The following is a 72089-nucleotide window of genomic DNA, read 5'->3' on the forward strand; positions in this document are numbered from 1 at the left end:
ATACATATGTAATATGTGGCCACCCCATCCACTTAACCACCTACCTCATTTTATACATTGTTCTTTTTTCAAACAGAAAACAATTCTGACAAAAGACTCTGACTGACACGCAGGCAGGTTCACCTTCCTCTCTCCTAGAGCAGGGGCACTAAATTTAGATTCTCCCTGTGACTCACAAAGCCACTATAATCAGGTGGACACTGTGGGCCATTATTGCCCTGTGCATTGCTACAATTTTTTATTGGGACTGAGTGGTTAAAAATCACACTGATTTGAAGATTCATTCATTTCTGTTGTGAGATCTCATTAAAAAGAAAAAAAAATTAAGTCCTATACCATGACTGTTAGCCTACCTATTGCTATTTTAATACATTCTATGATTTCTTCTCCAAATCATTCCTACTTCTCTCCCTATTCTCTTGTTTTAGTTTTATAATATTTTACTATCTAGTGTTGTTTAATCTTAACTGTCATTATCAAGAGTCAGTTTTCTACCCCAAAACTTTAACACCACTGGACCCTTTATTTCAATTGCATAGTGTATTTGAAATGATGAAATGCTGGAATATGGATACATTAAAAAAATACCTTCTTTTTACCAAACCTTAATTTAATGCTTTGAAGAAAATAAACACTGTATATCTTTTTAAAAAGCTACTAAGGAGAGGTGGATGATGAAACGCGAGTGCTTTTGAGAATAGCATCATATAAGCCAGTGAATATTCTGTACTCAAAAAGGTTTTCAAATGTTTTAAACTCTTTGGGCCATTTTTTAAAACTTGCAGAGTTTTAAAACCTTTGACTAATTATAGTTTGTGATAGGAAAATGAAAATGAAAATACTGTACCACAGAAATGTGACCCATAAAACAAGTTTGGTAAATTAATAAAAATTATACTTGACAATAATGGAATATCATTTTCAACTGATTTCACTTTCTTATTTTAGAAAGAAGCATTTCATAACTTTACAATGTTTTTACTTCTAAGTACTACCTGTTCACACACACTGCCAGCATTTTAAAAATCTATGATCTAGGGGCGCCTGGGTGGCACAGCGGTTAGGCGTCTGCCTTCGGCTCAGGGCATGATCCCGGCGTTATGGGATCGAGCCCCACATCAGGCTCCTCTGCTATGAGCCTGCTTCTTCCTCTCCCACTCCCCCTGCTTGTGTTCCCTCTCTCGCTGGCTGTCTCTATCTCTGTCGAATAAATAAATAAAATCTTAAAAAAAAAAAAAATCTATGATCTAAATGATTAATATCCATAGTGAAGTCGTACTTAATATTTTCTCCTTTATAATCTACATAGTTAAATAACTTCTTTGTATTTAAGTTTAATTCATTTCTGGTACATCTGTATTTTTCTCTACTTTCATGTTAATGAAATAAAATGGCCTCTGATTTGGGCCATGCATAATAATGATGTATCAAAACAAATTTATAAAAATATACACTAGCATTTTTACATGGCAGGTTTGACATCTTTATGTTAAGATAGAGTATGTTATTTAATTCTAAGATGAGAGCAAGAAATTTACCTCCAAAAATATATATATATAAATTTACCTCTACTATTTCAAATAAATCTCCAAGCAGTTTAGCCATGTATTCAATAAACAGCTTTCCCAAATACTTGATGATTTACTTTCATCAGATACGGGTTTTGGTATACTGACCCCGTTCTGTGACATCAATCTGTATATTTCTTCAGCAGTGATGAGTTGTGTGTAATGCTCTTTTTATCAGGCCTAGCAAGTTCTCTTCATTGAACTTAAGTGTAAATACACAGATGATATAAAATGCATTATGTAATATGGAATATATGTAATATATAGTATATAATTAGGTATGTTTATATTTTTTGTTCTTTTTTTTCCAAGATTTTATTTATTTGACAGAGAAAGACACAGCAAGAGAGGGAACACAAGCAAGGGGAGTGGGAGAGGGAGAAGCGGGCTTCCCGCTGAGTGGGGAGCCCGATGCGGGGCTCGATCCCAGGACCCTGGGATCATGACCTGAGCCACAGGCAGACGCTTAAAGACTGAGCCACCCAGGTGCCCCTATATTTTTGTCTTTAGTAGTATGAGAAAAATTTAGGGGCACCTGGCTGGCTCAGTTGGTAGAACATGTGACTCTTGATCTCAGGGTGGTGAATTCAAATCCCACGTTAGGTGTGGAGCCTACTTAAAATAAAAATTCAAAAAAAAGAAAGAAAAAAAGAAAGGGTGTCTGAATAGCTCAGTCGGTTAAACGTCAGACTCTTGATTTTGGCTCAGGTCATGATCTCAGGGTAATGAGATTGAGCCCATGTTGGGCTCCAGGGTGGGCATGGAGCCTGCTTAATATTCTCTCTCTCTCTCTCTCTCTCTGCCCCTCCCCCATCCCTCTCTAAAACAAGAGAACAAAAAAGGAAAATATAAATTTTAACTGGAATTATATGAAAAAGATACTAATTGTGTTAACTAAATCATTTATGGCATTCGATTTTCTATTTTGGGATTAAGTCTGTCATGCTATTTTTTTAGTACTGATTTTAAGCTTTTACTAGGGCTTTAATTTTGCTTCAGCATTTCCCTACCATTATTTAGCTTAAATTATTTCATTTAGTAGAGAATATTTTAGTAGACTATTTGATATTTTGCAAAACTGTATTATCTTTAGTGAGATATCTTTCTCTATAATTGCAGAGACAATATTTCCTACATACAGAAAACTGGTTGATTTCTGATTATTTTCATAGCATATACATAAATGTTAAACTATGTTATTAATTCTAACATTTTATGTGGTCCTATAGTGCCTCTGAGATATGCAGGAATTTCAGCTCTCAATAATATATTTCTATTTAAAATAAATATAGCTCATAGCTATTTTCCCTGCCTTGTTGAAATGCCAGGAAATTGGTGAGTCAATAAGGGACCAGAATAGTCCTCTTATGTCTGATCAACTTGGGAATATTTCCATATTTCTCCATTTAGTACCAAACAGAATATTTCTTGAAGAAAACCCATTCTTAGGGAAGCCTCCCCTTAAAATTTTGTTGAATTTCATTTTATAGTAATATACTTTAGATCTTTGCTTCTTTTTCCATCACCGATAAGGTTTTTTATCTGAGTGAAATCACTGACTTGCCACAAAGGCTCATACAAAATAGACCTGGTTTGGATATCTGCCCCCAAAGAGCTTTCTTAATGTGATTATTCCTTTCTTTTAAATAGTATGGTAATTTATTTATTAAGCTAGATTCCTTATATTTAGAATTATGTGAAAATCTGATACATTTCATTAACTGATTAACACACAAGCACCTGTATATTAGGCAGGTTTTACCTTCTTTAGCTTCCAAACTGCTCATTTATCTGGTCTCTCTGGATATAGACATCATTTGATTTTTAGAGTCCTGTCTAAAGACAGAAAAACATTTAAATATAGTAAGAATAAAGTAATTTAACAACGAAATGCTAAGAATAAAAAGTATATTGTCTCAAGTTGAAAAATATTGCCTTAAAGACATAAAACTTAGAAAATATTAATAGAAGAAAATACTTTTGAAAACTGGCATAATGGAATATTACAAATATATGTGAAAGATAATAGCATAAGGCTCACAGACTTATTACACAGTCATTTCATTTCATTTACACTGCTACCCACATTATCCACACTGGATTATTTAACAAAAAAAATCATATATATCATTATATTCTTGAGTAAATAATCAAGAACATACTTCCACACAATGACATGGGATCTAAAGATGGTATTCATTCATAAGGAGGACCTGAGTACCTTTATAATACCTATAACAATAACAAAAACTCAATAATACCATTAAATAACAGTAAGAACTCATGTTTTCCTTATTTCCTCAAAAAAACACTAATAATCATTTGACTCAGGATGTAATCAATGTACCCCCATATAATTTGTGGGGGGTTTTATTTTTTTTTTTTATGTTTTATTTATTTGTCAGAGACAGAATGAGAGAGCACAAGCAGGGGGAGCTGCAGGCAGAACCAGCAGAGGGAGAAGCAGGCTCTCTGCTGAGCAAGGAGCATGAAGTGGGACTCCATCCCAGGATGCTGGGACCATGACCTGAGCTGAAGGCAGACACCTAACCAATTGAGCCACCCAGGCATCCCTAATTTGTGTTTTTCTATCAAGAATCTGGCAAATAGTAAGTCCTCCTTTTTTTTTCATTCTTATAAAAAATAAAATAAATGGATCATTTATCTAGAATAATTTAAGACATCCTATTAACTTACTCCATTCCACTGATGTTGTTTCACACACTGTCCCAGACAGCCACTAAATGCATAATTTTTGCTAATGGTTTACTCAAACTCTAGGTCAGTTTATTGTGAAGGATACTTCAGAGGTAGCACAGTTCCTTCACACTGCCTCCCACTAGAAGTTTTTCACAGCTTTCTTGCTTGATGGTTTAACAGGATGTTTCAAAGTCATTTTTCTCATGCTGGCTAGGAATTGTCAAATTTTTATTAAGATGTCTTACACTTTTTTAGTGAGAAATTGCATTTAGAGGTCACAGTCTGGAGAATGGAGGTGGTACTTGCTCAGAAGTTGGTCATAATATCTAGACCTGTTCATATTTCTCTATATATTTCAAGTCAAATATGGATTGGTTAATGTTGATATTTTTTTTCAAGGGAATGAAAAAATATGGCATCTTAAAACAGTTTCCTTTTCTATTTCTTTTATTTTTTCCTAAATGTCTGGGTTCTCAAGTATATTAATATTCTTATTCAGTCATTTTTTAAAAAAAAATTATGACTTTACTAAAAAAATATGATATTGGATACCAGTTCACAATTTCTTGGCTGGTTGTTTTATCTGAATATATCCCAATAAAAATAAACAGATAAAATTATTTTTTTAAGTTTCTCAAAAGTTATTATTTATATGGATTGGTCACAAACTTCACACATAATGAGGTTTGTATACATACACACAAATATATATCTTAAAATTCACTTTGACATTGAAAGTAATGGGTTATTCTATTATATGTTTACGTTATTTGATAAATATCCAAAGTATTTCCATTTTTACAATAGTCAAAATATAATACCAGGTCAGTTCACAGAAGTCTAGCATCCAACTTTCTCTGCCCCATGAGGCCATCGTTTTTATAAGTTTTTTGTTAATCCTTCCATTAGTCCTCTTCAAACACTGTACTTATTTTTTATTTATACTGGTATTCTTTGCATTCTTAGAAAAACAGACCCTAGTTCACATGCTCGTCTGCATCTCACTTTTTTTTTTCACATAAGAATATATCCTGGAGGTAACTCCATACCTGCAGTGAGGAATTCCTCCACATTCACAGCGTAGAGAACCAGGGCCCGTTGTCCTCAATGTTTGCATTATTTCCAGAGCAGAACATTAGTGAGTGACACTCACACAGATACTCTCAATGCTCATTTACAGAGAGAAAAGCCTGTGTTAGGCTTAATGCTGGAATTGCTGCGCAAGATAACAAATTTTTATTATTTCTAATTCTTCTGACTTCAATTAAGATCAAATTCCACTAGATATTGCTGTGATGAGTTTTGCCAACTTGGAAACGGGGATTTTCTTCCTCTGTCAGGGTTTGGCATCATGGGTAATTCTTCACTCCTTTGTCTTTATAATTTAATTCTGTTTACTGGATACAGGATGAGACCTAGAGGCCCGATTCTGAACCAACTATTATTAGCTAGATCCTTGCTTCTTTTCTCTATAGGGATTCTTCAGGCAGTGGCAGTTTTTGAAAGAATTTGTGTCCTGGATGATGCAGAATTTAAACATATCTTTTTTTTTTTTTAATATAGAATGGGCAGAGGGGTTTTCCTCAGCACCACCTCCCTCTTCAGTGGCTTTCAGGACAATGAGCTTTGCCCCCAATTTCTCTACATGGATTGAACTCAAAGGTAAATCCTCAAAGTGCATTGGCTTCTGATCAAACACACACACATAGACACATGCAAACGTGTACAGACAAGCACGTCAGTGCAAATACATACTCATACAGATACACACAGAGAGACATACCAACAAAGGATGCTATACTTCTTATTTAATTGCTTGCAAGGTGATATGTCAGCCAGGGCCAATTAGAAGAGAGAAACCACATCAGAATCTGTACAGTGAGAGTTTAATATAAAACACCAATAGGGCATTGCTGTAATGACAGATTGGTCCATAAAAATAAAGAGAGTCCTGAAACATATAGGAAGAGCAAATATTAGAAGCCACTATCCTTTGGGCTGAGATTGTGTAAGACATCCCCCAACCCCACCAAAGGACCTTTATAAGATCTTGTCCGAAAGGGCAGGTGGTGATTTATGGAATGACAGAGTTGCCTTGATGCCTCACCAGCAGTACTTCTGGGAACTGTCCTCTGGAAGTTGGGAGTGTTTGGGAAAGCTATTCTTGAGAGTCAGAGGTAGGCCACTTTAAAACTTCTCAGGAATGGTGGTGTTGGGAAAGCTGCTGGCTACCATGCACAGCAGGACCGGGGAGCTGGAGACCCGCACTGAGACTTCTCTGTCATTCAATGGTCCAGCTGTGTGCTTGCCCAAAAGGTACAGATTTCATTCTGGGATATGATCTCTGACTGCTCTGTCTCGGGCCTTGAGTTCCTTATATCCGATAATCCTATACTCCAGAGTTCTCGCTACTTTTTACCCTCCAATCCCTTGTTACTCCAGTCCTCTGTTTCTTTAAACTTTTCCTGTTCAAATTATGGCACAATAGTGACTCACTGACCTCTCCACTTTCTCTGTTCCCCCTAGTTTATATACAATACAGAGACCAGAGTGATCCTTCTAACATACAGGTTGGATCATGCCCCTCTCTATTCCAATACTATGTACACACTGGCTCACCATTTCACTTAGAGAAACTCCAAATTCTTTACAACGGTCTACAGTGCACGACATGACCTGGCTCCCTTAGCCCTTCAACCTCAAAGCTGTACACTTACTCCCTTCATAGCTGTGCTCTGTCCTCACATTTTCAGCAAAGATCCAGGCATGATCCTCTCCTTCACGTACTAGTCTGGTTATTTCATCTGTGTGGAACATCCTCCCATACATGCAAATCCCTCACCACTCAAAAATTTGCTCAAATGTCACGCCCCTGTGAGACCAACCCTGATGATCACATTTTACATTGCCATCCACTCTACTATACACGCGCATCTTTACCTGAATTTTCTACTGTCTGTATTTGGGTGACACAACTTTACAACTTACTATGAACCCCAATATTTCTTTTATTATTTGTTCTTTGTTTCCATCAATTAGAATGTGAGCAACACATTTTTGGTTATTTTCTGGTGTGAACACACATTTAGAATAGCGTCTGAAACAGATGAGGTGCTCAATAAATATTTATTCAGCAATCAAACAGCAGGTCACCACCCCTTTCCTTCTGTTTGTACACCTTGGTCAACTTTCTCTCACTTTACTTTTTCTTTTTTTTTTCTTTTTTTTTTTTTTAAAAGATTTTATTTATTTATTCGACAGAGAAAGAGACAGCCAGCGAGAGAGGGAACACAGCAGGGGGAGTGGGAGAGGAAGAAGCAGGCTCATAGCGGAGGAGCCTGATGTGGGGCTCGATCCCAGAACGCCAGGATCACGCCCTGAGCCGAAGGCAGACGCTTAACCGCTGTGCCACCCAGGCGCCCCTTCACTTTACTTTTTTCTTAACAGCCGAGTTTGTTTTTGTTCAGTGGTCTCAGAAATAAAAACATGCTTTGGAAAACAATTTTCATGGTAGCCCGGATGCAGCATAGCCATGGACTCAACTGAATTCTCTCACGTCTCAGAACCCAGGGACCTCTGCTTCCCACCGAGCCTTATCCAGTCACCAACTTCACCAACTTCTCTATTTCTATAGTCATTCTCTTTGTATACATTTGTTAATTAACATTAATAGCTTTATATAATTTGCTTACTTGACAAATGCTTTTCAGATATAATCTTAAGTCCCATACAGACCCTCTCCCACCAATTACAAGTGAAGAGATAATCACTTCCTAGCAAGAGGCGAAATCATGGAATCCCCACTCTTTATCTCAGGCGTTAGAATCCCCATCTCCACAGATGTACAGGTGTGCAGATCTCGCCACTGCAGCCACTGTCGTGGCAGCAAACACAATCTGGGTAGGTGGCTATTTTAAAAAACAAATATCAGAAACTCTGAAGAAATAGAATGTATTTCATAAAACCTAGTAAGAAACTCATATGAAAAAAACCCCCATTCTTCTTGCTTAGATTGAAACAAGTACTCTTATGATTAAAAGCGTCAGGGAGTTTTCTGAGGGATCCATACACTCTGTCACGCTCCTCTGCCTGCTTCAGGGCTCTCAAGCATATCTTCCTTCTTCCCTGATACCCTGACATCTTCTCCTCTTGCTTCTGAATAAACAGACATGCAGACACTCTCATGACTTTCAGGGCAAAGACTTAACTCTAAATGGAAGTGAAGAACAGTAAGATAATGATTTTTTTTTAAAGATTTTATTTATTTATTCGACAGAGAGACAGCCAGCGAGAGAGGGAACACAAGCAGGGGGAGTGGGAGAGGAAGAAGCAGGCTCATAGCGGAGGAACCTGATGTGGGGTTCGATCCCATAACGCCAGGATCACACCCTGAGCCGAAGGCAGACGCTTAACCGCTGTGCCACCCAGGCGCCCCCAAGATAATGATTTTTTGTTCTCATCTGCAAGTGGACACTTGGTTTCTGGGTGGCAATTGCAGCTATATGCAGTAGGGTTTTGTTTGTTTTTAATCACTGAGAGCCTGTGTGTTTAAAGGAGTCTGTAATTACATTTCTCTACAATACCTATGATTGGCGGAAGATTATAAATCTCCAACTCCTGTGTGGAGATATGACTCTTTTAAAAGTGACTAACGATTCCACATTTAAGAGAGCAGAGATCATCAGGGACTTCAATATCCTCAGATTCTTGATGTTACTCTGACCTAGAAGCAGATTTCAAAATTACTGTGAAATTATAATTATCCTATAAATATGTAACCCTTTCTACCCAACAATAACTTCACTGTCCCTTCTGATCAATATGAAATTCTAGTGTGTTCACCCCTCACACACCCGTAGCATTAACAGGATGGTTTTTCTGACATATAAAGTTCTACCCAAGTAGCATAATGATGGATATTTCAAAATTCTTTCTCAGCACAGTGCACATAATTTAGCCCCTAACCATGCCTCCATGGCCACCATTCCCTTTTTTAAAAAAATTATGTTAGTCACCATACAGTACATCCTTAGTTTTTGATGTACTGTTCCATGATTCATTGTTTGCATATAACACAGTCCTCCAGGCAATACGTGCCCTCCTTAATACCCATCACCGAGCTAACCCATCCCCCCACTCCCCTCCCCTGAAACCCTCAGTTTGTTTCCCAGAGTCCATAGTCTCTCATGGTTCGTCTACCCCTCTGATTTCCCCCCCTTCATTTTTCCCTTCCTTCTCCCAATGTCCTCCATGCTATTCCTTATGTTCCACATGTGAACCATATGATGTGAAACCATATAATTGTCTTTCTCTGCTTGACTTATTTCACACCATTCCCTTTTGATTAAGGGAATAAAATGAGTCTCTTATTTTTGCCCTTGAATGACTACACTTGAGCATAAGAGTGACCGGTGATCACAGCTATTAAGGAGTCAGAGACTCCTCAAAGTTGTCTCTGATTTATAGAAACTGTATAAACCCTCACTCCACATAAAACGACATTTTTGTTGGAGAATTAAATTCATTTTATGTTTTCTTTTCAAAATTATTTCCAGAACTTTCCCTTGGTTTAAAATTCTTCTTTGAAAAAGTTCATATGTATATTCTACTACTTTTTCTTAAAATTATCTCTCAATTTTTTTAAAAGATTTTATTTATTTATTCGACAGAGATAGAGACAGCCAGCGAGAGAGAGAACACAAGCAGGGGGAGTGGGAGAGGAAGAAGCAGGCTCATAGCAGAAGAGCCCAATGTGGGGCTCGATCCCAGATCGCCGGGACCACGCCCTGAGCCGAAGGCAGACGCCCAACCACTGTGCCACCCAGGTGCCCCAAAATTATCTCTCAATTTTAATTGCTGTTATAAAAATCACAATTGTATTTAAATATTTTGAACAAATCCACCTGCCTATAAAGTTAATGTGGAAGATTATGTCTAAATACCCCACAGCTCCCTCCTTCAATAACCCAAGGACTAACGGTTGCTGTCAATTAGTGCACATCCTTGGAGAAACATTTTTATTTATTTACAACTACTTAGTAAAATCTCTTTTAGATAGCCTCTCTCTGCCTTTTGTTTGCTTTTTTAAATTTTTTTCAGGGGCAGGGAGAGTGGGGGAGGGGCAGCGGGGAGGGGGAGAGAATCTTAAGCAAGCTTCATGAGGTGGGGCTTGATCTCACGACCCTGAGATCATGACCTCAGCCAAAATCAAGAGTCGGATGCTTAACCAACTGAGCCACCCAGGCACCGCCTTTTGTTTGCTTTTAAAGACATATTCTGAATGCGCTTTATGTGGGGGGGGGGGGGAATGTGGTTAATGAAAAGCCCCTCAGGAAACATGAAGATAGTAATACATATATTTTGAATTTCCTCCAGATCTTCAACTCCAATTAAGACCAATTTCCACTTCAAAAAAAAAAAGACCAATTTCCACTTGATATTGATGTGATGGGTTCTTTCAACTTAGAAATGGGGATTATCCTCCTCATTCAGACAGGGGTGAGGATCCTGGAAAATTCCTTCCTCTTTGGTCTTTATAAATTCACTTTGTTCACTGGACACAAGTTGAAATCCAAAGACCTGATTCTCAACCAACTGGTCTTAGCCAACTCCTTGGTGCTTTTCTCCAAAGGGAACCCACAGACCATGGCAACTTTGGGATGGAAATACTTCCTGATGATATTGGATATAAAGTTGTCTTTTATGCACACAGAGTGGGCAGAGGAGTTTCCCTCAGCATCACTGCCTGTTGAGTGGCTATCAGGCCTTTAAGATTCATTCTAATATCTCTAGGGTAATGGAGCTCAGAATATCTCCAAAGTGCATTGGCTTCTGCTATTTCCTCTGCTGATCTTACATCTCCTGTTAAATATCTACCTTCCAGTAAGAGTGACTGGGCCACTGAACAGCAAAAACCTTAGTTTGAAAAAAAACATCTGTCTACTGTTCTGGACTACCCCAAGATAAATTTATAGGCTCACTAAATTCTGTCGTGTATTCTTTCTTTGACTTTGTGTGTTTGAACCTCAGGATCTGGGCCAGTGGCTCCATGGTCCTTGTCTTGCTCAGGCACAAGCAGCAAGTCCAATATATCTGCAGCCATAGCCTTTGTCCCAGATCTTCCCACGAGGCCAGAGCCACACGCACCATCCTGATCCTGGTGAGATCCTTTGTCTGCTGTTACTCTCTCTCTTCCGTTTTGTTTCTTTGCATAGTACTTATTTTGAGTCCAAACCAGTGGCTACTAAACACTGCTGTGTTTGTAGCATCATGTTTTCCAACATTCAGCTCATTTGTGCTCATCAGCAGTGATATGTACGTCTCTCAGTTCTGCTTTGCCTGCTGGACAAGGAAAACAATTTTCCTTAATCTGGTAAAACAGTTGTATATCTTTTCATCTGTGCAGATAAATCTATTTTTCATTTCACCCTTTGTTACTATATAGGGGACTATTTGGTGCTAGTTACAATTCCAGGAATCTGTGATATCCAGTGATTAACACCCCGCTCTCATACAGCTATAGTGGAGCCAAAATAGATTTATACAACATGCAATGATTACTTAATATACACATGCTATATTCCTCAACTAAATTCAAGATCCTTTAGGAGGATATAATGTATGAAAACTACTAAGTTTGCCAAACATAAGTAAAACGTCCCCTATATCTAGCATAAAACAGGGTCTTTTAATAGTTTCATTTTACTTTTTAAAGATTTTATTTATTTATTTGACAGAGAGAGAGACAGCCAGCGAGAGAGGGAACACAAGCAGGGGGAGTGGGAGAGGAAGAAGCAGGCTTCCAGCGGAGAAGCCTGATGGGGGCTCAATCCCATAACGCCGGGATCACGCCCTGAGCCGAAGGCAGACACTTAACGACTGAGCCACCCAGGAGCCCCTAGTAGTTTTAATATATATATATTTTTTCCTAAACATAGATGGATGAGGCTGTATCTATCAGGGAAAATATCTGGAATGGCCCATGTGGGGAAAGCACATGCAACTTAATAAACAACAGAACTATAGTATTTGTGGCAGAATACCATAGATCAGACAAGAATTCTAAACTTTGTCCTAACAATGGCAACAATCAATGAAGGGACATCACCTTTGCTTTTTAGATGTCATTTAGTACATACGTAATTAAATGTGTTTTATTTTATTAAACTTCCTCTGATTCCTAATTTTGATTAAAATATTTTGATTTAATGGTTCTCAAACCTAGAGTTTCCAATCTTCAATCACTGGCTTTTATTTTTAACAAAAGGCAAACTTTCAAGAATGTAAGTAAGCATTTTCACTCTACTTCTCACCTTTATTATTAAATAGAAGAGATTTTTCCCCAGTGATCTCTTTTCCTCTATTTAATTCAGGCTGTTCATATTGTCTTTAAGGATTTTAATTTAATCTTTTAATTTTCCTGAAGACTCCAGGTAATTTTACAACTATTTTACAGTTAATTTTGATAAATCCTAGGACTGAATGCTATGTCTTTGAGAATGTATAACCTTTTATTATTTATTTACACACAGAAAATGATGACATTTATAGGCCTCCTTAAGTCCAATTAATTTTTTTTAAAGATTTTATTTATTTGACAGAGATAGAGACAGCCAGTGAGAGAGGGAGCACAAGCAGGGGGAGTGGGAGAGGAAAAAGCAGGCTCATAGCAGAGGAGCCCGATGTGGGGCTCGATCCCATAACACCGGGATCACGCCCTGAGCCAAAGGCAGACGCTTAACCGCTGTGCCACCCAGGCGCCCCCAATTAATTTTTATAAAAAATTCATGCACTGTCCAACTGTTTCTTGAGCTTAAGTTTACACAATAGTCTATGATGAGGACTTTTCCTTCCCATAACATCCACTCGCACAGGCTCCGCTCTCAGGTCAGGCTGTGTTTCTCTAAACCATCCTGATTTAAATGCTTTCTAATTACCTCCGGAGTCACCAACCAACTTCTGTCCTCTGTAGTCCTAAAGTAATTCCTAGACCAATTAATTCTTGAATAGTTGTTTAGAAAACACTATATATAAAACTGAACCTTAGCCCAATGACACCTAATTCATACAGTTAATCAATGAAGTCACAAAAGATACAGTAGTTTCCTTATCTATGACGACCGCACCTGTGACGCAGGCAGACACGCCCCACAGGGAGCTCTCCCAGGCCTGTTCCAACGCCTGCGGTCAGTTCTTTGCCGACCTGCACGCCTGTCCCCTGACCTTGTTGGTCTGTGGGTTCTACAGCAGATTTCGTATTTACTAAGAGTGGGTCTGAAATTATTTTATTTCTATGGTTTTACTAACAAGTTATTCGTGCAACTCAGCTATAAGCTAAGTATCCTCATGTCCATCTGGAGATGAGAAAACAGATTTACAACTTATAAACTCCAGCCATCATTCCAGGTACAACTTGACTCAGACTCGTTTGTCCAAGTTCTAGACCGTGTTCTTAATGGAAATACTTTGCATCCAAATAACTGTGATCATCCTGTTTTTGAAGCTGAGTGAATCATTTTGGGAAAGTTTTTTCTTTTGCATTTTATGGATTGATCTGTATTTCACCTGATTTTCAGCTAATCTCCCTCTGGGGTCTGTGAGGAATTCATACTGATACCGACTGATTTTGTGTTTGTTTCATGCCTTGCCTCTCATGAGAGACCTCATTAGAAAGAAACCTGCTAGTTAAACCTAATATTCAACCTTTTTTTTTCTTCATTTTCCATTTCCAATTTTTTTTAAAAAGATTTTATTTATTCATTCGACAGAGATAGAGACAGCCGGCGAGAGAGGGAACACAAGCAGGAGGAGTGGGAGAGGAAGAAGCAGGCTCATAGCAGAGGAGCCTGATGTGGGGCTCGATCCCACAACGCCGGGATCACGCCCTGAGCCGAAGGCAGACGCTTAACCGCTGTGCCACCCAGGCGCCCCTCCATTTCCAATTTTTATTTTCTCTTTTCTGCTCTCTGGGCAGGTTATGTGTAATTCATCTCCATTAAAGTCTTACATTTTATTGTTTTTGGTTCTATCACTTGAGGACCACACTTAACATTTATCCCATTTTTCTTTACATTCTTACTGTGAAAGACAACATTGGTACAGGGAATATATATTTAGAATTTAACAAGTGTTCCTAAAATGGATGCTTCTGGGGCGCCTGGGTAGCGCAGTCGTTAAAGCGTCTGCCTTCGGCTCAGGGCGTGATCCCGGCGTTCCGGGATCGAGTCCCACATCGGGCTCCTCCGCTGGGAGCCTGCTTCTTCCTCTCCCACTCCCCCTGCTGTGTTCCCTCTCTCGCTGGCTGTCTCTCTGTCGAATAAATAAATAAAATCTTTAAAAAAAAAAAATAAAAAAATAAAAAAATAAAATAAAATGGATGCTTCTGTATCTGCCACTGAGGGAAATAAAGAATGCTAGTAGTGCCCTGCCGTGTCAAGTGTTCCATCCCAGACATGGTCTACACCTCCTCCAAGAGTAACCCAACATCCAGAGTTTTAAAGTCAGCATCTTTTGGATTTTAATAGTTTTCCTTACTATGCATAAATCCTAAAACTATAGTTTGGCTCTGTATATCACTGACATTTATATGAATGGACTCATACACTATGTATTTGTTTGATCTTATTTCTTTTGTCCAATGAATGTCAGTACGATTCACCTATGCTGTTCAGTGTGTTTGTATCATTGATTTTCATTGCTGCTGAGGGCACCGTTTCATAATCTGTCTCTATTCTACACTGATGGACCTTTGTATTGCCTTCAAGTGTTGGTAATAACAACAATGCAGCTGTAAAAGCTTTTGTTCGTGTGTTTGGATACACATCAGAATGTATTTCTTTGGAGCAGCAGTTCCCTTCCACACCAGGTGTGGATATCCAAATGTATGTGGATCTCCTTCTAAGCTCTACATGGTCTCCTCTGATCTGTACGTGTAGCTCTGTGCAAATATCTAACATCAAACTATCATTTCTAGTTTTATAACAGGTCCTAACTTCTGAAAGAACAATCCACCTTATCTTTTTTCTCTTTCTCTTCTAAATGTGCTTTATTTTTCTGTGAATTCTGAGTTTTATTTTATTATTTTATTTTTTTAAAGATTTTATTTATTTATTTGACAGAGAGTGAGACAGCCAGCAAGAGAGGGGACACAAGCAGGGGGAGTGGGAAAGGAAGAAGCAGGCTCGCAGCAGAGCAGGGAGCCCGATGCGGGGCTCAATCCCAGGACCCTGGGATCACACCCTGAGCCGAAGACAGACGCTTAACGACTGAGCCACCCAGGCGCCCCTGAATTCTGAGTTTTAAAAACTTACTGTCAAGTTCAACAACAGTAACAAAAATCAGAAAAACAAAAACTTAAAAGCATTTCAGCACTCAGAAGACTTTTTCTCTTAAAACTACTAACTATACCAGAATTTACTTTGAAACTGTGCTATGTGTACAAAATAATTTTTTCTTTTAGATAATAAAAAAACATTATGAAGATATGGATTATCCTTCCATGCCAGCCCTATTTCACCACCCTGCTTGGTTTGTCTTCTCTGAATATTTGTTTTTAAGATAGTCATTGTGGTAGATTCCCAGTTTGGAAAAATAAATTCCAAAGTTTAATATGCCCACAAATATTTTTATTGCTTTTCTTTCAAATGGCATATTGGCTGAGGATATTTTTAAAAAATTTCTGCTTACTTACTACTTAGCCCAGTCTATCTTTCTTAAATTAAAAGTCTCAATTAATTTATTTTAATTCCAGTATAATTAAGGTACAGTATTATATTAAGTCTCAGGTGTACAATATAGTGAGTCAACAATTCTATACATTACTCAGTGCTCATCATAACTGTACTTTTAATCCCCATCACCTATTTCACCCATCCCTCACCCACCTCCCCTCTGGTAACCACCAGTTTGTTCTTTATACTTAAACATCTGTCTTTTTTGGTTTGTTTCTTAAATTCCATGAGTGAAATCATATGATTTTTGCCTTTCTCTGACTTATTTCACCTAGCATTATATCCTCTACATCCATCCATGCTGTTGCAAATGGCAAGAATTCATTCTTTTTAATGGCTGAGTAATATTCCAGTATGTGTGTACATTTTCATACACACACACACACACACACTCACACACACATCTTTATCCATTCATCTAGACACTTGGGTTGTTTCCATAACTTGGCTATTGTAAATAATGCTGCAATAAACATAAGGGTGCATGCAATCTTTTCAAATTACTGTTTTCGTGTTTTTTGGGTAAATAGTAGTGGAATTACTGGATCATATGGTAATTCTATTCTTAATTTTTTGAGGAATCTTCTGTTTTCCACAATGGCTGCACCAGTTTGCATTCTCACCAACAGTGCATGAGTTCCCTTTTCCTCCACACCCTTTCCAGTACTTGTGTTCTGTGTTTTTATTTTAGCTATTATGACAGGTGTGAGGTGATACTCATTGTGGTTTTGATTTACGTTTCTCTGATGATTACTGATGTTGGGCATCTTTTCATGTGTCTGTTGGCTGGCTGAGGATATTCTTGGTATATAATCTTTACTTCAATACTTTTAAAGTTTTTATTTCATGGTAACACTTGCACTCATTGTGAAAAGGAATGAGCTCAAGCTGATTTTAGTTTCTCTATTTCTCTCACTGTACATGTGTATAACTTTCTCCTGTCCTTGATTCTCATTACAATGGCTCTAGGCAGCATGTGTTTCCCTGTTCTAAACATTCCCCCTCTGTAATTTTCTCCTTCTTTGTGTTGTATTATCTAGATACATGTCTACTTCTTCTTTAATGTTTTAGATTTTTAGCTTTCCTTTAAAATTTTTATTGGCTTTACCCCTTTCTGACTGCTTTTGAGATTTTCCCCATCGGAGAAAAAAAAATTTTTTTTAAAGTAAGCTCTATACCCAAAGTGAGGCTTGAACTCATGACCTGGAGATCAAGAGCCGCATGCTCTACTGACTAAGTAAGCCAGGCGCCCCTGATATTTTTTATTTTAGTTATATAGACATTTATTTATCCTACGCATTGTGTACTTTGTGAAACCACTGTATTCAATGTCCAATATTTCCACATTATCACTTTTACATTGTACTATATTACTAATATCCTCCTCACTTTGAAAGTAACTATTACACTTTATTTAATAGATATATTAGTCTGTTACAAAAGATGTTTCTCCAGTGTTATACATAGCCCCTTTGACAATGGTTTTGCTTACAGGTAACTTTGAAAGAGAAAGCCAAAAGGTGACTTCTTTACTAGATAGGAAAAAACTAGAAAGTCATGGTAATGAAAAGGTGTGGTGTCAAGCAGTCATGCAATCTTTATGCAGCAGCAGCTGCTAGGTTTTGCTTGCCAATCTGCCATATATATGGCTGGAAACCACAAGGAAACCACAAGCCCAAATGGATTGAGAAAGATTATTCCTTAAACAGATAGCATAAGAAAGTCAGCAAACATTCGGTCACCTCCTGCTATATCTGTCACATAGGACACCACCAAACTAAAGGGACCAGATTACAGGCAACATGTGCGGTGGGACTCAGTTGCGGAGGAGCCTATTCAAGCCTGGCTGTGAATGGTTTAATATCCTTGCAGATGGACCCTATGGTGGAAGGGATTAAGTGGAAATTCCAATGACTCACAGGAACCAAGAAGGTAGTGAAACTCTCATATACCGTTGGTATGAAATATAAAAAAATAACCATTTTAGATCAGTTCGGCAATTTCTTAAAAAGTTAAATATTCACCTACACTATGATTCAGGCATTGCATTCAGAGGTATGAACACAAGAAAAATGAAACATGTATCCGTATAAAGATTTATATGTGTGAATCTTCATATAAGTTTTATTTGGAATAGCCAAAACCTGCAAACCCAGATGTCAAGGAACAGATATGTGGAACAACAAATGGCAGTACATCCATACGACAGAATACTCCTCAGCAACGAAAGGAATGAACTTTTTAAATCTCAAGGTAATTATGCAGTATACACGAAACCAGAAAAAAAGAATACTTTATGATTCCAATCATATAAAATTCTAGAAAATGTAGTCTACTATTAAGGCAAGTAAATGTAGTCTACCGTAAAGAGAACCAGAGAGGTTAGGGAGAGAGATTAATAAAAATTATGAGGTATACGTGTGGGACTTACATGTTCATTATCACAATTATGATGATTTTGTCAAATCTTATCAAACTATACACTTTAAATATGTGCAGTTTATATCATTATAACTTAAAGCTTTAAGCAATGGTTCAAAATAAAAGTAAGGATCTCTCCCACTCCATATTAAAAAAAAATCAGGTTTGGCAACATTCTATTATCTCTATCACCTCTCTCCTAATGCTTTGGGAGGGATGTCTTACTTAAGTGATAGCAAATATTGATGAAAAATGGAGGATGTTTCCACCTTAGTCACAAAGGCCATATCACTGGACTAAGAGATCTCCCTTCTCTCTATCCTTGTTTTCCTGCATGTGTAATAACAGTCTTAAGGTCAACAGCCCAGAAAGCTATAGAAATCCACAAAACCTTAATTTCTCTGCCAATGACCTCAGCTATTCAAGATACAGAGGCCGGGAGGTACACGCTCACCCAACATAGCCACAGTCACTGGAATAGCTGTGGGTGCACTTTTAGAAGAGGGATGTTCCATCTAGTTTACTGCAGGCTCCAGCACTTCCTATCAATTCAATGTTTTCTCATCAATTATGATTCCCCCTAAGCCCTTTAGTGTTAAAACCAGTGATACTACCCTACTAAATTCTGGGCATCAGGGCACGTGGCTCTTCTGAAGGAACTGGGGAAGGAAGAGATTCCCCCTAACCATGTGGTCATTACATGATATGCACTATAAATAAAGGAACCAATCCCAGAAACACTGGGGATTGTTACAAGTGCCTGCTCTTCAATGTAACCTCTGGGCTCACAAAAAAATCTTGGTTTCCAGGCTGCATATTAGTTGTACAAAGCCTGCAGTATTTCCTTGGAGGCCTTGGGCAACAATGTGAACTAGGCCAAAATTGAAGAGTTATTCTCTGCCATCACACTTTGTCTTCTGAGGCACACCGAAGTTGGGTACTCTCACACAAGCTATTTACCCCTTCATGATGTTTTCAAAGCAACATTTAGTGATTAAAGGTGGCTTAAACAATGAGGCCTTTATTATTGCACAAATAATAGCAAGGTGAGGCAGGCAGTTTATGGGTTGGTGACATGGAGACTGGAAAAATCCATCACAAGTGTCATATGAAAACAATGTCCCTGAAAACAAAGTGTCTCTGCAAGCCACCAGTAGAACCCAGACAAGGTCTTCTGGGAGAAAACTGGTCAGGTATACACATTAATTAGAGAGAAGGGCATGACATCACTCTAAAGGCTCAGGCTGCTCATTATTTTCTCCAGACAGAACATAGAGATCTACTTCCCTAAACATTAGGGTAACTGATGTATACCATGGGGGCCTTTCAGGCAGTAGAGCTGACTTATACCACAAAAACTGGCAGTCACCAAGGACCCCAAGCTGGTTAGGAAGCACAGTATGGTTCCTAGAAGCTTCCCACATACCTGGAACTTACATGGAATCTTCCCTGTGGTGTATATTCAGATGTATGAGTCCAACTTCAGGAAGATGTCTCCCTTCCAAAGGCTCTCTTCCAATGTCATTGTATCAAACACACTGAAAGTCTGCTCCTTGCATGGCTATGGCTTTGCTGTGTGAACTTTCTGGTGCCCAATGAGGTGCGACTTTCGACTGAAGGCTTTCCCACATTCACTGCACTCATGAGGTCTCTCTCCAGTGTGAACTTTTTCATGTCGGATGAGGTTACACCTTCGGCTAAAGGCTTTCCCACATTCACTGCACTCATAAAGCTGACCTGCATTGTGAACTTTCTGGTGCTGAGTTAGAGCAGACCACTGACTGAAGGCTTTCCCACACTTGCTGCACATATATGGCCTTTCCATGTGGTGGTGGACTTTCTGGTGTCTAATGAGGTTAGACCTACGGCTGAAAGATTTTGCACACTTGTTGCACTTGTGAGGCCTTTTTCTGATGTGAACTTTTTGGTGTTGAGCAAACTGGGTGTCACCGAAGAATTCCCCACATTCCCTGCACTCATGAGGCCTCTCTCCAGTGTGGACCCTTTTGTGTTGAATAAGGTCAGAGTTGCGGGTAAAGGATTTTCCACATATCCTACACTCATAAGGTCTTTCTCCAGTATGAACTCTCTGGTGCTGAATGAGGCCAGAACTTTGGCTAAAAAATTTCCCACATTCCCTGCACTCATAAGGTTTTTCTCCAGTGTGAACTCTACGGTGTTTAATGAGGCTGGAGGTGTCACCAAAACATTTTCCACATTCACTGCACTCATAAGGCCTCACTCCAGTGTGAACTCTCTGATGTTTAATGAGACTGGAGCTTTGACTAAAGGATTTCCCACATTCACTGCACTCATAAGGCTTTTCTCCAGTGTGAACTCTCTTGTGTACAATGAGGCTGGAGCTCTGGCCAAAGAATTTCCCACATCTGCTGCACTTATAAGGCTTTGCCCCAGTATGAATTCTCTGGTGTTGAATGAAACTGGAGATGTGGGTGAAGAATTTCCCACATTCAATGCATTTATAGGGCCTCTCTCCAGTGTGGACTTTCTGATGCTGAAAGAGGTTAAACCTTCGGGTGAAGGATTTCCCACAATCGCTGCACTCATAAGGCCTTTCAGCAGTGTGGACACTCAGGCGTTGAGCAAGAGTGTATTTGTGGCTGAGGGTTTTCTTGCATTCACACCAACTGTAACGGCTCTTCCCACTGTGAATAGCTTCCCCACACACGGTGCAACTGTGTGGTTTCTGCCCATTATGAGTGGCCTGGTGTTGGCGCTTGCCTGAACTGGAGAGGAAGTCCTCATCAACCTCCCCAAAGGTAAAGCACTTCCCTGACACATGGGACCTGCAGCTCTTCACAAATGAAGCCCATTTCAACAGTTTCTCTCCACTGTACTGCTTCCCATGCTGGTGAAGGTTTGCAGTGAAACTGACTTGTTTCCTACCTGTGTAAGATCTCAACTGGAGATGTGTTCCCTGATGCAGAGCCACACCCAAAATGTCTTTTAAGACCAGACAACATATCCCACAGGGGTGTGCCTTCTGGGGATATGGGCCTGCATGGTGAGTCCTGACCTGTGACACTCCTACAGAAGCAGCCTGCTTGGAAGGTGACTTCCCATCCTCTGCTCCATGCCAGTAACCTGAAAACAGAGAAATTCTAATGAAGTATACATAGGCAGTAGTGGGAAGAGGCAACACCATCATAAATGTGTGTCCAACACAGCAATGAATGTGCTGATGGCACGTTTCCAGATGAAGGAGCTGGGGTGAAGGTAAAGAAGCTGCTGCTGTGGGACACCTGGATGGTTCAGTTGGTTAAGTGTTTGCCTTAGGCTTATGTCATGACCCCAGGGTTCTTGGATCAAGCTCCACATCTGGCTTCCCACTCAATGGGGAGTGTGCTTCTCCTTCTGCCCCTCCCCCCAACTTGTGCACTTGCAAATAAATAAATAAATAAATAAATAAATAAATAAAATCTTAAAAAAAAAAAAAAAAAAAAAAACCAGCTGCTGCTGTGCAGTACTGGGCCTCTCCAGGTCAGACAGTGAGGGAGGCCTCTCCAGGTGAAGAACACAAGGATGGGATGTGGCACAGGCAGGAGGAGCAGGATCTATAGCTCATTCCTCTGCTAATGACTTTCAGTAAATCCTTGCTGACAACTGCACAGAAAAGTGTATCTAAGCTCAGGAAAATCCAAGTGTAAGAGAGCTGCTGTTTAAGAACTATGTGAGTAGGGGCACCTGGGTGGCTCAGCTGGTTAGGCATCTGCCTTCGGCTCAGGTCATTATCACAAGGTCCTGGGATCAAGCTCCGCACTGGGCACCCTGCTCAGCAGGGAGTCTGCTCCTCCTTCTCCCTCTCCCTCTGCCCCTCCTCTCACTTGTGCACTGTCTGATAAATAAATAAAATCTAAAAAAAAAAAAAAAAGACCTATGTGAGGATATGTGCAAACTTCATGATACAATATGTGTAGGCCGATGTGAGAAAGCACTATAGAGGAAGCAATAAGAGGAACTGGTGACAGGTGGGATTCCGGAGAGGTGGGAATTAACCAAATTTAGAGCAGAAATGACAAGTTAGCAAGTGTCAAGAATGGGGAAGGAAAAGTGGAGATGAGGTGACCAATGGCCACCAGTGGAAAAGGACAGGTTTCTGGTATGATCTGAACACAGTCCTGACAAGCTCTCTCCTACTTAACAGTTCTCAGGGCCAGGGCTCCTCTGAGACCACCTTGCTATGGCTGGAGTCATTTCATCCTGGGAAGCACCCAGGACTCTCCTCCATATCCCCTGGATCGGGAACTAAATGGGACCTGCATGATGCAAGTTCTAAGGGAAAAGTGGGACAAATGAATGGCCAGCACTGGCCCAGAGCAACTTAACACATAACAGACCATAGGAAAGAAAAGTAATATGACAAAAAAATCCTCAGAGGAGGATCCTGTAAGAACTGCCCATAGTCCACATAAGTACTGCCCATGTCAGTGACTACCATTCCTGGAGCAGGCAGGGACAGGAAATGTTATCGCCTATAGACAGGGGGCAAAACCTGAAGCAGAGAGGTGCTGTGGACTTGGACAGAGTCAGCCAGACAGTTGAAGGGTGAGCAAGGTGGAAACCATTAGCATAACTGCAAGACTACTGACCCTGAATCCTTCCCAGTGAGGCTCTGGGGCAGTGCACTCAGCCCAGCCCTAAGGACTGCAACTAACCAGGGAACTGGGGAGGGAGCAGTGCCCATGTTTGTAATGGGAGAGATATGGAGCCATCCCTGGGATAAAAGCAGAGAGGCTTAGCCCAGGTCCCTGAGGACGGAATGAGGGCCTTACCCAGGGCGGTTACAAGTGCAAAGTTCTCCAGCATCACATCATGGTATAGGTGTCTCTGAGCCTCATCAAGGAGACCCCATTCCTCCCAGGAGAAGTACACAGCCACATCTTCAAATGTCACACTGTCCTGTCAGGACAGAGACAGATGAAACCCTGAAGAGCCCCTCTCTCAAGGACCCACAATCCCTTTCCCCACAAAATCACCCCATTGGCACCACTGGTGGTCTCTCCTCATGGTTCCATTAATCACTGTGTTCAGACCTCAGCAACAACAGCAGGTCATCGGATAAACGGCATCTAAACTCTGGGCCTGGCACATAGGGCCCCAACCCTCCCGCTAAGCAATACCCCTGCAGTCCTCCAGACTAAGCGTCCCGGACTCAACCAAATTTGGGCTTTCCCTTCAACCTTAAGTCCCCAGTACCAGGACCCCAGGTCCATTAGTTCACACTCCCTGTCCACATGCACATCTCTGTACCTGTGATGCAGATCGTACCTTTTACGTCTCTGGAGCCCACAGATGCACTCTTTCCCCTACCACAACTACCCCCCTGCCCCACAGCACAGGCATCTCCCTAGATTCTCCCCATATCAGTTGGCACACGGCATCAAGACAGTGCTTGCTTGGCAAACTCAAATGGAATCCAAATTTATCCAGACCTCTGATGCCTTCCACTACCAACTACCAAGGGCAGTCCAGAATCCTGCTAGGAAAGCCTCCCCTTCATAGAAAGCTGGCTCTGTTCTTCGCTTCAATCTCACCAACCAGAACTACACGCACATCTCAGATATCTCTGGCCCTCTTCAACTTCTGTGCTGCCCTTCCTGTCCCCTCCAGTCACACCTAAACATCATTCAAAACCCAGCCCCACTGGTCCCCTACCCCAGGCCTAATAACCCACAGATGACCACAGTGGACTCTGAAATAACCTATCCTGACTGAAACATCTCATGCCCTACCCAAGGGTCACCACAAAATCCTGGGGAACATCACCCTGCCTCAATTACTCCTATGCCTCCACATTCCTCTCACGTTCACTTTTCCCTTAGAAACCTTGGTCACCTGCCAGATCATCCTACTGCCCACACCTCCCTCCCAGTCCACTTTTCTCCCTCATGTGTGTACCCAATAGTCTCCACCTTCAACCAGATGCCCAAGCCAGAGGCCCCGTTCTTGGCCCACACCATATTCTTCTTGGACTGCTAACAGTATTACCACCAGGACCTAAAGATTCCCCTTCCTCAGTGCAACCCACAGCTCCACCCTGGTTGACACTGCAGCAATCACCTTTGGGATGGCTCCATCCTGAGACCCCCTCCCTACCAAACCGTGTGTGCAACTGCCCACTTAATGCCTCCACTCAACAGTCTCTGAAATGACTCAGGTTTAACATGGCTGAAACAAACCTCCTAATATCCCTACTGAAAACTGTTCCCACTACTGACTACCTCATCTCAGTTGATGGAATTTCCATCCTTCCAGCTGTTAAGTCCAAAACCGATGGGGTCATCCCCAGCTCCTTCCTTTCTGTCCTTCACCTTCCACATCAAAAAGTCTGGTTGGCCCTACTTAAAAAAAAAATGAGTCCAGGATCCAACCACTTCTCCCACCTCGATGGCCACCATTTACGTACAACACCACTCACCTGGCCTATTACAGCAGGTTCCTTCCTGGTCATCCTTATCCCAGAGTCCATTCTCCACTGTGCAGCCACACAAGGCCGTGAAGACCTTGGTAAGATCACTTTACTCCTACTCAAATGTCCTATTACCTATAGAATTGACACCTGACCTCAAAGGCAACCATTCCAGCCCTGTTCCTGTCCCATTTCCATGAGGAAAAAAAAAGGAAACCTTCAGTTACCTTGACACTCCCAGCTAAATTACACCTCCAAATATTTGCACATATTGGTACTGTTCCTAGGATAACCTTCCACATCTCTTTCAATTAGTTGCCAGAAATAAGAGCCCTTCCATATAACGCTCAGCCTAGACTCAGGACTCTGTGCCTGGAGTGTCTCCAAGGTCTCCCAGACCCAAGGACTGGGAGAGTGGCAGGCAGAGTCCCAGGACACCTTAATCCCCAAGACCATTTGGGAGGGGTCAGGACCAGTAAGGAACTGAGACCCTCCGCTGACCCATGTTGGCCTCATGAGCATTTCTTCAGCCACAGAAATCTGTGAAAAGAGCCAGGCCCTAGAGGAAGATAACCATGGCCAGGCTCCATGGGCTCAGATCTCCCCATATGCCTGCCCAGCCCTGGAGCCAGGTGACCTCCGCTGACTGTCTAACCTTTGTGCCTCAATGAGGACTCTGACCAGGGGCGTCACCTCCTGGCACCTCACTGTCCTCATCAACGCCCTTCCAGTCTATTCTTTTTCCCAGCAACCTTCGGGAAACTTAAAACCCTCACAAAGATCGTGTCCCTCCTTTCGCCAAAGTCCCCCTTGGCGTCGTGTCCTCACAGGAAAGTACCTCACCTCGGCTAGCCAGTCCAGGCGTGACTCTGCCTCACGCTCTCTGTCACCTGAGGGCAGAATCCTACCGTCTCAGGCCCCCTCCAGCCTCTGCCCCAGCCGGCCCCTCAGCCCGGAGCCCGCTCCCGCAGCCAGCACGCCGGCGCTCACACACGGGGCCCCAGTCCACCGGCGCCTCCCTGTCCCGGACACAAGGGCCTGGGCTGCATGGACCCGAGTAGGCGGCCCCCACTCGGGCCTTTAGAGTTTAGGTCGGGGAAGGGCGGGGAGGGCCCGGGGGACGAGCGTTTACCTGAGCCGGGTGCCTGGGCACGACGGCCGCCATCCGACTCTGGCGAAGCGGACACCCGGGCCCGCGGTCCCGGTCCCGGCCCCGGCGCGGGGCAGCCCGGGCGGCGTCACCGAGCCGTAGACCCAAATCTGTGCGGTGGGCCAGTGCGCCTCCCCCCGCCCCTTCTCTGATCCCGTAACCTCACTCCCAAACCAGCGCCGCAGTATCTCTAAATCAATGCACGCCCTAGGAAGCCAAAATGACCGCCAAGAACAGGACGCCAGAAAGTCCCGCTCCAATATGACGTGTTGCACAGAAGTGCCCTCTCCTGAGCCTTCATTGGCTCAGCGCCCCTTGCCGCTCGTACAGAGCATTCTGGGTAATGTAGTTCCCACAGCTCTGCAGACTCAACCAATACTGTGTCCACAACTGCCTCCCGGGCAAGTCAGGCCGCACCGCGAGGATCGCTGGGAAATGGCCTCTCCAATGTGAGACTGGAGCTTGCCTCCTTAAGGAAGATGAGCACCCATACTCCTGGGTCAGTTATTGCAACTGATCGCCAGAGTGTTTAGAAACATGTTATTTCGGGGCGCCTCGGTGGCACAGCGGTTGAGCGTCTGCCTTCGGCTCAAGGCGTGATCCCAGCGTTGTAGGATCGAGTCCTACATCAGGCTCCTCCGCTAGGAGCCTGCTTCTTCCTCTCCCACTCCCCCTGCTTGTGTTCCCTCTCTCGCTGGCTGTCTCTCTGTTGAATAAATAAATAAAATCTTTAAAAAAAAAAAAAAAGAAAGAAACATGTTATTTCATCCTCCACGAAGCCGAGCTTGCTTAAGAAGCCAAACATATTATTTCAGATTCCCTCAAAAGGACACAGATCCAAATGGACATATCATTCATCCGTTAATCGGTACAAAACGTGTTTGCTCCGTAGCTGGAAGCTTATAAACATCATGCTATTGCTTTTCGAATGCACGTATCCCGAAACTTTGGAGTCAGTTTTGTTAGTTCCAGAATTTTATGTCAGGGGCAGGAGAGAAGACTCGGGATAGGGTCATAGCAATGAAAATAGAGGAGGAATGGATGTTGGCCACTCTAAAGCAGGTGGACAACGGTAAGCCAGGCTCTGGTCCCCTATCTTTCCTGCTTAAATTATCAGTGATTGTATCCAACCCAGTAAGCAGTACTGTTTTATCCATAGCATATTTCTTACTCCATATCCTGAAATATATTCAATTCTTTTTACGAAATGATAATGGCACAACTTATTACCACGGCCAATGACCTACTACCAACAAAATGTATGCTTCTTGTTCTCCTCTTGCTCTAGATGTATCGATAAAACTAATGAGGAAGAAGACAGGGAGGATTTGAGGAGAATAAAAATTAAATTGAGAAGTTGAGTAAATGTTTAAACTGAAAGGAGGGGAAAAGAGCTCCTTTCTGTATTCTGGGTGTGGGCACCCACTTTGTGCAGGTGATAACCGGAGTTGACACTGCGGGGACAAGTGAGGACCAGTCACTCATGCAGAGAGACAGGTTAAAACAATCCAACACAAAAGTAGAGAAAGTGCCAAAAAGAGGAGATGAGAAAAAGCTTGGTGAGGTGGAAGGAGATCAAGTAGTCAGAAAAGGGCAAGGAGGGCGGCGTAAGAGGAATACAAGGAGCAGAAGTGTGAACACAAATGACAGCGCCAAGTGAGGCTCAGGTCTCTGATCTCACTTTTCTATGTACACTCACTACAGGGGGGAACCTCAACCAGACTCAGGTCTGATGAATTTTCTCTGTACTTACAACTCCAAAGTTTACATCTATATATCACATTTCCCCCAGGAACTGACCCATACTTCTATTCACCTACTCAGCATGTCCAGATGGGCTTGAATCTGCTGTCCCCGGTAGTCACCATCTTGGTTCATAACAGCTCCATTCCTAGTTCCTCAGAACACCAACCTGGAGGCCACCCTTTAACCATGTTCTCTCTTGTCCTTCACAGTATTCATGAGCAACTCATGTGCTACTTAATCTCAAAGGACAAAAAAAAAATCTATATCTCCCTACTAAATATGTTAATAGCTGATCCAGCTACCATCTCCTCACCCCTGATTTTTTGGAGTTATCTCTCAATGATCCCCCTACTTTCCTTGTTCATATACGGTCTAATCTTTAAATAGTAGCCGGAATGACTAATCTTTCCCAAGTAAAATCATGTCACTTCCCTTTCCAAACCTTTCAATGCTTGCTTCTTTACAAATTAAAACCTCAATTCTTCCAGTAGGTTTAAAGGACAAACATGACCATGTCTTGGCCCAACTCTATGAACTTTCCTCCTACAGGGAGGGCTTGCTGCCTATTCCCTTCAAGTCACTGGCCACACATAAGGACAGAAGTCAAACATCTACTGGCTATTTCAATTCACCATATGTTATGAGCCAAACCCATTCACCTCTGGTGGGTGAATTTTAGGCAACTGATTTTAAGTACCTTTCCATTACTTCATAAAATAACTCACAACTGCAACCCTCTGACACCCACTTCCACAAACAAATTTCAGGCTAAAATGCTGTATTTATTACAGTATTTATGTGTTTTTCAAACTTTTAACATGTGTAAAACTGTGCTATGGCATTTATTAGGAATCTATCTTCTTTTTTTATGTTTTACTGATTACATTTTGAGGATCTCAATAAGCCCTGTGATTTTTACTCTGGACATAGCTTGGTGGTTTTCAGGAACACATACATTCCATTATAGCACAACTGACTCTGTGGACTTTCCTCCAGAATATATTCTTAAGCAAAAAGCTATGGTCTAGAACAGACACGAACACACAGACACACACGCCCTGTACAGCTAGAGGAATCTGTTTGAGATCAGTAGATAGTATCAATGCCAATATCACTGCTGTGATATTATAATACGGTCTTGGAGAAACTGGGTAAAGCACACACAGGATCTCTCTGTAACAGTTCTTACAACTGCATGTAACTTGCCAATTTGCACATTAAATATTTCAATTAAAGAATCCAAGGGATACATACAACACAAAAATCCCTGCAAAGTATCTTAATTCCTTTACTTACCATGTCGTGGTAAAATCAATTGGTATTGATACGTTTAAAAAATAAGGCTAATAATTAAAATTTGGTACAAATAACACTAAAATGAGGTAATTTTAAGGAAAATGGAAGCAAAAGTTAAAACTCTATTAAACTATGAAGATAAGAAATAAATAACAGCAGAGACAAAGTATAGCCCAGGATAATATATATAAACATATTTTTACAATATAAATATTGTATTTAACATAATTCTAATATAAATATTTTGGTAATATTCCTAACATTTCCTAGTTATAACAGAATTATAAAAATAAAAGTCAAGGGAAATTAAGACAATGGGTACTACCATTTTATAATGAAAATTAAAAAAAAATAGAAAAGTCAGGGACAAAGAACAAGAAGCATCTAAAAAAATCACACACATAATGTATATGGATATATTTTTACTGATAAATATAAATTACCAACTTATTAAGAAACTATTTATTGGGGTGCCTGGGTGGTGCAGGTGGTTAAGCGTCTGACTCTTGGTTTTGGCTCAGGTGGTGATCTCAGAGTTGTGAGATCAAGTCCTGCCTTGGGCTCTATGCTCAGCACAAAGTCTGCTTAAGATTCTCTCTCCCTCTGCTCCTCCCTGCCCATGCTCTCTCTCTCTAAAATAAATAAATAAATCTTTTTTAAAAAAGAAACCATTTATTTAACATATGGTATTTAAATATTTGTACCATTAGTTCAAAAAATAGAGGTAAATTTGACCTCACTATTAAAACATTTTATTTATTTATTTATTTATTTATTTGAGAGAGAGAACACAGCTGGGGAGGGGGCAGAATGAGAGGGAGAAGCAGGCTCCCACTGAGCCAGTAGCCCAACACGGGGCTCAATCTCAGGACCTTGGGATCATGACCCGAGCCAAAGGCAGATGCTTAACCTATTGAGCCACCTAGGCGCCCCTAGAATTGGAAAGTTCTAATATTCTTTTCCAAAGTAGTTAATTTTGGATTACGAGAATGCTTACACTTTTTTTTAAAAGGTTTTATTTATTTGACAGAAAGACTGACAGCCAGCGAGAGAGGGAACACAGGCAGGGGGAGTGGGAGAGGAAGAAGCAGGCTTCCGCTGAGTGGGGAGCCTGATGCAGGGCTCGATCCCAGGGACCTGGAATCGGGCCCTGAGCCGAAGGCAGACGCTTAACAACTGAGCCACTCAGGCTCCCCAAGAATACCTACATTTCTTTTTGTATTCTTTAGTTGTTCCCACCATCATAAACAGATTGGAAAATTCAAGTCATTCACGTTTTAGGGAAGAAAACTGAATCTTGCTGTGATGTATGATAAACATACAACAACCTGCGGGGATAGGCCTTCTGGCTGGTGGAAGCACTGATCCACTAGCAATGAGCATGTGCTTTCCATGGACTGAAATCAGGACACCTGATAAGGGAACACACAGAAGGAATCCACTCAGCATTATGTCAAGCAGACAGGAATTGTCAAAAATCTTACTATTTGTATGAATATTTACATAAAATGGACATCTGTATGGAGGGATCCTCAACTGTGATTGTTCCTTCCCTGGGCTGGGAACTTCATACCGTAGGAGGGGAGTAGTGCATCAACGTCATTATTTGATTTAACTTTATAGATATGTATGTCATTTCAAAATATTCGGAGTATACATTATAATTTCTAAAATACTATTTAAGGGTGAAGTAAAAAAAAAAAAAAAACCAGGATATCACTAATATAATGAAAAGTTCACAGAGCCAGAACAATGAAGCAAAACAAGGGATAAAGAAAAGAACCAGAAATCATCTTCGATAGGAGTCAAAAGATGCAGCTAAACAACAAAAACATAAGTCAGTAGAATTTACTGTGGGCATTTCAAAGTGCATAAACCCAAGAGCCTGATAATGACTTTGCAGAGGTTATGGACTACTCCAGCCCCTAAAGACCGGTGATTCACAGGCAGTAATGACTCATAATTTCCCCTGATCACAGACGTTCTGTGGAAACACAGGAAGGATCTAAGTTAAATGCCTCCTGCTGTCGGAGTGGAGTGTGGACCATTTCTTCCAAGAGTGACTGGTCTGAATTTTTATTTTATTTAAAAAGAATGATATGGGGGGGTGCCTGGGTGGCCCAGTCAGTTAAGCGTCTGCCTTCACCTCAGCTTATGATCCCAGGGTCCTGGGATTGAGCCTCACATCAAGCTCCCTGCTCAGCTGGGACCCTGCTTCTCCCTCTCCCTCTGCCACTCCCCCTGCTTGTGTTCTCGCTCTCTTGTCAAATGAATAAATAAAATCTTAAAAAAAAAAAAAGAATTATATGGGACATGTGGTTAAGTTGAAACCACACTAAAGCAAAGAGATGATTACTAGATGAAAAACTGATCCATTTTTAGAGATATAGGAATGGAAGCCAAGGCCCCAGGACAGTAGAATGTTGAATACTATGAGAATGAGAACATCCAGGCACTTTCCAAATCTGGATAAATGTCAGGGTAACATTTGTATTTAGGGATTTTAGGTCCTAATTATTCTGTTTTCCATACATCACAATCTCTTTGTTATATTCATCTTTTTTAAAAAAGATTTTATTTGTCAGAGAGAGAGAGCATAAGCAGGGGGAGCTGCGGGCAGAGCAGGCAGAGGGAGAAGCAGGCTCCCCGCTGAGCAAGGAGCCCGAAGCAGGACTCGATCCCAGGACCCCAGGATCATGACCTGAACCGAAGGCAGACGATTAACTAACTGAGCCACCCAGGCGTCCCTATTATGTTCATCTTTACTAAGACTTAACATCTTATAACATGGAGATAAATGAGCCTTTCAGTGGTCTAAGAGATGTGGTTAAAAGCCTTCCACCAAGGATATTTAGAGACACGTTAGAAGACTCCATTTAGCACAACATACCCCTGCTCAAAACAAAACAGAACCTCCAAACAACATGCACATACACACCAACAGCAGATATCACACAGACGTTAGGTGTCTACTCCAGAGTGGGAGATCACCTTCTTTATGTTGTTACTCACAACATACTTGAAGCCTTTAGAATGAATGCTGCTCTGGTGACTGTGTTTCAAGAGAAGCAAGTGAGAGATTTCAAAACAATATACCTGAGGAGACGGGAGACGTCAGGCAGCCCTGAGGCAATTTGACAAGACTGGTGACAAGCCTCTGGTTTTCTCAGCAAATGTTTTTATGTCTTGCCTATTTGTGTTTGGTCTTATCTATCTATCTATCTATCTATCTATCATCTATTGTGGGTTTTTTTTTTTTTAATTCCAACCTCAGGAAGACAAATTTATTTTAAGAATAGTTAATCCATGGGGCGCCTGGGTGGCGCAGTTGTTAAGCGTCTGCCTTCGGCTCAGGGCTTGATCCCGGTGTTCTGGGATCGAGCCCCACATCAGGCTCCTCCACTGGGAGCCTGCTTCTTCCTCTCCCACTTCCCCTGCTTGTGTTCCCTCTCTCACTGGCTGTCTCTCTCTGTCAAATAAATAAATAAAATCTTAAAAAAAAGAATAGTTACTCCTGGGTTTCCTGAGATAAACATTTTCTAAGAATTGGATACCTGAAAAGAAGAGCTATTTCCCAAATTCTGTTTGCTCCCAGGACAGGACTGCCATGGCAGCATCTGTGCAAGGGGGATGTATACACTGAGACAAAGTTCTGGAATTCCATGTTCTCATTTGCTTGCTGGGAAATGATTATCATTTCACCTATAAGTGCAGTGACAGTGTCTGCATGGGGAGAAAAGATTAACTGAAAAACGTTTCAGATTGAGCAAACCAATGAAAGCTATTAAAAGTCTTAGTAAGATATCCATTAGGAGTAGCACAAACTGAAATAAACAATCAAAATCCAAAAGAATGTGAGGAAAGGAATCTGAGATCTAATAAGGGAGGGACAGAAGCCAATCAAATGTCTATTGGGGCTTCTTAGAGTATTTGAAGGTTTTTTGCAAAATAGGATTTCTTGCCATTCCTGAAAACATTGACGTTGGTGAAACTGAAGGAAAAGATACTGTGGATGGAATTAGAAAGTATATCCAGAGTTGGGCAAATAAATGTTAAATGTGCTTTGTCATTTTGTTCAACATTTTAAAACATCAATTATGGGGGCCCCTGGGTGGTGTAGTCACTTAAGCCTCCAACTCTTGGTTTCAGTCAGGTCATGATCTCAGGGTCATGAGATCGAGTTGCGAGTTGGGCTCTGCGCTAAGCAGAGTCTGCTTGGGTTTCTCTCTCTCCCTCTGCCCCTCCCCCCTGCTCGCTCTCTCTAAAATAACTAAATAAATCTTAAAAAACACACACATCAATTATGTACCTCATGTGTTTTGGGCACATTTCTAGGAATATGGAATATAACAGTGCACAAAATGTAAAAAGAAATTTCCCTCCTGGAACTTACTCCATAGTTGATGGAAAAGGCAATACGCAATTCATAAATTATATTAAGTTACATAGTGTAATAGAAGGTGATGGGTCCTAACGAAAGAACAGCGAATGGGTGATGAAGAAGTCAGGAGTCTGGGATGGGCTGAGGCAGTAAACTGGGTATCTATATTTGGACTCGTACTGGAGACGACAACACAGGAAGTATTTTAGGTGGTTTATTTCTTCCTTGCCAACTGTTACACATCCATCATCTTGCCTTACTGAATGAAACTGGAACTCCAGGATAACTGAATAAGAGAAAGGAGCAGCTATCTTCCCATTGTTTTAATCTCATAGGAAAATTTTAATAATGGATAATAAGGTATATATTTTTAAGAGTTCTTTGTAGACATCATTTGTAAGATTAAGGAGGATTGCTTCTATCCTTACTTTATTATCTCTTTCAATGTAACAATACTGAACAATTGGCAAATTGAAATTTGATGTAAATATTACCATTTATAATATCATCAGATGTAGAAAATACTTGGAGATATTTAAGATATGTGAGGCCTATAAAAAGAAAACTAAAAAACTGCTAAGAGGAGTGCCTGGCTGGCTCAGTCAGTACAGCACGTGACTCTTAATCACAGGTTTGTGGGTTCAAGCCCCACATTGGGTGTAGAGATGACTTTAAAATAAAATCTTTTAAAAAACATTGTGAACAAAATTTCAATAAAATCTAAATAAAAGGAAACATATCATGTTTATGGATTGGGACACTCAGTATTTCTTCTAAATTGAAGATTAAATGCAATCCTAAACAAAATCCTTGTAGGCTTTTTTGTGATATAGAAATTGACAAGCGGATTCTATTTTTTTTCTTGTATTTTTAATTTAAATTCAATTAATTAACATATAATGTATTGCTTTCAAAGGTAGAGGTCAGTGACTCATCAATCTTATATAATACCTAATGCTCATTACATCATGTGCCCTCCTTAATGTCCATCACCCAGTTATCCCATCTCCCCATCCCCCTTCCCTCCAGCAACCCTCAGTTTGTCTCCTGTGATTAAGAGTCTCTTATGGTTTGTCTCCTCTTTGATTTCATCTTGTTTTATTTTTTCCTCTCTTACCCTATGATCCTCTGCTCTGCTTCTTAAATTCCACAGATCAGTGAAATCATATAATTATCTTTCTCTGACTGACTTATTTCGCTTAGCATAATACCCTCTAGTTCCACCCACATTGTTGCAAATGGCAAGATTTCATTTTTGATGGCTGAGTAGTATTCCATTGTATAAATACACTACATCTTTATCCATTCATCTGACAAGTAGATTCTAAAATTCATATGTAAAGGTGAAGGACCAAGAATGACTATTACAACTTTGAAAAAGAAGACAGTCGTAGGGGTACATAACCTTGATTTTAAGACATATCACAAAAACAAATTATTCAACACATGAAAGTATATAATAGATAAATGCAACAGAAGAGAGTCCAGAAATAAACATACACAGAAATGATTGACCTTCAATGAGGATACAAAAGCCAATTCAAGGGAGAAAGAATAATCTTTTAAATCAATATGGCAGCAGCTTTCAGGTATCCATGTTTTTACCTTTTTTTTTTTTTTTTAAAGTAATCTGTATGCCCAAGGTGGGGACCAAACTCATGACCCCAAGATCAAGAGCCACATGTTCTACTGACTGAACCAGCCAGGTGCCCCGGGTATCTTTTTTTTTTTTTTTTTTTTTTTTAAGAATGTCCAAAAATTAACTGAGAAAGGCACACATACATCAGTTAAAAAAAATTATGGGGCGCCTGGGTGGCTCAGTCATTAAGCATCTGCCTTCAGCTCAGGGCATGATCCCAGCATTCTGGGATCGAGCCCCACATCGGGCTCCTCCGCTGGGAGCCTGCTTCTTCCTCTCCCACTCCCCCTGCTTGTGTTCCCTCTCTTGCTGGCTGGCTCTCTCTCTGTCAAATAAATAAATAAAATCTTTAAAAAAAAAAAACTAAAAAAAAACTTACAGACAGAAACATAGGAAAAATTATGGCTTTATATTTGGCAAACTTTTTTTTCCACACAAACATTTCTTATATACAAGATCAAAAGGATATTCAGTGAAAGAATGGACAAATTAGACTACATTGAAATTTTAAAATTTTTCACAAGAAAAGTGGTCGAAAAGACAAAACCAAGATTGGAAGAATATATTGACAAATATTTAAAATAGAAGACTTTTATCAATAATCCATGGACAAATGTCAAAACCCAGTAATTAAGATGACAAATCACATGAATTTCAAAAGATATGATGGCTGTAAATTGGCACATGAAAAAACATCTAAACACCACATCATTAGGGAAATACAAATTAAAATCACAAGGTTCCATTATACACCTATTATACCACTGAAATAAGGAAGCCTGACCATACCAGGAGTGAGTAAGGATATAAGGAAACTGGAACTCTGGTTCTGGTTTTTCTGGTGAGAATGTAAACTGATACCACCATGAGATTATCCCTTAATAAGTTAGACATTCACCTACACTATGACACAGGAATGCACTGCTACATATTAATCACAAAGCCCTGCAGTCTTTCCCGGGATGCCTTAGGAAGCAATGCAAATGAAGCCAAAATAGGAATAAGAAATATTTTCTGACTCACACTGTGCCTCTGACATGACACTGTAACTCACAAAAGCTGTTCACCCCTTCACACTGGCAAACCACAATTCTATGCTAAACCCACCCCCGAAGTGCACATGGCCTCCAAACTTCGATGTGGCTTAAACAATAAGGTATTTGTCTACTACCAAGGACCTTCTCTACTGTGAACTTTCTGGTGCCTGATGAAGCAATATCTTCTACCGAAGTACTTTCCACATTTGCTGCACAAAAAAGCTTTTCTCCAGTGTGGACTTTGTGGTGCTGAACAAGTCTATCCTTGAGGTTGAAGCCTTCCCACATTCATTATACTCAAAGGTTCCTTCCTTCAGTTTGGATTCTCTGTGCTCAAGATTTCTTTTGTAAATGGAGGACATCCCACATTCATTACACTTATTCAAGGCCTCTCTCCATCATGAACTTTTTAGTGTTGAATGTTGAATGGACCAGCAATCAATGTCTAAAGAATTTCCCACATTTACTACATTCATATGGCTTTTCTCCAGGGTGAACTCTCTGGTGCTCATTGAATTCAAACCTCTCTATGAAAGTTTTCCCACACTTGCTGCATTCATAAAACTTTTCTCCGATGTGGATTCTCTGGTGCAAATCTTTTTTTGTGGATGAAAGATTTCCACATTTACCACGCTGAGATGGCCTTCTCCAGTGTGAACTTTCTGGTGTTTAAGGAGAGTGGAGCTGTGTCTGAAGAACTTCCCACACTGGCTGCACTCATAAGGCTTTTCTCCAGTGTGGATTCTCTGGTGCTCAAGAAGTCTGCTTTTGTAGACAAAGGACTTTTCACATTCACTGCACTTATAAAGTCTTTCTCCAGTGTGGATTCTCTGGTGTTCAAGAAGTCTCTTTTTATAGATGAAAGACTTCCCACATTCACTGCACTTATGAGGCCTTTCTCCAGTGTGAACTTTCCAGTGATGATTTAGGCTAGATTTGTGTCTCAAGAACTTCCCACATTTGTTACACTCATAAGGCTTTTCTCCAGTATGGATTCTCTGGTGCTCAAGAAGTAATCTTTTGTAGAAGAAGGACTTGGAACATTCGTTGCACTTATAAGGCCTTTCTTCAGTGTGGATCCTCTGGTGCTCAAGAAGTCTCCTTTTATGAATGAAGGACTTCCCACATTCACTGCATTTATAAGGCCTTTCTCTAGTGTGAACTTTCCAGTGATGAATAAGACTGGGTCTGTGTCTGAAGAATTTCCCACATTCATTACACTCATGAGGCTTTCCTCCAGTGTGGATTCTCTGGTGCCTTAGAAGTATTCTTTTGTAGAAGAAAGACTTCCCACATTCATTGCACTTATAAAGCCTTTCTCCAGTGTGGATTCTCTGGTGCTCAAGAAGTCTCTTTTTATAGATGAAAGACTTCCCACATTCACTGCACTTATAAGGCCTTTCTCTAGTATGGATTCTCTGGTGCTCCAGAAGTCTGCTTTTATAGATGAAGGACTTCCCGCATTCACTGCACTTATGAGGCCTTTCTCCAGTGTGAACTTTCCAGTGTTGATTAAGACTAGATTTGTACTTAAAGAACTTCCCACATTTGCTACACTCATGAGGCTTTCCTCCAGTGTGGATTCTCTGGTGTTCAAGAAGTCTTTTTTTGGAGACGAAGGACTTTTCACATTGACTGCACTTATGAAGGCTTTCTCCAGTGTGAGCACTCTGCTGCTCCGTGAATTTAACCTTTTTGGCGCAGGCTTGCTCACGTGTGCTGTGCTGCCCTCGCAGAGTGTGAGAAACTGCCCTGCCCCTCCTGCCTCTGTGTGGATGCTCTCTGCTGGGGATGACCTGGTGCTGGAGAAGGCCCACGCTGCCCAGGGAATCATCCTCAGCCTCTCCACAGGTGAAAATATTGTCTGACACGAGGATTTTGCTCTTCGCGAACAAAGCCCCATTCTCCTCCCTTCCAAGGTCCTTCTCTCCATGGTTCTGCTTCTGGTGCTGGTATAAATATGAACTAAATGAGCACAGTTGCCCACAAGGCCCACAAGTGTATGGTTTCAGCCCAGCACACGTTCTTTCGTGCTCAGCCAGGCACATGATGTCTTTCTCCGCTGGGACACACACATTGCAGGAATGGGCCTTTGGGATAGACAGGCCTGGATCTGGAGTACTGGCCTGTGACACTCTTTCCACAAAAACACATTGCTCAGAAAGAGCTTCCTCAGCCTTTACCCCATGCCACCAACCTGAGATCAGAAAAATGCTGGTGAAGTTTATTATAGATTTTGGTGACTTATAGACTTAAGTCTATAAGACTTAAGACTTATACTTATAGACTTATTATAGACTTTATTATAGACAACCCATTAAAATGTGTGCAGGGCAAAACCAGGACTGAGTCCATGGGTTTGTTTTCAGGACAAGGGAGCCAGGATCAGGTGAAGGAAGGGGACACTGTGTAGCACTAGGCCTCTGATGATTACAGAACAGTGTGTGGGGGGACACAGGCCTCACAACTAGCAAGAAAGTAAGACACAGCTGTGCCAGTAGGAGGTCTGGTACAACTTTCTCCTCTGCCTGGGGTACTCAGCAGGACCTTGTCTGCTGGTGACAAGCGTGTGCTGTGTAGAATGTGTGTCCCACCCCAGGAAAAGGCAATTGCCTTTTGGCTGGTGGTCAACCATTTAGGGCCATGTGCACATCTCAGGACACACAGAGTGTAGGCTAATGTTGCAGAACATTGTGGAGACAGAAAAGGGGAAAGATGTGAGGGACATAGATGTAGGGGACAGCCAGGGACCAGAAGTCACAGCAGAAATGACAAGTGGGCAAAATGTAAAAGATGGGGAGGAAGGATTGAAATGAGGTATGGCCATGAGCCTTGGCACTAAAATAGTAGTGAGCAAGGGACAGTTTCCTTTTTTTTTTTTTTTTTTTTAAGATTTTATTTATTTATTTGACAGAGATAGAGACAGCCAGCGAGAGAGGGAACACAAGCAGAGGGAGTGGGAGAGGAAGAAGCAGGCTCATAGCAGAGGAGCCTGATGTGGGGCTCGATCCCAGAACGCCGGGATCACGCCCTGAGCGGAAGGCAGACGCTTAACCGCAGTGCCACCCAGGCGCCCCAAGGGACAGTTTCCTGGTATGATTTATTCTCAGTCCTGAAATCATGTCTTCCCACTGCTCCTACTCACCAGGCCCAGGATCCCATTAATCCCCATTCCTATGGTTGGAGAGGCGTCTGAGCTATCAGGCACCCAGGGTTCTCCTCTACCCCTCAGCTCAACCTAGGCAATTTTTTGGGACCTAGCAGATTGAAGTCCTCAGGAGAAAACAGGGCAGCTAAGTGGACGACACTGGCCCAGAGTGACCCAACCACTGAGAGACTACAGGAAAGAAGTTTATTACTAGGAGGATTTTGAAGACGGTCTTGCAAAAATAATTTAGGGTTGCCTGAAATTCTGACTATGTTAGTGTCTCTAATTCCCAAGACAGGCAGTACACAAAACAGAAGGGGGCAGAAACTGTGACACAGATCTTCCACAAATGGGAACAATCAACAAAGTAAGGAGGGGCAAAGCTAATCAGCATGGATCAGGCAGGTTCAAGACTCAGAACCAAAACCCTTCTGTGAGAGGCTTCAAGGCAGAACATGTTGGGGTTTCATAAAGCCCAGGCCCAGCAAACACAACATCTATGCCAAGAAAGCAGGGAAGGAAGCAGTGCCCATGGCCCAGCTCTGGGAGGGACAGAGATCCTTGGAAAAAGAAAAAAAAGCAGAGGCTCATATAAGGCAATGTGTGGGAATGAGGGTCCTTACCCAGGGAGGCCATCAGTGCCAAGTTCTCCAGCATCACGGTGCGGTACAGGTGTCTCTGAGCCTCGTCAAGGAGCCCCCACTCCTCCTGGGAGAAGTACACAGCCACATCCTCAAATGTCACATGGCCCTGTCACGATGAGGGCAGAGCATTGCATAAGCAGCCTCTCTGACCAAGACCCCCAGGCTATGGCCCTGCCCCCCAGCTCCCCAACTCAGAGGAGATACCAGGTCCTGCTCCACTGGTACCCACTCTTCCTCATGTCAAACTCCTCACTGTTGCCAATCCTCAGTAAGAACAGATGGGGGAGAGGCAGTCTTACCTATGTTCTAGGCTGGTGTAGAGAGTCCCTGCCACTCTCTTCACAGTTAACTCTCCTGGGATCACCCAGATCATGCCCCATATGTCTCTTATGTTCAGCCTTCTGGCTTAAACCTGAGTACAAGGACGCTAAGTGCATCCTCACACTCCCTCCACATTTGCACAGTACAACGGGACCACTCCTCTCTTGCACGCCAGACCACGACCACTCACCCACAACACCACTGCCACCTCTGGTCCATGTCACAGGCACCTCTCCAGCTCCTCCACAAGCCACTCTGCATGTGGCACCCAGGCAGGGCTTGCCAAATACAACAGGATCCAGGGGTACCCCAGGCCTCTGATGGACCCTCCTGCCAGAGGCAGCCCCAGCACTGCTCTGAGGACCGCCCCACCAGGCCCGGCTCCTTGTTCCATCTTTAGCCACCCTAGCCTGTGCAGGAGTCAGACCATCTAAGCCCTCCTCCTCAGTGTTGCTTGTGCTGTCCCCACACAAGTCACACCTTTGCTCTCTCCACCTCCTCTCATTCAAAACCCAGCCCTACTTCTCCTATCGCAGCCAAGAGACTCTCAGCTGACCTCCTTTTCTCTTAAGCTAATCTGTCATCCCGTCTGACACACTTCAGGTTCCACAAGAGCTGTCACAAAACTGAACCTGGGGAGGGAAAAAAGTACCACGCCTTACACAGTGTCATCTGATCTCCATTACTGTTGTGCCTTTCAATAAATCTTGCATCCAGCCCCTGGGAATCCTGTGCCACCACCTGGACTCCCATCTGAAGCCTGTTCCCTTATACCCCCCACCCCAACACACACACTCATCGTCACTGTACTTCCTCATGTCTTAGTGATGACAGCCATCCCTATCTAGGTGCCCAAGCAAGTGAGCCAGTCCATGGAGAATATCCTCCCCATCCTTCCCCTATAATGGTATTGCCACCATGATCAGCAGGCTGCACCCTCTTAAATGTGACATGGTCTACATGCCTGCCACCGCTGACGGATGTCTTCAAACCTGAACCCCTTCCCTGAAATCCAGATGCTTGTTTCTAGATGCCCACTTGCCACCTCCACTCAGAGGTCCCGGCAATACCTCAGACATAACATGGCGAAAACCTAACTCCTGATAGTTCTACTGTTAAGTACTCCTGCTATGGACTTTCCATCTCAGCAACAGCACTTCCACACTTCCAGCTGAAGCCAAATATCCTGGAGTAATCCCAGATTCTTTCTCACGCTGTACAGCAGAAAATCATTTCTACTTACAAAATAGCCTAGAAACAAAACAGTCTTCTCCAACTATGGAGCCAGTGCTATGATCCGGCTACCATTAACCTTCACCAAGACTGCAGCTTCCACTGGGGTCTCCCTGCCTCCACCCTGACCCTCACAATCTGTCCTCCACTCTGCAGGCAGAGTAGCTTTAGACCTGAGTCAGATCACTTCCCTTCTCTGCTCCAAACCTTCCATGGACCCACTAAGCTCAGCAGACCCAATTCCTCAAGCTGTTACTTGAGGACTGACTCTTGCCCCTCAATCTCTGTTCCCAGCAGATTTAATGTAGTCCTGCAGTTCACTGAACACTCCCATGTGGACATCCTGGTTCTTGTGCCAGGAAACCTTTCATCGCTTCACCTTATCGACTAGAGAAATGGGACACCGCAACACAACTTCTGACTTTGACTAAGGACCCTGCACCTAAGATGACCCCAGGGCCCAGAACAAAGGGCCTGAGTATGTCACTATCTCTTTTATCTGTGTGCCAGGACCATGGGGATGGGGAACAGGGCCAGTGAGCACAACCTCCCAGCACTTCTATTATTTCAATGTGTTCACCATCTTGGAGGCTCCCTGAATCTCACTGCTCAACAGATTTTATACCTCCAGCTCCTCTCCCATCTGGGAGGTGGGGGGTAGCTAAAAGTTGAAACATCTTTTTTTTTTTTTTTTAACATTTTATTTTCAAGTAATCTCTATACCCAACGTGGGGCACAAACTTACGGCCCCAAGATCAATAGCCTCATGCTCTTCCATCTGAGACAGACAGGCACCCAAAAAGTTTAAACTTCTAATCACCTGGTCTTTCTGGTGAACAGCCCCAACCTGAGGCTATCTAGGAGCCCCACCCCAAGTCACCTCATTAGAATAAACTCCTGTGTGATAAAAGGGGACAGTTCTGATACCAAAAACCACGCCTAACATCCAGGAAATTCCAACGGTTTTAGAAGATCTATGGCAAAAGTCCATGACACTGAGCCAGCTTCCGCTGAATCCAGACCAGAGATTCCATCTGCCTGTATGTCACCTCTACTTTGGGAGCTCAGAAAGAGTCTGTCCAAAATCCAACTCCTAGGCTCTTGCTGAAACCTGCTCCTCACACCAGTTTCCTCGTCTCAGCGCGTCCAGATACTCAGGCAAAAGAAAGACTGGATAGTCTTTCATTCTGTCCTTTTTGCTTACAGCCACACCCGCTGCAGCAGGAAATCCTCCCGGTTTTATCTTTAAGATTTACCAGGAATCTTATTACTTGTATTCCAGAAACCAGCATTATTGTTTCGAGTCTTTTGCTGCAGTCTCCCCCGCTCCCCAATCCCGTTCTACCCTGAGCAGCCTTTCAAAGACTGTAAAACTCCAACCCAGCCCGCGTCCCTCTTCCATTCACAACCGTCCAAGTCCCCTGGAGCCCTCACCCAGACCGCCCAGGGGCTCCCTGCAGACGGAAGTCGGACCCCCGCTCTCCCGAAGGCTGCCGGCTCACGCGCGCCCCCACGGCTTCTCACGCGCTGGTCCCTTCCACACGCATCCCACTGGCTGCCAGAAATGGGGCCCCCACCCACGAACGCCCCAGATTCTGGGGACCTGGGCGGGAACTGCAGTGCCCTGAGCAGGAGACCCCCACCCCCTTGGGGTTCGGGACACAAGAGGGTCCAGAGAACACAAGCTCTCACCTGAGCCGGGTACTCCAGCCCGGCTGTCACCATAGTAACCTACGGGTTCAACGGGGCGAGGGGACACGTGATAATGGCGGAGATGGGCAGGAGGCCCCGAAAGCGGCTCCCCGCAGCCGCGCTCACACCGAACCTCAGACCCGCTCCCGTGCAGAGGCCACGTTTCTTCTTTCGCTCCTCTAGGTTCTAGTTCCCTCCGCAGGACACAGGAACTAGGAGCGTAGGATCAGAAGCATTGCCTCCACGAGGAACAGGCGGGAAGCCCACCCCCTGGCCTTTTGCCCTCTTGGAGACGCCCAGTGTGCGCCCTCATTGGTCAGAGTGATTCGGAAGCTGGGCGCACAGTCTTCTGGGTAACGTAGTTCGTCTAATCCCTGGCTTGCTGTGGGGTTAAGAGCCTCTCCCACTCGCCCGCACATTGAGGGCCGGGTGGCCCCAGTGAGAGGACAAATTAAAAATACATCAAATTAGAGTCAGAAAAACCTGTTAGCCTTAAAATAAAACTGCCAGTTATTTAACCAGCCAAAGATGGGCTTATTTGGGAATAAAAGAGAATTGGAATCCAGGACGAACAAACTACTGCAAAACTGTAGGCAGTCGAAGGACAAGGAAAGGTACCCACTTTTACGGAGAAAAAAAGTAAGTTGGGAAGGCTGTTATAAAGAAAATCCATTGGAGTAAACTGGGAGTTCGAAGTAGAGTGGCTTCTCATTGGCTGAGTTGTTGAGTTGGGGGATAAGGAAAGTTTTCTTTCTCCAGCTGGGCTAGTAAAGTAGCATGCGTCTGCTAGGTCAAGTGTATCCCTTCCTTGGGTCTGCAATTGACTGTAAGTGGTAGTGCTAAGAGCTCCCCTTGCCGGAACCTCCTCACTACATTTTAGTGGGGTTTCAGTTATTAATTTTCATACATTGTGTGTGTAGAAGGTGAATTCACTTAGCTGTAAATCAGCAGATATGATTTAAGAGAGATCTTAGTGACTGAATGCGGATTAGTTTAGAAAGATCCTCCACTGGTGAAGCAGGGTTACCCGTCTGGGCTAGGACGAGGGAAAGGGGCAGGGGAGGGAGTGTCAGATTGTGTAGCCACCTGACATTTATACATAATTGATTTCCTAAAAAACTTACAGTGAAATTTATAATTTTTAAATTTACATTTTTATAATTTTTAAAACACCACTTAATATTGAAAAGAGAAATTTGGAAGATAACTAATAGAATAAAAACATGTAGGGGTGCCTGGGTGGCTCAGTCGTTAAGCGTCTGCCTTCGGCTCAGGGCGTGATCCCAGAGTCCTGGGATCAAGCCCCACATCAGCCTCCTCCTCTGGGAGCCTGCTTCTTCCTCTCCCACTCCCCCTGCCTGTGTTCCCTCTCTTGCTGGCTGTCTCTCTCTGTCAAATAAATAAATAAAATCTTAAAAAAAAAAAAAAAAGAATAAAAACATGTAACATAGAGGTGCCTGGGTGGCTCAGTCAGTTAAGCATTCAACTCTTGATCTCAGCTCAGGTCTTGATTTCAGAGTTGTGAATTTAAGCTGCCTGTTGGGCTCTGAGCTGGGCATGGGGCCTACTTAAAAAAAAAAAAAAGAGTTTAATGGACCTAGGACAGTGAAGTAAACTAACAAAAAGGGAAAGATTTGTGATCTTTTGGAAGAGACACCATAAAATAAATTTAAATCTTGTTTAAAAATAAATTTAAATATAAAACACTGGGGCGCCTGGGTGGCTCAGTCATTAAGCATCTGCCTTTGGCTCAGGTCATGATCCCAGGGTCCTGGGATAAGCCCCACATCGGGCTCCCTCCTCAGCGGGAAGCCTGCTTCTCCCGCTCCGACTCCCCCTGCTTGTGTTCCCTCTCTCACTGTGTCTCTCTCTGTCAAATAAATAAAAATCTTAAAAAAAAAAAAGTTCAAAAAGGAAGGAAATTTCTAAGTTTAAAGAATTTGGGGAAATCTCTCACCTTGGGTCTTACAAAAATACATGCAAGTTTTTTTTAAACATATTTTTGAATCATAATTGAGTCCAGTTCTTTCTGACAGAAAGAAAATCACCTGATGGGCGCCTGGGTAGCGCAGTCGTTAAAGCGTCTGCCTTCGGCTCAGGGCGTGATCCCGGCGTACCGGGATCGAGTCCCACATCAGGCTCCTCCGCTGGGAGCCTGCTTCTTCCTCTCCCACTCCCCCTGCTGTGTTCCCTCTCTCTCTCTGGCTGTCTCTCTGTCACAGAAATAAATAAAATCTTTAAAAAAAAAAAAAAAGAAAGAAAGAAAATCACCTGGGAAGATCCTATGGAGCCTCAGGGGACTGAGAGAAATCCCGTGTGTTTAGATTGTCACGAGGTGGGGAGAGCAGCAGACTACGAAATGAGGAAAGGATGGTGATGGAGGGTTCTGCAAAATGGTAGCCCTGCAGTCCCAGGACAGCTCAGTCCAGCCGTCTGTCACAGATTTGGTGCGAACCAAGCTCATTTTTCCTTACAGCGCAGCAATACCCCTTCAAGTTCTGCCTCCACGTCCTCGATCGGAAGTTGGTTCGTGTCCCTTTTCCTTCCTTCACTGCCTACCGAAAACCTTTAGCAGAATAGCTTCCTCTAAAAAGAATTGCTTTAGCAACATCTCAGAAATGTTAATGTGCATTTACTTTGCAGAAGGTAGTGTTAATTTACTTGGACTGGAAAACTTCCGTCTCATATCTGGGAACTCTGGGTATCTGGCTCTGAGTCCTTGCTGAGATAGGGTGGTGGGATTTATTATGTGCCGTTTAAAGTCCAAAAATCCCATGGGGCGCCCAAGGCGGGTTTGTTTACTGACAGTTTTCAAAAATCTTAAAAAAAATAGTCTTAACAAAAAAGTTCAAAAGACAGCATAACAAGGTATATGGTAATGAAACTCTAGATGGCTTGCAGTGAAATCATCATTCAAGGTAGGGATTTATGGATGAAAATTACGTTGCCTCACTCTTACCCAAATGTATTATTGTAATGGGTGTAATATCTAAATGTGGAATTCTCTTACTGAAATTATTTTGGAAAAGAACGACATGAAAATTGCAAAAAGACAAAAAGCTAACATTAACTTAGTGCCTTATGAGAGGCTGAGATCTAGAGAATATTATACCTTCGCTTTACCTGCAGATGGCTATAGTGGTGAAGCTATTTGTCTACAGATACCTTCTCATCTGCTTGAAGCCAAAAGTCCAGGACTGACCCCAATGTACTTAACATGCATATGATCTGGATTCATCTATATAATGTGCCTCTGATACTAACAGATTAAAATGTGAAATAATTCTAGTATTGTTTAGTTTTTGATACCCATTTTTGATGGGTATAGCTATATCTATTTCAAAGAACCCTTTTAGGAGGTAATGTGCAGGAACTGTTGCCTCCTAACCACACCGAAAATGCTGTGGGTTCTGACCACAGAACCACAGATCTCTGTGGAGTTTATAACCAAGGGGAGAAAGCCATTGAAAAAGGGGCCCAGATACACTAGATAAAATTCTCTGTGTGTCTGGCTTGCGATAGTATGTGCCCTAGTGGTTATAGCCCATGTTTTGTGGATGGAGGACAAGAACCAAGGAAAACACTACTTGCCAAATAGTGTCAGAGACTTTGTGGGCTCATATGCTTAGTAATAATAGCCCCAGTGGCCACAGTGTGTACTTACGAGAAACTCATTGGCATATGCAAATTGCAATACAATTAGGGGTGACTACTTCCCATATGACATCCTAGGGACATTGAGCATTTTAGGGCCCATAAAATGTACTCAGATATCACCTCAGCAATAAGCAGGCTATGGCAGGGGTGCCTGGGTGGCTCAGTCCATTAAGGGTCAGACTCTTGGTTTCAGCTCAGGTCACGATCTCAAAGTTATGGGATTGAGCCCCCTGCCGGTCCCCAAGCTCAGCATGGAGTTTGCTTGAGATTCTCTCCTTCTCCCTCTGCCCCTCCTCCTGCTCATGTTCTCGCTCTCTCTGTCTCTCTCTGTCTCTCTCTCTAAAATAGATAAATAAAATCTTAAAAACAAAAAAAAGCAGCCTATGGCAAAAATAGATGTGGTGGCCAAACCATCATTGGCTCTGAAAGAGCCCTATGTGAAACTGTCATGGGTCTAGCTGGCCTGAGATAACCAGAATCTGTCTTTACTGAAGAGAGAGATACTGAGGAAAAATATTCATTGGCCATACTGACCACACGGAAGGTGTGTGTTTTCCAGGAAGAAGAGAAAATATTTGTTATCTTCCGTGGGGCTGCTGTAACAAATCCCGCAAACTAGGTGGCTCAAAATAGAAGAAATTTGTTCTCTCCAGTTCAAACAATCGGAAGTCTGAAATCAAGAGGTTGGCAGGGTAGGTTCCTTCTGGAGGCTCTGAGGAGACTGTTCCATGCCTCTCACCTAGCTTCTGGTGGTTTCCAGAAATCCTTGGCTTGTAGATTCATCTCTCCAGCTTCTGCATACATTTTCATGTGGCCTCTTCCCTTGCGTTTCTGAGCATATCAAATCTCTTCTCCTTTCTCTTATGAGGACATCAATTATTGGACTTAGGGCCCACTGTAAATACAAAATGATCTCTTCCCAAGATCCTAAATTAAATTATATCTACAAAGACCCTGTTGTCAAATAAGTCACTTCCCAGGTATCTGGTATTAAAATTTGGACATAATCTTTCAAAGGACACTATTTAACCCTGTTAACAGATGGTGAGCAGCTTGAACAGATAATACAGCTTTAGAGAAATGGATAAAACAAATTCTTCAGATAGTAAGACAGCACACTAGGGAACACAAATAAAAAGAGCATTCACGCTGACCCAAAAGGAACAGTTATATTTGCTTCTCCAGATTGAAGCAAAAGTAGATTAAGAACAATAGCCTGGAATCTTGTCAGCTGAAACAGCCAGGTACCAAGCAACTGGGGACCACTTATAAAGCCCAAAGCCTAAAATTACTCATACTAACCAATACTAAACTGTTCACCTGGCCTGCCTTGCCTGTCCCCCAGAAACCCAAATAAAGGTGGTACCCTAAACCTTCCCCTTGCTTCTGTCTTTTACTTCCTGACCACCCTGGTGTCTTTCCCATGTGGCCCTTTGTGACATGCCTCCTGTTTCTAGAACATGTGAGTATCATAAACTTTGTTTTCCTGAGACCCTCCTCTGTCTCCTCTTGTGACCACACCTGATTGCCCATTTCTTAAAAGAATACAAAATAATGAGGAAAATAATTTTTATACATTTTCAAAGAATCCTTCCTCTAATAACTTACATTTATACCAGAAAAATAGTAACTTTTGTGTAGGGGGATAAGAGGGACAAAGTGAAAAATTACCATCACCAATAATGGGAAAACAGACATTACTATGCCTCCTAATATAACACATTGAGGGCAAAGCAATACTTCTGTGGTGTCCTTGCCACAAAAATGCCAAAACTCAATTAATCATTAAGAAACCTATGACACACTAGCTGAGGTAAATTTTACAAAATAATTGGCATTTACTTTTTAGAAACAACAAGAAAAAAACACTCCTGAAGAGTGAGAAACTGTTTCTGATCAATAGAAAATAAAAGCAAATGAGAAATAAATGCAATTCTTCATACTGGACTTGGCTCTGGACTGAAAAAAAATAGTTGTAAAGGGCATTAATAAAACAATTGGCATAATTTAAATATGGCCTGTAAATTAAATAATATTATTATATCAATATTAAATTACTTGGTTTTGAATACTGAACTAGGTTATGTAGGATAATGTCAATTTATATAGGAAATATACACCAAAGTGTTCTTTGGCCAAGGGGTACAATGTTCCCAACATACTTTCAAGGTGTTCAAAAAACTATATATATATATATGTGTGTTCAAAAATAACACATATGTTCAGAAATTATATATATACATATGTATACACATACACAAACATGCATATAAGAGTATAAGACAGAAAAATCTTCTTTAATCTTATAAATAACATCTTTAATCTTTAATTTTATAAATAACAAAAATACTGTTACAAATATCATAGCTCATGGCCCATTATTAAAATATTCCCATAAGATTAAAACAAAAGGAGGATGGCTGCTCTTTGCACTCTTAATCAACATTTTTCTAAAGATCCTATTTTGTGCAATAAGGCAAGAAGATAAATATGTAACAATTGGAAAGGAAGAAATAAACGTGTCTTCCTGCATCATGTAAACTATTTCCTCAAATGTCATCTTCACTATGAGTACAAGTATTGACAGCCAATCACAACTTTCACCCATGTCGAATTCCTGATCTTTTTATCACCTGTACTCTGCTCTTCTTGTTTCTATAGGACCCATCACCTTCTAAAGTACTGTGTGACTTAGTATCACAGATGCATTGTTTGTTGTCTTTTCCATCAACTACAGAGTAAATTCCAGGATTTCTATTTATATTTTGTGCACTGATATATGCCGTACGCCTAGAAATGTGCCTGAAACCCATAAACTACACAATAAATATTTGTTAAAATACTGAACAAATAATCACACCATAATACCCTATTTATTCATACAACTCCAGATACACTTTCTCCCTCCACCCACACTGCTTTTTCCTTCAATTTCACTGCCTTCAGCACTCTCAGGAATGGGAAAGAATTTTCTTCCATAAATAGAGCCCTCAAACTAAGGCATTTGATCAACCTCTTTCTCTCACTGATTAGATAAAATGGTACTTTTTCACATTCCACTAGAATTAAATTATTTCAAAAGTAGGTTCTCCCCATCTGTTTCTGCCACTCTTTTTTAAACAAAATTTTTTAAGGTTTTATTTATTTGTTTTAGAGAGAGATCACACAAGCTGGGGGGAGGGGCTGGGGGAGAAGGAGAAGCAGACTCCCTGCTGAGCATGCATCCTGGTGCAAGGCTTGGTCCCAGGACCCCGAGATCATGACCTGAGCCGAAGTGAGACACTTAACTTACTGAGCCACACAGGTGCCCCTCTGCCACTCTTAATGGATATCCTATTAGCACTTTTAATAGCTTTCAGAAGTTTTCACAATCTGAGATAATTTTTTAGTTATTTTGGGATTAATTAGAATTAATCTCTACTCCCCATGCAGACACTGTCACTGCACTTACAGGTGAAATGATAATCACTTCCTGGCAAGCAGATGAGATCACAGACCAAACCTTTATCTCTGGCATACATATCCTATTGAGACACTTCACAGATGCTGTGGCGGCAGTCCTTGTCCTGGGAGCAAATCTAAACTGTGTAAATAGCTTTTCTTTTCAGGTAAGTATCATATTCTTAGAAAATACTTATCTTAGGAAATCCAAGATTATTCTTTTTAAAATTGGCCTTTTGAGCTGGTAAGGGGGGAAGTCTTAGGTAGATGATAGATACACAGACACATAAATGATAGGTAGACAGACAGCAGATAGAAAGATGATAGATAAAAATAGATAGATAGATAGATTAGGTAAGAAGACCAAACACATACAAACAGGAAAGACATTTGTTGAGGAAACCACAGGCATGTCACCAGTCTTGTCAAACCGCCTCAGGGCACCAATAAGCAGATACAAAATTTGCTTTATGTTTCCTAATTTCTCAATCATGTTGGAAAAAAGATTGATACAATACTGACTGGCTCGGTATACAAAGGTCTCCTGTCTTCATCCCCACAGCTGCTGAGCCCTCATTCAATCACCCAGAAACTTATAGATGGATACTGAGGTTATTTCTTTTATTTGTTTGTTTTTGTTCTTTTGGCAGAGTTTTTTTTTCTCTTTCTTTCTTCCTTCTATTTTAATGGGTTTTATTTTTTCATTGAAATGTATTTGACAAAGAACATCATTGTGCAAGTTAATGTGTACAACATGTCAATTTGATACATTTATATATTGTAATATGATTGCCATTGTAGTGATAATTAGCACCTCTATCTTGTTACATAATTATCCTTTCATTTTAGTTATTGGAATAATTAAGTTATAGTCTCTTAGCAAGTTTTATGATTATCAGAGGCTATTTCTAATCCAGTTTGTCAGTGGATTGCCTTTTGCACACACACACACACAAAGCATAAAATGTTAATACCCACTAAAAGTGAGAAAATAAGTTTTAGGATAAATGCTGAAAAGTACTCTGCATAGTGTTGACAAGGCATTTATTTTTGCTTTTTTCCTCTCATTCTTCTGACTTCAATTAAAATCAGCCCCTAGATATTGATGCAATGGGTTCTGGCAAATTGGAATTGGGGATTATCTTCGTCACTCAGACTGGAGTTGGGATCCTAGGAAATTCATTCCTTTTTTGTCTTTATACTTTCTCTTTGGTCACTGGACACAAGTTGAGACCTACAGACTTAATTCTCAACCAACTGGTCCTAGCCAACTCCATGGTCCTTTTTTCCAAAGGGATCCCTCAAACAATGGTGGCTTTTGGATCCCAGTATTTCCTGGATGATGCTGCCTGTAAACTTATCTTTTATTATTACAGAGTGAGCACTGGGGTTTCCTTCAGCACTATCTGTCTCCTCAATGGCTACCAGGTTATTAAACTGAACCCTAGTATTTGTAGGTGGATGGAGCTCAAGATTAGATCCCCAAAGTTCATTGGCTTCTGCTGTTTTCTCTGCTGGATCCTACATCTATCGATAAATTCATTTATTCCTGTAATAGTGAATGGTCCATCAAATAGCAAAAACCTTAGTGTCAAAACTAATGGATACTGTTCCTGGAATGGGGTATTGAGGTTTAACATATTATATACAGTCATATATTTTTCCCTTGACTTTATGAGTTTGGGCTTCTTGGTGTGGGCTAGTAGCTCCATGATCTCCACCCTGCTCAGGCACAAACAGCAAGTACAGCACATTCGCAACAACAGCCGTGCCCCCAGAATGTCCCATGAGGCCAGAGCCACACGCACCATCTTCGTCCTGGTGAGCTCCTTTGTTACTTTTTATTCAATCTATGCTATTTTGACTGTTTGGATGACTGTGGTTGCAAATCCAGGCCAGTGGAAAGTGAACAGCACTGTGCTCCTCTCGTCATGTTTTCCAGCACTCAGCCCCTTCGTGCTCATGGTCAAAGACACTCGAGTCTCTCAGTTCTGCTTTGTCTGTAGGGCAAGGACAAATTGTTTTCCCAATGTGGTTACAGTGATATGAGTCTGTTTTAATAGCATTTAATCATTCATTTAAACATTTGTTAACATTCTATTAACTACTGTGTGATAGGAAATTATGATGTCATGGCAAATAAGGCCAGGAAAAGCCCATTGTCTTATAACAGAGATAAAAAGGAACACCACATACTGAAGTATACAAAGATTACTCACTCTGTGTTAGGATCTTCAAAGGAGAAGTTCAGAAAATTTTGAAATAGTGTAAAAGAGGGGCGCCTGATTGGCTCAGTCGGCTAAGAATTTTGACTGTTTGGATGACTGTGGTTGCAAATCCAGGCCAGTGGAAAGTAAACAGCACAGGCCAGTGGAAAGTGAACAGCTAAGAATCTGACTTCAGCTCAGGTCATGCTATTGGGGTCCTGGGATCAAGCCCTGCACATGGGGCTCCCCGCTCAGTGGGGAGTCTGCTTCTCCTTCTCCCTCTCTCTCTGCCCCTCCTCCCACTCATGCTCTCTCTCTTTCAAAGAAATAAACAAAATCTTTTTTAAAAAGTTCAAAAAGAGGGGCGCCTGGGTGGCTCAGTCATTAAGCGTCTGCCTTTGGCTCAGGTCATGATCCCAGGGTCCTGGGATCGAGCCCCGCATCGGGCTCCCTGCTCAGCGGGAAGCCTGCTTCTCCCTCTCTCACTCCCCCTGCTTGTGTTCCCTCTCTCACTGTGTCTCTCTCTGTCAAATAAATAAAAATCTTAAAAAAAAAGTTCGAAAAGGAAGGAAATTTTTAAGTTTGAAGAATTTGGGGAAATCTCTCACTTTGGGTCTTACAAAAATACATGCAAGGTTTTTTTAACATATTTTTGAATCATAATTGAGTCCAGTTCTTTCTGACAGAAAGAAAATCGCCTGGAAAGATCCTATGGAGCCTCGGGGGACTGAGAGAAATCCTGTGTGTTTAGATTGTCACGAGGTGGGGAGAGCAGCAGACTACGAATAAGAAAAGGATGGTGATGGAGGGTTCTGGGTGAACACTTAGGACAGGCCAAGAAAGCTGAACATTTGTTTAAAAAAAAAAAATAACAGGTCAGAATAGGAGTTCAAACTATGGGTAAAAATGTCAGCTCTCCTAATTTAAAATTATAAAATATTTAATTTTAAATTTACTTGCTTAATCAATAACTCTTTAAATATTAATACAGTTTAAATTGCATCAAAAAGAATAAAATACCTAGGAATACATAAAACCAAGGAGGTGAAAGACCTGTACACTGAAACCTATAAGACAATGATGAAAGAAATTGAAGTAATTAGTGAAAGAAATTGCCATGTCTACTGATATTCCATCTCTTATCTGAAATCATTTTATGGTGTCTATTCCCAGTTCTTCCCTTTTTCCTTTCTCTTATTTTTTGCTTTTTTTTAGTTCTATCATATATTTTTATTATACTTAGTGACTTCATAAATTTAGTCTTGTTAGTGTTAAATTAAAATGACTTTTTTCTATAAATATTTTGAATTGACTCATCTATATACAAAGTTAAAGTGAATATTCATACTGACACACTACCCCACTTCTCCCTCCTCATCTCCTCAATCCAGGGAAGGAACGCTGTCTACAATTGATGAAGATTCTTCCAAAAAGATTGTAACTCAACTACAAATATTGTGCAGGGTCTCTCTTAACTCCCCTCTGCTTGCCTTCCTGCTGAGCAAATTTTTTCTCTGAATTCCCCTCTCAGAATTTACTGATCAGTGTCCATGGACCACATAGCATCTCTGTCGATGGGATCAGTGCTTCCACCTCCAGCAGCTTCCACTGGGGAAGTAACAGTGTCCCTGAGTCATTCTTCTTCTTCCCAGCCCTTGACACAATAGCCTCCCTTTCCTCACACATCACACCAAAGTTGTGACGGTCAGCCAGTGCTCAGCCCACAGGTGAAAGGGCAAGGGAAGGATCAAAGAAATTGAGGGTCACGTGAGAGAAATAGAGTCAATTGTGGGAATTTAGAGGGTCAGAGGTGATCATAGAATTAAATGCTGACATCTCTCTTATCAGTGGCTGTCTTTGGCCCAATATGTCACCCTGGATTTGGGAATTATATTGTGGGTTTGGAAATTATTGTGCTGCCTGGACACCAGAACTGAGTCTTTGAGAAAGGAAAGGAGAAGATGGAGGATGTGTAAATAAGGAAGATGAATATTCAGATATCTGATACTCTCTCTACCAACCTTCAGAAGTCAGGCTGGTTTCTAATTCTCTTATATGGCAACACTTCACAATTAATGATGATAATTGGGTGTTTAGTCAACAATGAGACTATATATCCCCGGCTCAGCTCAATGAAAACCACTTTGTAGTCCTGGAGGTCCTTCCCAAGCCTGAGAAATTCAGTTCTCTCCCATTATCATATTTCTAATGCTAGGACCTCAAGTACCCAGTAGGAAATGGAATCACTCTCTATAATAGAAGTTGACCTGATGATACATGTTCTCTCTTCTTGTTTGTGACTTCATCTTACAAAAAAATCTCCCTGGGGTACCTGGGTGGCTCATTCAGTTAAGCATCTGCCTTCTGCTCAGATCGTGATCCCAGGGTCCTGGGATTGAGCTCTATATTAGGCTCCCTGCTCGGTGAGGAGTCTGCTTCTCCCTCTTCTTCTCCCCCAGCTTGTGTTCTCTCTCTCAAATAAATGAATAAATAAAATCTTAAAAAAAAAAAAGAATATCCCTATCTCCAGGAGACCTATCTAGGGTGGGATCTTGCTGCTTCAAGAAGTAAGATTTTCGGGGCGCCTGGGTGGCACAGCGGTTAAGCGCCTGCCTTCGGCTCAGGGCGTGCTCCCGGCGTTACGGGATCGAGCCCCACATCAGGCTCCTCTGCTATGAGCCTGCTTCTTCCTCTCCCACTCCCCCTGCTTGTGTTCCCTCTCTCGCTGGCTGTCTCTATCTCTGTCAAATAAATAAATAAAATCTTTAAAAAAAAAAAAGAAGTAAGATTTTCTTCCTTTCTTTACCTGGGCTAGAGGTTTCATTCCCCATCCTGTGCTTTCTCTTGGACTTGCAATGAGACTTCCAGGAAACATAGGCTGCAAGTTAACAATCCCCAAAGAGTGTTTTCCTATTCATAACCACCTTCAGAGTCTTATATTACTGCACTAATAGCAATAATGATTTTCAGACCTTTCCAGGTATTGTTTTAAAAACTCTAAATATTTTCACTCATTTAATCCTCATTGTTACTTTGCAGTCCTCAAACAGCCAAGACACTCAAACCATGTCATTTCAAAAGCACTTAGGCAACTTGCTTTTAACACAAATGCTTAGGCTCTTTCTTACCTCAGTGATCTAGGGACTTCTGTGTTCTTGTTTCTCCAGTGATTCTGATGTACCCCCAAAGTTTGAGAATACCTGCACTAGAAGGAAATGCCAATTAAAGAACTATCTAGTGTAAGACACAAGCACTTGAGATCCACCTCAGACATAAAGTCACACATCAGAGAACATGATGTCCCCTGCTCATCAGCTATTGACCAGGGAGACAGGCACTCCCCCACATATAGATTCACCATCACATTCTAACCCTCCTCTAAAACTGCAGAGCTTTGTTCCTATCAGGACACATTTAAGCAAGTTTTCTTGATCTTCCTTGCTCATCTTATGGAAAAGAAACCTGAATATCTTAGATATACTTCACATGATTAATATTTTAGGTTTTGACCAGATGTGTGCTGTCTGAGGTTGGGTTTTGTAGAAGCAGAACCTGGCACAGGGTTCAATGACATGTGATTTATTGAAGAGAAATTATCAGGAAAAATTGAAGGGCGGAGAACGAGGCAAGGGAAGGAGCCACACAGGGCTGCGGCCTCATGTGGAATTTACATCAGCCTGATCCCTCACACATCTCTAGAGTGTAAATGGTACCACAGGTGGTCCTAGTTTGAGGTATAGGAGCACTCCTTTTGTTACTCTAGGTCAAGCAGTATTTAAATACTCCCCAGATAAACTGCTTCTGTGTTTACTTTTTCTAAAACATTGGACTTACCTGTAACTGCAGAAATCCATATATGAAACATTTTACTTTGTATTATTTCTGAACATTAATTTCTTCTTCTGTTGAGTCTGGGTTGCAGAGCTATGAGCATTCTAGAAATCAGTCTATCAGTGAATTAAAATGCTGACATTTTTTACAAAAAAACTAGAGTTCTATATTGAAATGTCTACAGTCTGCCTCATTTGGGTGTTTAATAGATTCTAAAACAAAAAATGTTCAAAAGTGAGATCCTAATGTTTCCAAGCTCTTCATTGGCACCACCACCACCCCTTCCCATCTCAGTTAAGGATAAAATCCATCCTTCCGTTTGGGACACAACCCTTGAGTCATCCTTGACTAAGCGTGACATATAAGCTGACCAGTGGAGGAGAAGCCACATTCTGATCTGAGGACATGGAGCTGTGTAACAACAATCATGTGCAACTTCTCATTAACAAAGACGCTATAGAATGAGAACACAGGGCACCTTCTCAAAGTGAATTTTTATTGAATAAATGTTAACGCATAGCATGAGGTAATTAGTAACACTGTGCATAATTTTGCTAGGAGACGAAAACTGGTAAGGAGTAATTTACTTTTCACAAATGGTTTTCAGAGATAATTTCAATTCCGCTGGTAGATACTATCATTGCAATTACAGCAAACAGATTGAGATCAAGAAAACCCATTTATCTTGGAGTTCAAATGGTCACTTTCTGCACATTCTCTGACCGTGGCCATTACAGTCACCGTCCCAACAGAAAATGAAATTTCACAAATACTTCTCCTTTTCAAATAGATCTCAGGTTTCACACTACTGAAAGAAACAAGATATACCTTGGAATGTGGGGTAAAAAATACCCCATTGATGAGACGGTGCTGCTCGCTAGGTTGGATAGGTATACAATCTGTGAGTATACAGGCAGAGAAAAAAATGTATTTTCTGAGGGAAAAGGAGACAGTGCCTTGGCCACGTGATTTAAGGCTGTCTGACAGTTCCGCCCTCTCTCCCTCTCTCTCAACTGCGCCCCGGCAGTGTTTTCTCTATTGTCCCTGCATGATTGAACCCCACAGAGTTGACTCTCAAACTTCAGTCTCCCTAGAACTGAAGAGCAGCAAGACAGAGAGTCCGCCGTGTCCTTTTGGGAGCCTAAACTTTGGGTACACATGAAACAATACGTCTAAGCATTTCTCCTAATCGGAGAAGCCGTGCCCCAGAAACCGGGCGGTGGCCAGTTAAGAAGGGACGAAGCCTCGCCGCAGCCCCAGAGCCTGAAGGCGTCATGTCCCAGAGGCCCTCACGCAGGCGCCACTGGTCGTTTGAGGTGATTTCTGGAAAGGCGCCCCTTGAAGCAGCAGGCGGAGCTGCGGGAACCATATTACCCAGCAGGCTCAGCGGCAAGAGGCGGTAGCTCTGGGCCAATCACAGCACAGGGCTGGGATCCCTCGTCACGCGAGACCTACGGCGCCTTCCTCGTGGAGGTTGTACTGGGTGTTCCTGGTTCTGTTCACGAGGTCACGGCTGCGGGACCCTGAGTGGGCTTGAGGCCGCAGGCCAGAGAGGCTTGAGAAGAGGCGTCGTATCCCCTTTGCACCAGGGCAGGGCTGAGGGTGTGTGGGGCAGGTCAGTGGAGCCCTTGGGACCCTCCCCGGCCTCCCACCTACCGCGGCCCCCGATCCACGCACAGGGCCCCACGGAGGCTGCAGAGTAGCAGATGGACCCGGCACAGGTGAGTGGATGACCCCTCAGGCCCTGTGGACCCCCAACCACGCAGTCCCAGCACCTCCATATCGAGGATAGTGTTGTCCTGGGTCTCGTCACTTCCTCTAACTGTGTCGTTGTGTCTAGGGGGCCGTCTTGATACGGAAGGGTTCCCACCTCTGTCGATCAGTGAGGTGTAGAGGGGTGTCTCAGACACACGCACAAGAGGTGCAAATGCGGGGATGTGAGGCTGAGCTGGGCGGAATCGCAGCTCTCCGTTTTGCGTGGGGGAACAGACAGCCTCAAGGTTGGGAGCCAGGTCTGGAATGACAGGCTGAGGAGCCGGGTCTTTTTGAGGTTGGTGGGAGCCATGGAGGATTTGAAGGAGGGGAGGAACGTGATTTGGGTCAAGTCTTTAATAGGCTTCCTCTAGCTGTAGAGTGGAGAGTAGGCAGGGGTGAGAGGAGGCAGGGACAGCAGGGAGAAGGCTCCTGCAACCCCCTCATAGTACCTGGAATTCTCTTTTCCCCGCGTCACCCTCAGCCACCCTTGCAGCTGAAGCATGTGTCATAGGTGTGCAAAACAAGTTACAACGCCTACAGCCTGGGTTCAGCTCCAGGCTCTGCCACTGCACCTCAGTGGGATAGTCGGCTTCCTTGGCTGTGAGACGGACTGATTGCAGTGTCTTCCCTCTGGGGTCCTGGTGGCAGATGTGGGGGGCAGAGTGTGAAAGGCAGCACAGCATATGCAGGGAATGCCCAGTAAATGCTGGTTGTGGTCATTCATTTCTGTAATTTCTGGGGTCGAAGGAGGCCTTTGACCTGGTCGTCTCCTCATGGCAGTGTGGGTGAGAGGGAAATGGGGCTTCCCAGAATCCCCCTGTCCCTGCACAGTCCGAATGAATTGAGTTTCAGAAAAGAGCCCATTTAACAATGTAGAGACTTCAGGGGCCGTTCTGGCTATGTCCCAGGGCTTTTGAGTGAGTCTCATCAGTGCCTTTGTCTTCCACCTCTTGGGGTCAATGGGAATATTGACATTTCCTCCCCTTGGCTTGAGGGGGTCAGAGAGGGCATATGTGTGATGTGTGTCCTCCAATGTCAAACACTGCCCAGGTAGCCTCACTCTGAGCACTGTTCTCAGGAAGCAGATCCCCTTGATCTTAGGGGCTTACCCCAGGGGAATCCTGCCCTGGGGATTCCCCTGTCTCAGGCCTGCATCCAGCCGAGGACTAGGGGAAGAGAGAGTCTAGGGGCAGACTCACAGTGGGAGCAGTATTTTTGGAATCACTGCTTCCCTGCTGGGATGAAAAGGGCCCTTGGGCACTGGGAGCCAGGAAGGTTACTGGGTTCATCTTGCAGTTGCCATCTGTTTATTAGGAGTAAAGCTGGCTTGCCACTTACAGTGGCAAAATTATTTTTCTGTTTAAGACATTTACTTTTATGTGAAAAGTAGATGCATTAAAGATTCAGTGGTGGCAGTGTGCAGGAGCGTGGTATGCATTTAGATGTAAACACACAGTAGACCCCAGATCTCTCTCCACTACGTGTCCCCCTCCCTTCATTCCAGCCATTCCAGTGCTCCTCTTCAGCAAGGCCATCCCCAGCTTTCCTTTTAAAATGGCCCCGTCTCTCTAATCTTGTCCCTTTTTTTCTTGGCCTCAGAACTCATCTGCATCATCTTGCTCAATTATTTAGGCCTTGTTGGGGATCTTTCTCCAACGGGGGCTGTGATTCCTCTTTGCTGCTCTGTCACCAGGCCTATGACAGGGCCAGAGCTGTAACAGGACCTCAATAGCTAGTTGGAGAATGAGACTCCCCTCAGTGGGCTCTCATCACACTTAGAATCTATGTTCAACCCCCCCCATGGCCTGCTGCACCTGTCCCTGTGACTGCTCTGTTCCACCCACGTGTCTTCCTTTCCTTTCTTCCCCATTTCATGGTCCTGCTGCTATGCCGTCCTCCACTTGCCAAGCTCTTGCTCACTTGCCAGCCTTTGCCCTTGCAGTTCCCTCTGCCCACGACACTGTTTCTGGAACTCTGCAGGGCATCCCTATGCATTCCTCAGGCCTCTGCTCAAATGCCACTTCTTCGTCTTTCTAGTTGTAGCTAAAGTACCCCCTGAACCCACATGCTTGGGAGCTAGCATTTTTGTCCAGAGTTGAGTGCCAGGTTGAGATTTACCGGAAAGGAGGAAAAATAATCATAATCAAACAGTGGTCATAGCTGAATTTCACTGAGCCCTTGATTTGCTTTGAGGGACAGTTATTATATTTCATCTCATTCAGTTCCCGTCTCCTCAGAGTTAGGTTCTGTTATCATCCCTGTTTGACAGAAGAGGAACTGGAGGCTCAGAGACGTTAAGTTACCTACCCAAGGTCACACACCTCTTAAGTAGTTGAAACTCACATATTGTCCATTGGCTACCAGAGCCTGTGTTCCCAACCACAGTGGGCTGGGGATGCCTGAGGATGACACCTGTATTAAACTTTGTCAGGTGGGCAGGGCTTTCTCCTGCAGGTGAGCTTGAAAACAAGGAGGGCAAGAGGAGCCATCCCAGATAGAGGGAACCTCGTGGACAGAGGCAGTGAGGACAGAGTTGTTTAAGGAGGCACAAGAGGGCCTCGTGATTGCCAAACCCCCCTCTCCCCCGCTGAGATGTGTCTTGGGAAAGGGAGCACGTGTGGTCATTTGCTGGATGTTCCCCCCGCCCTTACCCAGGACACACATCACAGCCAGTCAGAGGGTGCTGTGTATGTTCTTATGGCCTCAGTGGCGTTATTCTCACTCACTGGGGTTCCTTGGTCCTTACAGTGTTCATGACTCAGGGACACATGCTGTCAGGACTCAGGAAGGGAAAACTGACTGATAGCTCACTGTGGAATCTCCTGGGGAGTCTGAGAAGGCTGGAGGCCCAAGCGGGTGTGGGGAGCTGGCCCAGGCCCTGCCTCTCCCAGGATGAGTGGCGCCCCCATCAGTGCCTCTCCCATGAGGAGGGTGAGGATGGCTCCAATCCTCTGTCCATGTCCATGGAAGTATGGTCAGGGATGCCAAAAGTAGATTAACAGCAGCAGTTATTAGAAGTGCTTCACCTGGGGCGCCTGCGTGGCTCAGTCGGTTAAGTGTCTGCCTTCGGTCGGGTCATGATCTTAGGGTCTTAGGATCGAGCCTCATGTTGGACTCTGCTTCCCCCTCTTCCTCTGCGCTTCTTCCACTGCTTGCTCATGCTGTCTTGCTGTCTCCCTATTTTTCAAGTAAATAAATAATCTTTATTAAAAAAAAAAAAAAGTGCTTCACCTGCAGTGATGGAGGAGTGTGAGGGTTACCACAGACCTGGGCCAGAAGGACCTAGGTTCAAATCCCACCTCTGCTGTGTAGTTTGGGAACTCTCAGGTGACTCTCTGTAGCTCCCTGAGCCTCAGCTCGCTGACTGTGATGTGGAGATGCTGATGGCATTTAACTGCATGGCGATGTAAGGATTAATAAATGTACAGAGCACTGTCATGAGCCAGAGACTCTAGTGTTGGCTTTATGAATATTTTCCCTTGAATTCTCAAATAACCTGATAAAGTAAGGGAATTATTATTATTTTTTAAAGATTTTATTTATTTATTTGACCAAGATAGAGACAGCCAGCGAGAGAGGGAACACAAGCAGGGGGAGTGGGAGAGGAAGAAGCAGGCTCATAGCGGAGGAGCCTGATGTGGGGCTCGATCCCATAATGCTGGGATCACGCCCTGAGCCGAAGGCAGACGCTTAACCGCTGTGCCACCCAGGCACCCCAGTAAGGGAATTATTATTATACTGACAGGGGAGATCGAGGCTCAGAGAAACTGAACGGCTCCCCCAAGTTGCACGGCAGGCCAGGTGTTGATTCAAGAGGTTGAATTCAGGGGCGCCTGGGTGGCGTAGTTGTTAAGCGTCTGCCTTTGGCTCAGGGTGTGATCCCAGCATTCTGGGATCGAGCCCCACATGAGGCTCCTCTGCTAGGAGCCTGCTTCTTCCTCTCCCACTCCCCCTGCTTGTGTTCCCTCTCTCACTGGCTGTCTCTCTCTGTCAAATAAATAAATAAAAATCTTTAAAAAATAAAATAAAATAAACAGGTTTGTTTAAAAAAAAAAAAAGAGGTTGAATTCAAACTTGGGAGTCTGCTCCAGAGCTGCGGACAGTTAATCCCTTTACCACATCATGTGAAGCCCACAACCCAGGGCAGGCACACAGGAAGGACCAGGGAGGTTTAGCTTTGGCTTCTGCTGTTCTTATTGTTGGAATTATCATGATTATTTCCGTGTTCCTCTGACATCCCAGACCACTTACCGTCTGCCCTCACAGTCCTCATGGGAATGCGATTGTATGTATCATTCTCCATTGTTTCCACTATAGAAGGCTTCTCTGTCTGCCTTCATGTCTGCCTCCCCCTTAAGTCCAGCTCAGAGCTCGGCCCTCAGGAGGCCTCAGTGATTCAGGGCTGGACCTCTGTGCCCCTTCACCAGAGACTAAGTTATAGGCTCTGATCCTGCCTAACAGCCGTAAAGCAAATAATGCCACTGTGTTTGATTTTCCAGGCACCAGTGACCTTCAAGGATGTGCTTGTGACCTTCACCCAGGAGGAATGGGAATTATTGGACCTGCCCCAGAGGACACTGTACTGGAAGGTGATGGGGGAGACCTGCAGGCTTCTGGTCTCACTGGGTAAGTCTTCTCCTCGCCTCCATGTGGGGACATGCAGCGTCCTTCTTGGTTTCTTCTTTTCTGAGGCCTGACTGGCAGAGCAGGCCTTTGGAGCAGCCTGCCATCCTCCCCAACGGTCCCCGCCATGTTCTGGGCTCACTTCCTCCTGCCTGTTCTCCATTTGTCTCCATCAAGAATCACCAAGATGGTGGCTGTTCCCTTTTTGATTTGTCAGATTTTTTTTTTTTGTATATTCCTGATACTAATCTTTTACCCATTATGTGTGCTGCAGTTGTATTCTTAAAAGCTTAGCTTTTTAGAAATTTTCTTTAAAGCATCTTTTGATTAAAAGAAATTCGTATTTTATTTAGTCAGATCAATATATCTTTTGTTTTATGATTGCTGCTTTTTGTGTCTTGCTAGGAAATCTTTCCCTACACCAAGGTCAAATTGTATTCCTTTTCTGTTGCTTACTAATCTGGAATTAACTTTGTGTATGACATGTGGTAGAAATGCAGTTAACTTTTTCCTGCGTGTGGGTTACCAGGTTTTTAGCTTCATTTGTTATATAGTCCCTTCTTTTCCCACTGATCTGCTGTGCCACCATTGCAGTCTGTGAAAGCTGTATGTATTCATGGGTCTGTTTCTGAGCACCATTGTGGCCTGTTGCCAGTTTTCCTTATGTCTATGCCAATACCACGTTGTCTTGATGTCTGTACTTTCATCGTAACCCTAATACTGGGAGGGCAAGCCCCATCTCCTTATTATTCTTTTTTCAGTAATGTTCTTGGCCTTTAACTCTTGCATATAAATTCTAGAATCAACTTGTTGAGTTTCATGGAAAATCATGTTATCTGGACTGGTGATGAACTTATAGATTTGAGGAGAGTTGACAACCTTGTTATTAACATCTCCATTCGTATAGCTTCTCTTTAATATCTTGAAGTAAATATTTCAAATTTGTCTACGAGCTTTCGTCTATGTTTTAGTCACCTAGCTGTTTCTCACACACAGTAGATTTAATATGTCCCCCTGTCAAGTCCTGCTCACCCTCAGCCTTGTAGACACTGTCCTGGGAGTGGAGGTGGCTGTATTTACTCTCACCCTTCCAAACTCTGGAGTCTGCACCCTGTCTGCATTCCCAGCCACATCTCCGCCATCCTCTCGTGCTCTGAAGTTCCCTCAGCATCCAAGATTCTCTCTAGACTCTGCATCTTTGTACACTCTGCTTCCTTTGGCTGCAGTGCCCTCTCACTTTCTATCTGTGGTAACTCTTGCTTTGTTAGGACTCAGATCTCAAGATACCTCCCAGTTGTCTTTCTCTCTCATTTGGCCTAGGTTAGATGCCCCCTTCCCTGTGTTCCCTGTGACATCCTTTCTTAGAACAAACATAGCACACGATGTCGTCATTTCTCTCCCCTCTGGATAGTGAGGAAGGGATTCTTCTCTGGCCCCTAACCCAAATTCTCCCCAGGGTTGTCCCTTTAAAGATGTCAAGAATCCAAGGACCAGCAAACAAAACAAAACAAAACAAACCCAAAACCAAAAAACAAACCTGAGTTTCAGAGATGTGAAAATATAGCAGGTATCAGTGGCCCTGTTTCCATCTTCCTTTTCCCAATGGCTTGGTGATTTTCTCCCTTCTATGTTGGCGTTGCTAATAGGTCTTTTTTGTGTATTTGATTCCCTTCAGATGACAAAGCAAAAACCAATACCACAAAGCCTTCTGCTCCTCAGCCAGCCTTGTTTGAGGGACGCTCACCCCACAGGTTACTGACTGAGGAAGACTCCAGTGTTTCCACATTGGGAGAAGCCAGGGGACAAGAAAGACCATCAGAAGAACAGGGAGGGCACATAAGGACAGGGACACTCCCCTACAAGGAAACCCTCCCTGGAAAGGTAAACCCTGAATGTGATGATTTGGGAACAGGTAAAAATCTGTGCACAGATGATTTACAGGAGCAAGTCTCTCCAGGAGATGCTCTCCTTGAGTGTGAATCACATAGATCAAGGAGAGACCCCTTGATTCATGGAGGAAAGAAATCCTACAAATGCAAGGAATGTGGGAAAGAGTTTATCAACAATCACTTCCTTCTTCAACATCAGTGGATTCACACTAGAGTAAAACCCTATAAATGCAAAAAGTGTGGGAAGGCCTTTCTCAGGAAGGCAGATCTCACTGGACACTACAGCATTCACATTAAGAAGAAGCTCTATGAGTGCATCGAGTGTGAGAAGGCCTTCAGCCGCAGGTCACACCTCACAGAACACCAGCGGGTTCACACTGGGGAGAAGCCCTTTGTGTGCATCGAATGCAGGAAGTCCTTCAGCCGCAGGTCACACCTCACGGAGCACCAGCGGATTCACAGTGGAGAGAAGCCTTATGCGTGCAGTGAATGTGGAAAGGCCTTTGCCCGCCACTCTGATTTTGTTCGGCATAATAGAACCCACACTGGAGAAAAACCCTTTGAGTGCAAAGAATGTGGGAAGGCCTTTGGTAACAGCTTTTCTGTAACTCGACACATGAGGTCTCATTCTGGGGAGAAGCTCTATGAGTGCAGTGAGTGTGGGAAGACCTACAGCTACAGCTCAACCCTCAGTACTCATCAAAAGATTCATAGCGGAGTAAAGTCCTACAAGTGTAAGAGATGCGGGAAGGCCTTTGACCAGAAGGCAGGCCTCAGTCAACATCAGAGAACTCATACTGAGTTCTTCTTAAAGAGACCTTTTTAAAGTAACTACAGTGGCAAATTGTTTGACTGGAGGGAAAATGTTACTTGGCATCTGAGAGTTCATTTCCATGGCTTTCCTGCATACCGTGTCCTCCTTCATGTGCAGTTTGTGCTGTGGCTGCAGCATTACCTTTACCCGAGGCTGAGCCCTGGCACTACAGAGACTGGACGCCAGTCTCCCAAAATATGACGTGGCTCTCAGCAGAGGGACCTTTTCACGCCTGAGAGTGCTTTGCTGTCATGTAGCCCATGAAGAGACCTGGGCCTCAGTTTGTCCCAGAGCAGAAGCGATGTGCTTTGCAGTGGATGAAGGGTCCTCTCCCCTCATGGTCCATGTCTCCCCATCTAACTTTCTGCTTTTACAGGGGCCTGCTGTGCTTTTGCTGGTGTGATGGGCAGGAGTCACGAGAACCCCATCCTTCGTGCCCATTACCCCACATGTGCCTTGTGTCATGGAAATACATGGGCCTTGCTGTCTAGAAGGGAAAAACACGTGGTAACACAGAGGTGTGGGATAGCAACTCTGCTGCGATTACAATAATGTGCTTAATCCGGCTCAAAACAGGCATGGAGGACAGATGTCCATTTGGAAGAGTGGTTCAGTGGCTAAGGGCTTGGGCCCTCGGGACAGTTGGAATTCCAGCACTTCCAACCTGTGCCATCACCATCTGGATGACCTCAGTCATGTCATTTACCCAGAGGCCTGTCTTGTAAAAGTGAGAAGATGTATGTTAAACTGTGAAGCATGGGCAGAGGAGCAGACAGTACACAAAGGGTGATATCATGCAGACCCATGAGGAATGGAGGAGCCCCAGCTATGTTCGAAGATGAGGAAGAACTTTTTTGGCAAAGGGAACAGCGTGTACCAAGACCCTGAGGCAGGCAAGAACTGGCCTTATTAGAGGAAACAGCTGAAGGCCAGTGTGTCTGGAGGAAATGAGTAGTGAGCAGTGAGATGGAGAGAACAGGGCCAGATGTACAGGGCTTTGTGGATTTTATTCTGACTGTTCTGGGAGGCCGAGGATGGGATTCAGCAGGCCAGTGGCACGATCTTGTCTCTAAATTTGCCCTTGGCTGCTGTGCGGAGAGTGGACTGAAGAGGCAAACATTGATGTGGGAGAGCGACATGAGGCCACTGGGTGGTCCAGGGGTATATTGTCATTGGACTGGCCCATGATGGTGGCATTGGAGTCAGTGGGGAGATGACGACTTGGGACATGTTAGGAGGCAGAGCCAACAGAACATGTGCATAATTGGGATGATGGGTGAGCCCCAGGGAATGACTTTCCCTCCTCATTCCTCAAGAGAGAGCGCTTTGCATCCATGGGAATGTGACGTGGCCTGTCCTTGTGTTCCAGGTTTTCAGTCAGCACCTAGTGTGTTGAGTGAGCAAGTGAAGCTGAAGACTTCTTTTCTTGGACAGAAAAAAGGCAGGACTCCTTCTCCCCTTGATGGTCACATGGGCAGTGAATTTGCCATGGCTTTATTTCTGTGATGCTGAGGGGCCCTGGCCCTGCCCTTGCCCAGATTGGATGAGTTTGGGCAGGAAGCCATGCAGGGCTGATGAGCACCCTTCTCTGCTGTGCTTCTTAGTAGTGGCCATGACAGTGCAACTCAGGGACTTTTGGGGTTCTTGGTTTCTTCCTCTGTAAACTGGGTGATCTCATATCCGTTGTGAGGCTCAGCTTCATTATCTATGAAACCAGAGTGTTGACTGACACACCTCACCAGGTGGTTATTTAGGTTAAAGGATTGTGTTGTAAAGGACCTGGTGTCAGCTGTGGATATTCTTAAATGTTAGTGGTTGTTAAAATTATTTTCACTAATATGTTACCCCTTCGTGCCATCCTATTCCTTTCTCATCAGGGGATGTGCTGATGGGATTTGTTTGTAAAAATATACTGCAGGTACTGATGACATCTCAGCTGACTTTAGACCTTAAGAAGCTTGATTATAGATTCTGGTGACTCTCAGCATAAGATCTTGGTTCCCCAGCAACCAAAGCCAGGACATTCTTTGCCCCCTGGTTTCTTTCCCTGGTGGAGATGGGGTGGCCGAGGATGCCAGAGAATGTTAATTGTTCTTTGAATGGAAATTCAAAACCTGCCCTTGAAATTTATTGATGAAGATTAAGTATCTTGTGAAGGGAGGTTTTAACTCTCAAAAAGTACTGACTGTTAATTTATTTCATACTTACCTAATATAATATTTTACCTCTTTGGGTTTAAATATGTCCTCTTATTTTGTGGCTTTCTTTGCTTCACTTGTTCTTTTTCTGGTCCTTAAAAAAAATAATTGTTACTTAACAATCCAGATTTTTTTTTAATTCTAGTTTAAAAAGCTTATTCTGTTTGTTATTGTTTAAGCTAAAATTTACAAACACTTACTTAAAACAGTAGAGGACAGACTTAAAAATGCTTTTCCTTCTTCCCAGCCAATATAAGGGACTTAGAAGATTAACTAGTATGTTCTAGCTCAGTGTATGCATTGAGATTATGCACGTTAACTCCATCAGTCTGACTCCACAAGGAAATGTTATTCATGTTTAATGCAAATAATGAGGAGATGTATCAATCTACATATGCATTCCCCTCTTGGGTCCTCATTCCTTCTATCATTGTAAATACTTCATCTGAGATTACTTTCCAAAGTTCTTAAATACTACCCTTAGGATTTCATTTTATGTGTGTTAATCTTCCATTAAAGTCCTCATTTTTGGTTTGAACTAGTCTTATTTTGTACTCTTTCTTGAAAGACAATTTTGACATATATAGAAATCTAGGTTGGCTTGGTTTTTTTCTTCAGCAGATCCTTGAATAGGTCCTTCCCCAGTGTCATAGAACCATAATTATATAGGGACTGAGTGGCAACAAGTAACTTACTTTGTGTATGGTTTTAAGAATAGAAGTATTAGGGCTGGCTGGCTGGCTCAGCCAGTAGAACATGTGACTCTTAATCCCAGGGTACTGAGTTGAAGCCCCAGGTTGGGTGTAGAGATTACTTAAAAATAAAATCTTAAAAAAAAAAAGAATAGAAATATTAACATTAAGATGGAGGCATGGAGTTTTGGTTTATCACCCAAAGGGTAGTAGTGCTGAATATGTAGGAAGAATAATAAAATGGATATCTGATGAATTGTATTAGAAAGTGGGTAGCTGCTCTCCAATCCAGTTTTCCCTTTATGGACACACAGCTTCATTTACATGCACCATGTAAATGAGTTTTGGGCAATGGAATATAGGCAGGAATTATTATGAAATTATATCTTCATCATGTTTTCTCATTTGTGCTCCTCCACAGGGTATCTTCTCCAGCCTCAGTGATTTCAGTTTGCACACACCTCCCCAGGACTTAGCCGCAGGGTCAAGCGTGGACTGGGGCCCTTCTGGATGCATTTTTAACATATTCCCGTGTGATGCTAATGCTACTGGTTTGGGAACCACTGGGTTAGAGCAATATTTAATGTTAGAACACAATGATGCTGCAAGTTATCTTTACATCACCTATTTTTAAACCTTTTAAATATTATTGTTTATATAGTATTGGTAACCATAGTCACCATGCTGCACATTTCCAGGACTTTATTTTATGGTTTTTAAGTATATTTTTTCCCCACAGAGGCTAAGGAGGCTTGCCTAAGGCCACTAAGGAGAAGTCTCCTATTACAGCTGGCCCAGGTTGGGGCTTCGCCTAAGGTAGCCACAGAAATCTGGGCCGGTCCTTGTGTTTGGAGCCCTAGAGCAGTATTTCCGAAGGTCCCTGGCAGCGGTTTTCGGCCAAGGTTGTGGAGAATGGGAAAGGCCCATCCTAACCTGGTCACGGGCAGGACAGAAAGCACATTACCCAGCAGGCTGTGCCTTGTGCGTGGGTGGCAGGCACTAGTCCCGTAACAACCCAGGAGCCAGGCGTTTCCTCCGTAGAAGTGGTGGCGGGACTTCCGAAGGCGTCAGAGAGGTTGTGGTGGGTCTGTGCCTGTTGGCTGAAAAGGGGGGAAGGAAGGAGAGTAGGACCCACCTCTGCGCTTTTGTGTGAGCCCTGACCCTAGCCTTGCCCGCACTGTCCGGGACCTGCACCGGTCCTCCTTTCTCCAGGTGCCTGGCGGTGGCACCCTCGGCCTTGAGTGCCTTTTACGGAAGTGCAGCCGAGGTAGGGAGTAGGCCGGCCAAGGTCACGCCCTGCCTGGGGACCGGCAAGATGGGAAGTGGACTAAACTCAAGGGCCCAACTGGTCCCGCTCAGTTCAGGCAGTGGGCTGGCGGTGGGCGAGTGGACGCCAACTGCTGGGACCCTCGCCCTACTGGTCTCAGAGCGCTGTTATAGAGGATCCTGTAACCTAGGGCTTCCCGATCTCCCCTCTGCCCACCTGAGTTTGGGCTCCTGGAGGCCAGTCGCTCTTGGCCCAAGGTCCTTAATCAAGACCAGGAATTGTATGGAGCACTTTCTATCTCTGGAACCAGGTAAGATGAAGGAAGGTTTTCCAGTCACAAGAATGAGCATGAACATACACTTGAATGTGGTACTGAACTGGAAATGTTCGCAAACGCAGGTCCACAGTGTCTTTTATGGTTCCATACAAATTTTAGAACTATTGTTCTAATTCTGTGGAAAATGCCGTTGGAAGGGATTCTGTTGAATCTGTACATTGCTTTGGGTAATATGGACAGTTTTAACAGCATTATTTCTTCCAATCTAAGAGCACAGAACATCTTTCCATTTATTTGTGTCTTTTTCAATTTCTTTCATCAAAGTCTTGTATAATATTCAGCATACAGGTCTCTCGCCTCCTTGGTTAAGTTTGTACCTAGGTATTTTACTCTTTTTGCGGCAGTTGTAAATGGGACTGCTTTCTTAATTTCTCTTTCTGCTATTTTGTTAGTATAAAAAAACATGACATTTTTATATATTGGATTTTTTACTTTATAGAACTTTAACTGAATTTGTTTGTTCTAATAGTTTTTTGGTAGAGTCTTAAGGATTTTTTAATATATATAAAATCATGTCATCTGCAAATAGTGAGTTTTATTTCTTCCTTTGCAATTTGGATGCCTTTTACTTCTTTTTCCTGTCTGATTGCTCTGGCTAGGACTTCCAATGCTATGTTAACTAAAAGTGGTGGGAGTGGGCATTCTTTTTCCTGATATTAAAGGAAAAGCTTTTGGGGTGCCTGGGTGACTCCATCGGTTGAGAATGTGACTTGATTTTGGGTCAGGTCATGATCTCAGGATTGTGGGATCAAGCTTGGGGTCAGGCTCTGCACTCAGCATGGAGTCTGCTTGAGATCTCCCTCTCCCTCTGCCCCTCCTCACCCCACTAACACGCTCTCTCTAAAATAAATAAATCTTTTTTTTTTTTTAAGTAAAATCGGGGTACATGGGTGGCTCCGTTGGTTAAGCATCTGCTTTCGGCTCAGGTCATGATCCTGGGGTCCTGGGATCAAGCCCCACACTGGGCTCTCCACTCAGCGGGAAGCCAGCTTCTCCCTCTCCCTCTGCCTGCCACACCCCCCTGCTTGTGTTCTGTCAAATAAATAAATAAATTCTTTTAAATAAAAAAAGGAAAAGCTTTCAGCTTTTCAATGTTGAGTATGATAGCAGTAGGCTTGTCCTATATGGCCTTTATTGTGTTGAGATATATTCCATCTATACCCAGTTTGTTGAGAGTTTTTATCATAAATGGATGTTGAATTTTGTCAAGTGCTCTTTTGTGTCTGTTGAGATGATCATACAACTTTTATCCTTCATTTTATCGATGTGTAGCACACTGGTTGACCTGCTGATGTTCAATCATCCTTACATCCCTGGAATATGTATTGTATTCCCTAACACCGTGACTTCTGTTTGGTATTTTCTTATATTTTCTCTCTCTTTGTTAGAGTTCTCACTATACTCATTTATTCTTCTCCCGAGTTCAGTAAGCATCTTTATGACCATTACTTTGAGCTCTTTATCACGTGAATTACTTTTCTCTGTTTCATTAAGGTTTTTTTCTGGGGTTTTGTCTTGTTCTTCATTTGGAACATATTCCTCTAGTTTTTCATTTTGCTTGACTGTATTTTTTTTTCTTTCTGTTTGTTTCTATGTATTAGGCACAGTAGCTCTTTCACCCAGTCTTGAGGGAGAACTTTATCATTTAACCTTCCCTTAGCTCTTTCTTTTAAAGATTTTATTTACTTATTTGAGAGAGAGTGAGAGAGCATGAGCAGGGGGTAGGGGCAGAGGGAGAGGGAGAAGCAGACTCCCTGCTGAGCAGGGAGCTTGATGCACAACTGGATCCCAGGATCCTGGGATCCTGACCTGAGCCAAAGGCAGACACTTAACGACTGAGCCACCCAGGTGCCCCAAACGGTCCTTTAGTTCTTCATTATCTCTCAAACCTTTGTCATTATCTAAGTAGCCTGATTTATTCTTGATACGACTTCGTTGTTGAGGGTGTGCCAAGACCCATAAGTATTCCAGAGGGAGGACAGTAATACCTAGTTTCAGGCTAACTGGAGGCTAGATCATAAGGCAGCAGTTCTTAAGATATGCAAGTACATACAGTTGCATTGGATCATAATCCTAAGCCCTGCTGGCCTTGAGGTCAGGTGATCTACAGGTGTCTCTTTGGTGACAGTTGCAAACGTTGGGGCTCCAGACAAGTGCATGAGCTCCCTTCCAGGAGGTACTGGCTCACTGTAGCAAGACCAAGGAAGAGCACAAAGATGGTGTCCTCTGGCCTACGTTCCCTA

At 42.8% G+C, this 72089-nt stretch overlaps 3 protein-coding genes and 1 pseudogene across 5 annotated transcripts; 3 read left to right on the plus strand and 1 right to left on the minus strand.

Annotated features, from left to right (window-relative positions):
* Positions 1-10672: 10672 nt before the first annotated feature.
* On the plus strand, positions 10673-17521 carry LOC113248005 (vomeronasal type-1 receptor 1-like; annotated as a pseudogene).
* A 1899-nt stretch (positions 17522-19420) lies between these two features.
* Positions 19421-43423, minus strand: LOC113247982 (zinc finger protein 551-like). Of its 3 annotated transcripts, none has more exons than XM_048224116.2 (3): positions 43136-43419; positions 39869-39995; positions 19421-21523 (listed from the first exon to the last, which is right to left on the minus strand). In XM_048224116.2, the coding sequence occupies exons 1-3, from the start codon at positions 43166-43168 to the stop codon at positions 19980-19982; spliced, it is 1704 nt and encodes a 567-aa protein (XP_048080073.1). In that variant the 5' UTR covers positions 43169-43419; the 3' UTR covers positions 19421-19979. The 3 variants fall into 3 exon arrangements, with proteins under 3 accessions (XP_048080073.1, XP_026345175.3, XP_026345151.2); XM_026489390.4 differs by lacking the exons at positions 39869-39995; positions 43136-43419 and adding exons at positions 23212-23338; positions 25981-26399; XM_026489366.4 differs by lacking the exon at positions 19421-21523 and adding an exon at positions 35451-38294 and having other exon boundaries at positions 43136-43423.
* A 7845-nt stretch (positions 43424-51268) lies between these two features.
* On the plus strand, positions 51269-52282 carry LOC113248007 (vomeronasal type-1 receptor 1). Its single transcript, XM_026489391.3, has one exon. It carries the CDS (start codon positions 51344-51346, stop codon positions 52280-52282), a length of 939 nt encoding a protein of 312 aa, XP_026345176.2. The 5' UTR covers positions 51269-51343.
* Positions 52283-57977: 5695 nt separating this feature from the next.
* On the plus strand, positions 57978-65364 carry LOC113248008 (zinc finger protein 239-like). The gene is made up of 3 exons (XM_026489392.3): positions 57978-57992; positions 62526-62652; positions 64562-65364. Exons 1-3 carry the CDS (start codon positions 57978-57980, stop codon positions 65362-65364), a joined length of 945 nt encoding a protein of 314 aa, XP_026345177.1.
* Positions 65365-72089: the final 6725 nt, after the last annotated feature.

Source organism: Ursus arctos, unplaced genomic scaffold (assembly GCF_023065955.2).
Source record: "Ursus arctos isolate Adak ecotype North America unplaced genomic scaffold, UrsArc2.0 scaffold_19, whole genome shotgun sequence".
Taxonomy (NCBI): domain Eukaryota; kingdom Metazoa; phylum Chordata; class Mammalia; order Carnivora; family Ursidae; genus Ursus; species Ursus arctos.

Excerpts from the sequence above, each read along its gene's own strand:
- LOC113247982 (XM_026489366.4), bottom strand. The coding sequence starts at position 43,168 with ATGGTGACAGCCGGGCTGGAGTACCCGGCTCAG. Across the intron at positions 39,996-43,135 it reads GGCTGGAGTACCCGGCTCAG|GGCCATGTGACATTTGAGGA; the intron begins GTGAGAGCTTGT and ends TCATCGTGACAG. Across the intron at positions 38,295-39,868 it reads GGCACTGATGGCCTCCCTGG|GTTGGTGGCATGGGGTAAAG; the intron begins GTAAGGACCCTC and ends TTCTGATCTCAG.
- LOC113248007 (XM_026489391.3), top strand. The coding sequence starts at position 51,344 with ATGGGTTCTGGCAAATTGGAATTGGGGATTATCTTCGTCACTCAGACT.
- LOC113248008 (XM_026489392.3), top strand. Across the intron at positions 62,653-64,561 it reads CAGGCTTCTGGTCTCACTGG|GTAAAAATCTGTGCACAGAT; the intron begins GTAAGTCTTCTC and ends ATTTGGGAACAG.